At 34.5% G+C, this 63624-nt stretch overlaps 4 protein-coding genes and 1 long non-coding RNA gene across 6 annotated transcripts; 4 read left to right on the top strand and 1 right to left on the bottom strand.

Annotated features, from left to right (window-relative positions):
- Positions 1-4142: 4142 nt before the first annotated feature.
- LOC111419034 (uncharacterized) lies at positions 4143-4784 on the bottom strand. Its single transcript, XM_023051774.1, has one exon. The coding sequence runs from the start codon at positions 4782-4784 to the stop codon at positions 4143-4145; it is 642 nt and encodes a 213-aa protein (XP_022907542.1).
- A 14876-nt stretch (positions 4785-19660) lies between these two features.
- LOC139432300 (uncharacterized) lies at positions 19661-24939 on the top strand. Its single transcript, XM_071200793.1, has 2 exons — positions 19661-23519; positions 24125-24939. The coding sequence occupies exons 1-2, from the start codon at positions 19661-19663 to the stop codon at positions 24937-24939; spliced, it is 4674 nt and encodes a 1557-aa protein (XP_071056894.1).
- Positions 24940-27144: 2205 nt separating this feature from the next.
- LOC111416038 (uncharacterized) lies at positions 27145-29148 on the top strand. Its single transcript, XM_023047980.2, has 4 exons — positions 27145-27391; positions 27441-28607; positions 28667-28847; positions 28900-29148. The coding sequence occupies exons 1-4, from the start codon at positions 27341-27343 to the stop codon at positions 29052-29054; spliced, it is 1554 nt and encodes a 517-aa protein (XP_022903748.2). The 5' UTR covers positions 27145-27340; the 3' UTR covers positions 29055-29148.
- Positions 29149-36818: 7670 nt separating this feature from the next.
- LOC111416031 (luciferin 4-monooxygenase-like) lies at positions 36819-38742 on the top strand. The gene is made up of 4 exons (XM_023047973.2): positions 36819-37001; positions 37059-37266; positions 37319-38479; positions 38531-38742. The coding sequence occupies exons 1-4, from the start codon at positions 36894-36896 to the stop codon at positions 38647-38649; spliced, it is 1596 nt and encodes a 531-aa protein (XP_022903741.1). The 5' UTR covers positions 36819-36893; the 3' UTR covers positions 38650-38742.
- Positions 38743-52473: 13731 nt separating this feature from the next.
- On the top strand, positions 52474-53507 carry LOC139432323 (uncharacterized). Of its 2 annotated transcripts, XR_011642162.1 has the most exons (4): positions 52474-52591; positions 52798-53052; positions 53113-53235; positions 53421-53507. It is a non-coding gene; the product is annotated as an uncharacterized lncRNA (long non-coding RNA). The 2 variants fall into 2 exon arrangements; XR_011642161.1 differs by lacking the exon at positions 52474-52591 and having other exon boundaries at positions 52740-53052.
- The last annotated feature ends 10117 nt before the right edge of the window (positions 53508-63624 follow it).

Here is a 63624-nt window from a genome sequence, read left to right as displayed (position 1 = left end):
AGTCGATATAAGTCCTTGCTGATTTATTTATTTTCTTTTCTTTCAATACACCATAACGAACAATTTTAATCAAATAATTTGTTTACAGAAACTTATAAATTAAAGCAAAATATCATCATCAACACAAAATGTGTTTCTGATATAATCATTAAAACCACCAAGCGCAATTAATTTAATCGGAATATTTATCGAAACGTAAATGAAATTTTAGTTATACCAAAATAGTTATTTTTGATACAAGATAGCGAAATGACACGCTATCTTCGTCTATTACAATACTATCGCCTATCGTTTATCATCTAGCATCTATTGCGCTCGAACGATTATTCTACACGAAACTTTTATTCTACAACATTTTTTGTAAACTGCGTATTCTAAAGTTTATAAATTAATAAAACGACCAAATTCAGTATAATGACATTTAGAATTCATTTAACACGTTGACTGCCGCAATAGTCACTAAAAGTCTATCCATTCTGGCAGGAACAATTTTAAAGATAAATAGGCATCAGAATCAACTAGTGCTTCTCGTGGCTGTTGTGGAAATTTTGCCGTGCATCAAGTTACGCTTCTTATGGCAGTCAACGTGTTAATGTTATGTCAATCAACTAAACGTCACATCGACTTCACCTCATATATTGAACAAATATACGATTATAAATTTATTTTTAAACATGAAATAAAATGGTAAAACAATTAAATGTTGATTATTTTATGTTTGTAATTTGTTTATAATAATAAATTAACAATTTCTTTGATTGTCGTAGCTGGACGTAAAAGTCTTTTGCGTCCTGGACGTAATAGTATATTAAAAAACAAGTTTCGCAAGACACGCTTGAAATGCACGAATTCAAGTTGAAAAACGAGTGGGGAAACCATCAGTTTTTTAATGAATGAGTGCTTTAAGTCTTATGAAACGTGTTTTTTATGCTGGAAATAGGTATATAGCAGTTGGTAACACTTGAGAATAGAAATTTGAATTAACAATTAGAAATTGTCAAAACACAAAATGTCATTAATTCACCTGAAAAAATGTTTCATGTACACCTCCCAAAATAAGAGAAATTGCTAAGAGTTCAAGCCCTCGTCATTGTGGACCTTGTATTCGATGCTAAGACCGTATTTAAACATCCACAGACAAAAATTGTCTAATTTACAACTAGAAAAATTAATGACCCAATGTCACCAACTTGAACTGGTTCCATGAAATGTTACTAAAATCTTTTCACAGCAACGGATGCTGTAAGGAATCTCATTACAGCATCCGTTTCAAAAAAGACTTTTCTTCAAACGTAATTAAATGACAACTTTGTTGGCGTGTTTACACACGGTAGAAGTAAGTCATTTTTGCATAACGACGGTTGCTAAAATCAACATAGCAAAAAAGTACTTCAGCGTTATGGCGCTAAAGTAAAATTTATAACGCTGAAGAACATTTCACTTTAGCGCCGTATTATTTGAAACGTTTGAAGAAAAAATACTATGTTTTATTCGGAAGAGAAGCAGTTTCGTTTGTGGCTGATCCGTCTGACTGTCGGACACGCCACAATTTTAACAGCTCATCTGTCATTAGCAGCGAACGCAGTGAGAAGAAAAGACGAAGCGCTTTGAGGTTTTTGGCATTAGCAGTTTGTCGAAAAACGAGATCATGACATGTAAGCTACTTTTTTTCTAACTCTTATAGTTTTCGAACTAGCCTATTCGTACATCGAATTTAAGCCACTTAATTGAATTAGAATTTTTTGTACACAATATTTGTTTAAAATTAAATTATAAATAACTTTTCTTAATTGTGTTTTTAAAGTATCGAAATTTAAAAAAAAAATAGAAAATAAAATTTCAACTTCTTGAAAAATATACATAACTCAAGAATAAGCTGATGGTTCTTGAGCGTCCGGTAGGATACATAACTTAACAATGGGACGGGTTAGTATTGAATACGCTGTTTTAATAGTGGCTACTCTTGCTAAACCGTCAGGTCCTGTGTGTAGTTTTTCTACACGAGCAAGAGGCCATTTTGCTGGTGGATACCTCTCGTCGCGAACAAGCACTAATTGACCTATCCGAGGTAGATTTTTGGCTTCATACCACTTAGTTGGATTTTGAATTGCCTTTAAATAATATTGACTCCAACTCTTCCAAAATTGTTCGGTCATTTTTCTGAGGTGCTGCCAACATGACAAGCGAGACGTCGTAAGCTCTAATAGTGATGGTTCAGGGATGACTGATAAAGCACCTCCAACGAGAAAATGAGCGGGAGTTAGCACGTCGAAATTGTTTGGATCATCAGAGAGTGAATACAGCGGTCGTGAATTGAGCACAGCTTCGATTTGTACTAACAATGTCATAAATTCCTCGCAAGTAAGGGTTGTACTACCAACTATTTTCTTCAAATGATTCTTCCTCTAAAATGGGGTGCTGACGGAGGATTGAATTTCCATTCTGTCCCATCGCCAGCAAGAAGTTGAGCGAGTGCCCTCCATTCCTTGTTTGCAGCAGAAAATAAATTACGAAGCTCCCGATCTGCTCCCACCAGGTTAGTACCACAGTCACTGTAAATACATTTGCATAATCCTCTTCTACCAGTGAACCGTTTATAGGCTGCGATAAAACCACTGGTAGAGTAATCGGTAGCAACTTCCAAATGAATGGCAGATGTGCTTAAACAAACAAAAAGAATTAAGTACCCCTTGTAGAATCTCCCCCCTCTTCCGCGGATCGTACGAAGTTGAAAAGGACCAGCATAATCCACTCCAGAATGAAGAAATGGTCGTGAAGGTGTAACTCGGGGTGGTGGAAGCTGACCCATTAATTGTTGACTTGTAATAACTCGTTGTTTTTCGCACTGCATGCATCGATGTATGAATGATCGTATCGAAACTCTACCTCCAATAATCCAGAATCTCAACTGCAATCTCACTGCGTGCCCCCATGCAATGTAATTTGATGATAACGTTCAATAATTAAAGATGCTAATCTGGTATTCTTTGGAATGAGAAGCACCCTCTAGCTTCTCATCCCAATCAAGATTGGAAAAGCGTAGACGTCCAGTCAAACGTAGTAACCCATCACCATCCAAAAATGGGATCAGATTTCTTCTCAAAAGTGAAGTAGCTGAGAATCACGTACCCAAAACAACAGAGCTTCATTTAATTCAACAGGTGACAAAACATCTGGAACACACAAACTTTTATGAAATTGAAAGATTCGTCTACACCAAGCCAAGATACGGATCAATTTAGTTAAGAATGAATATTTGTATTTTAAATCCCAACCATCCTCTTCCTTGGAAACGATGTTGGAATTGAGAGATCTCATCTCCCGATTGACTCCTTCTTCCAGAAGTGGATCAACAGAAGGCCACATGGATGATAGAGAACTAAGCCAAACCGGTCCTGACCATCATAACGAATCGCTTTGCATCCTGGACAAAGATGCACCTCGAGAAACCAAATCAGCAGGATTTTCAGCACTTGGTACATAATGCCAGTGAGCACCAGAAAGTTCTTGTATTTCAATCACGCGGTTTTGAACGAATTCTTTCCACTTTGAAGGTTGATTTCGAATCCAAGCTAAGACCACAGTGGAATCGGTCCATAAATGAACAGTATGTTTTGAAAAGTCTAAGACACTCCGAATCCGATTTATTAACCGAGTAAGTAACACTGCGGCGCTCAGCTCGAGTCGCGGTATTGTCATACGCTTGAGTGGTGACAATAGTGGTGACTTTTGATTTAGATATTAACAAAGATACACGGATCTTTTTACTAGTTAACACCCGCACATACACTACCGCACCGTACGCACTTGATGAAACGTCCGCGAACCCGTGCAATTCAATGAGGTTAGTTGCACGTGAAAGTCCGAGCCACCGAGGTATTTTTATAGTATTGACTTGATCAAAATTCGCGACGAATAAAGTCCACCGATTTTCGAGATCGCTGGGTAAAGCATCATCCCAGTCGATTTGACGTGTCCAAAGGTCCTGCATTATGATTTTCTTGAATTTCGTCAAGATTGTCTGCGCCAGACAAAATGTCAACAACATATGTATTTTTACGAATAACAGTAGAACCTAATGGCTGCGTTTCACTGTGTTCTTCAGTTAGCTTGTTTAGACACCGTATTGCCAAGTAAGGACCTCATGCTAAACCGTACGTTACCGTTGATAATTGGTATATTTGAATTGGATTTGATGGATCTTCTCTCCAAAGTATTCTTTGACAACTACAATCATCAGGATGTACCCTTATCTGGCGGTACATCTTCTCTAGATCGCAAGAAAATACCATTGCATAACATCTCCAACGAAGAATAATATCCAACAGTTCTGTTTGAAGCTTTGGACCAGTGTAAAGGCAATCATTCAATGAGATGTTATTGGAAGTTTTTTGTGATCCATTAAAAACAACTCTTAATTTAGTCGTTGTACTGCTTTCACGAATCACTCCATGATGGGGAAGATAATAAGTAGAGTAAATGGACGGTAATGGAATGAGAATCATGTGATCGAGTTTGAGATATTCAGACATGAATTTTATATATTCGGTTTTGAAATTGAGATTTTTTGCGAAGCGCATTTCTAAGTGATTAAACATATTTAGAGCTGGTTGATATGAGCTTCCTAATTCTTTAGGAGATTTCTTAAAAGGAAGACGAACCATGAATTGACCATTTAACAGACGGATATGAGATTCATTGAAATGATCTTCACATGCTCGATCTTCAGCAGAAATACATGGAGAATTAATTGTATCGGTTTCTTGTTTCCAAAAACTTTTCATCAATTCGAGAAATTCATGATCAATAGAATACTGGAAACCATACGGAAAATTACTGACATTGGGTTGATTTGAAAGTGTTCCTGATATAATCCAACCAAAGGTTGTTTGCTGAGCTACTAATGAACCATCGTCGTTTTTCAAAATACCGCTTTCAAGGAATTTTGAATAAATACTGACTCCCAATATAATTTCAATTCAAGTTGGTGAATTGAATTCAGGATCGGCCAAAGTGATTGAGTTGAAGTTAAATCCGAGATTGACAAAACTTTTTTGAGGTACATATGAAGTAAGTTTAGGCAAGATCAATGCTTCTTCTTCGAACTTAATTTGATCATTCATTCTAGAGACTAAATTCATTATAACTGACCCGTGAGATATGCTCGTACGTTGTGATCCGACTCCAGAAATAGGTACTGTTACAGATTTTCGAGGTAAATTTAATCTTTGAACTAACTTTTCTGATATAAATAAAACTTCGGATCCTTGATCTATCAATGCTTTGACAATTATAATTTCGCCTCGACTGGAAATAATCCCGACTAAAGCAGTGGCCAACAATACCGGAGTGTTGATATGATGTGTGTTTATGAGATGACTGGATGTTGAAGGTGACTTTTGAATGATTTCATTGGAATTTTGTATGAGTTATGTGCTTGAGTTAGAATGTTGAGATTGAGCGATATTTGAATTTAATGGCTTAGCATCGTGCAAGGTAGTGTGATGATTTTTGTGACATAATTTACATCTCTTAGTAATACGACAATTTTTTCGTAAATGAGGGCCGAGACAATTAAAACAAAGATGTTTTGATATTACTAGTTCGGATCTTTGATTAGGAGTTTTAGAAAGATATTGTGGGCACATGGCAAGATAGTGATTTAATTAACAAAGATTGCATATTAAATTAGATGGTGAGGTGTTATGTGATTTAATAATCATCGCCTTTTGTGTTGAATATGTTTGAGATGGTTTCCGGTTGTATGATAATTTTTCAATAGCTTCCAAAGATCTTAAGCGACTATGCAGATAATCTTCAAATTTTTTGTACGTAGGGGGATCAGTAAGACTTCCAATCGTCTTTTCCCACTCTTTAATAGTCTCTGGATCTAATTTTCTAACAAGAAGGTAGACTAAGATAAGATCCCAATGTTGGATAGGACATTTTAAAGATTCGAGAGCTCCCAGAGCCTCCTTCACTTCTCCCAAAAGGCGTTTCAGCTCGTAAGAAGATTCATTTTTTATGTCTTTCGCTGAAAATATAACTGACAACTGCGAGTCGACAAGCAATCGTCGATTCTCGTATCGCTCGACCAACATTTTCCATGCGCGATCTCGGTTATCACTCTTAATTAATAGATTTTTTAAAAGTTGAGCTGGCTCACCAATCAAACACATTTTTAAGTACTGGAGTTTTTCAACATCCGAATGATCGTTATTATCATTAACCATCGAAGAGAAAAGGTCGCGAAATTGCGTCCAATTTGTATAATTGCCATCAAATGTAGGAAGATTAATCTGCGGAAGATGGCGTATTCGTGATGGCGTTACTTCCTGAATTACGTCTTTCGCGGATGAGGTCGGTGCATCGCTAGATTCCAATAAATCAATCATAAAAGTTTTAGTGTCAAGATATGTATCTTCGCATAAAGAAAATGTATCTTCCTTAAAGTAAATTGTTTCAGCAAAATCTATTTTATACGGTGACAATTGACGATGATTGTCATTGAACTCGTTCCAATTAACTTCGAGTCTTTCTAAACGTGTCTTAATCGCTCCGCGCGTTCGTTTCGTAATAGCAAGTTTTTTGAAATTGTCAATTGTTCACGAAATTAACCCTTGCAAATCATTTTATCTTTCGAAAACAGTATTAAAATCCGGTTTACCTGATTTCGACATCTTGAAACGTTACAAAATCCCGTCAAAATGCAATAAGAAAATAGACTCAACGTGTCCGTCGAATACGAAAATCACAGAAATGTTCACTTTTATTGTCAAATTCTCGATTAAAACTATTAAACAACGCGGAAAATCCGGCTCGAAGGACCAAAAATAGTGTTTTGTACCGAAATAAACTTACTTGAGAATGAAGAACTTTTCGAACTGAATGATAAACACTTACTTGAATTAAACTGAACTTTATTTTACTATTTGGAGTTAATTAATAACACTTAAGAAATAATGCTACAGAAGAAGATTACGAATGAACTTTTAACACGACTTGGTTTTACAATACAAAATGTTCATCTTTTTCTTTTTTAACAAACCCGAAAATTCTTGACCTTGTACACAAAAAGGAAACTCGTCTAGAGAAGGAACACAATACAAAAAAAACTGAATATGAATTACAAAATATAAAGACAGAATAAACAAATCGGTTCTTTTAATAAAGATAGACTTAAAATAAGTGTTCAATTAACACAATTAATAAGTGTTCACAAAATAGGTTTATTATTGTAAAAACTGAACAATCGAATAAATAATTGCATTTATGCTATCTTAAGATGTACTAAGTCGTTATATTTAAGTAGGCATACTGAAATTATAAAACAAAATCATATGCAGGTGTCATTTTTAATGCAAAACACTTAAACTACTAACACGAAAACATAAACTAAAAAATAAATCCATATTTTAATACCAAAGAAAAATCAGCCTCTAATTGCGTTTGTGCTAAATTGAACGGCTCCTTACACATCAGAAGATTTAAATCTATAATATTAGATAAAATTATTAATCCAAACCATCATTTGTTGATATTTAAAACGATTACTACAGTCCTATTGATTGTACCGCACATGGATAGAGTGACTTATATTTTATGTTGACATAACCAAAAAGGACGAAGTAAGTTAGACACATGTTTTATAATAATATTTAAGTTTGTTACACTTTGTTTCATTTAATTTATATTCAGTTTATTAATCTTAATGTTAATTTCAAAAATTCTACTCACATTAGTAATATTTACAATTGTAACAGCACAAAATGATTTCTGTACCTTTATGTTTTAATTTTGTAGAGCCTCCGAAGATGGCGTAGATCGCCGAAACGCGTCAGGCAGTTTCAAATTATTTATCAATAAAAGCATAAAAACATACATGACTTTTTCATATTTATACATATTGATAACAAGAATCCACAAAATGAATATAATATTTAAGTCTTGTTTAATAGGAAATTACAGTTTGAATGCATTTAGTTGAGAACAAACTGAACAACACGCCTTGTTTTCACATCAACACGTGTTCAAGGAAGAAAGGCTGTGAACTTGTTAGGGCTTTTCTGGATTTAGAGTAACTTTCAACACTGTTAAGAGTTAAATTTTAACTCTAGCATGTTTAACGTAAATCTACAACAGGAAACTTTAATCATAATAATTATTTAATTATAATAATAACTTAAACTTTAACTTATTAAATTAGTTAATAATTCAATAAGTCCGCCGTATATATTTCAAGTAGTGTAAGACTAAGCGGGCACCCCTGTCTCAACGCCTTTGTCGTCCAGAATACCTCACTTAACTCTTCCTCCACTTTAACCTTGGCCATCGTCTCCCTGTATATCTCCTTCACCCTTCCTATCAGTTGTTCTGTGATACCTCTTCTCCTCGTTTTCTCCCACAACTTCTCTCTATCCATGTTATCGAAAGCAGCCTTGAAGTCAATAAATAGTCCCAACAGCTTTCCTCCCTTCTTGTTCAACTCCCTATCTACTAGGTGTTTCAGAATGTATACAGGGTGTATCTGAATGACTGCAACAAACTTCAAGGGGTGAATCTTTAGTGAATTTTAAGGGTACGTTGATATGTGAACCATGTGCGATTTCGGCTCCCCTAAGGAGCTACAGCCCGCCAAAAATGGCGGAAAATTTTGGTTTAATTTGTTTTTCTCAAAAACCATAAACGCTAGGAAAATGAAATTTGGGGAATATGTTTAACTCATGATACCCTTCTACCCTTCTAAACTACTAAACGTAACCACCGCCGTTCAATTTATGCCTAGATTTTTTTTATGGAGTTGATAATACATCATGAAGATCTAATACATTGGAAAAATTTCAGTTAGATAGATAAAACTCTTCTAAAACTTTTTTGTCTCTCTGATGTTCTTCTAAAATTTAATAATTTCTGACAAAAAAAATTAAGCAAACACTAACTGTTAAGCTGTAGGGTTGCTAATCGAAAGTTGGAATGATATTTATTGAAAAAATCTTAGTAGGCTTTGCAATCTCATAAATATGAAGGTTGTTGCAGTCATTCAGTTACACCCTGTATATTATCAATTGCCCCTCTTCCCTTCCTGAATCCCGCCTGCCCATCCGGCAACAATTCCCCCTTTCCATTTCCTCTTCCAACCTCCCCGGCAGTATCTTTGCATAAAGTTTGAAAGTTGTGTCCAACAGGGTGATCGCTCTATAATTGCTCACCACCCTTTTACTCCTTTTTTATACAGTGGGCATATTATCCTCATCCTCTACCTGTCTGGAAACCTCTCCCCCATCTATACGTCATTTATTACCTTCCATAGCTTTTTCTTCACTGTCTCCGTCGCCTCCAACCATGTCTTTTTCTAGATCTCATCCACTTTTAATTAAACTTTTTTTTGGTTGGTAGATATCACATAGATTTAAAAATTCATAATTATTATGTTTAATAAAAGTAAGTTTGATTAATAAATCCAGAAATCATTCCACGAAATAACCCTGCAACTACAGGAACGTAATAAAAAATACTATTTTCCCCCGATATAGCAAAAATGTCGTTTTGTTTAAAACCACAACATCGAAGACTTTCAGCTAATTTGGAAGCAATTTTTCTTACCTGCAAGTTTCGTATACAAATAAAACATTGTCTTCTTTTTCTTTGAGCTTATCAAATAATCTGGTTCCAAGAGAAACCAATGGAATAGGTGTTAATAGTTTCGGTCCATGTAAAATACGATCCGTGTTTTAACAACAATCCAAAAATTAGAGGGATTGTAACCACCTTTAGGGAACTGGAAACTTTTTTATTGAAGTACTTGTTTTATTCTCGTACAACTAGTGCATAATGAGGAGGCGCGCCATCATCCTGTAGTCAAATTCTGGGATGTAGTGACTTTGGAAAAAAATGCAACTAAACTTGGAATTAATTCTAATTGAAGGAAATTCAAATACTGTTCACCGTCTATTGTTCCAATAAAGAAATATGGTCCAATAATTCTGTTCTCCACTATTCCAGCTCACACATTGACCTTTTGAGGATACTGTGTATTTGCCTTGGCTTTCCAATGGGGATTTTCAACTGCCCAATAACGGCAGTTTTGCTTATGGACGGTGCCATTTAAACAAAATGTTACTTCATCAGAGTCGATCAAAATCGTCATCGGAAAGCTCATGCACCAAGTGTACTTTGTAGGGATGATATTTTTTCTAGTAAGAAATCTTGATATTGTGCTTCTAGATGTATTTAAATTTGCAGCAATATTGGAGATGTTGGAATGCGGATTTTCCTCTACACTTAACACGACATCCAATTGACGGTGTTCATTTAAGGCCAATGGACGTCCGGTCTTAGGTTTATCTTGTACTTACATGACCAAGTTCGCGAAAATTACTCTCAATTCGACTTATTGTCGATAGTGATATAGGAGTACGGTTTGGATGATTTTCGTTAAACAACGCATGGACTTCGTTGTAGTTTCGGACTCTATTTCAGAAACCAATCATCATAAGAATCTCGATTTATTCAGTTTCAGTAAGCGTCATTATTACATTCTTACTTATCGAACAGTCAATAATTAAAAAATAATCAATAATAGATAAACAATAACATCAAATAACAACAAAAAATAACAACGAATAGCGATGAATAGCAACAAATAACAATGAATAACAACAATTAACACAAGAAACTCCACAATACTACTCAAAATAATCTCATTAACGCACAATAAACTAAATCGAATTTTGACACTTGGAAAATTTAAATCAAAATAATTGGTTGCCATGGTTATGCACGGCTACTACTATTTTTTATATCAATTGAATGGGAAATAATGAAACTTTAAATTAATTTTTCTCGAAAATTTTCTTATGTAACCGACATTAATATTTATTGTACATAATTCAGAAAAAAATTCTCTTTCATATTCCGATATAAAAAATGGGGTGTTCCATTTAAAAAAACTTCGATGACGTCATAACTCGTTTAAAAATGGCGGAAAAAATTTAATATATACACCAAAAAATTTAAATCTTTAGACCCTTTAGCGATTTTTTCATAAATTGTTTATAATAATTTTATCGAATTTATCCGTTACTTTTGAAACACACTGTATATTATGTTAAAAAGTTAAGTGTAGTTGAAACCTCGAATTAACTTTTTATTTTAAATAAATTAACAACAAAAAAGTGTTGAGTAATTAATCGTGTTAAATTCAAATAAATTTGAATTAAAATAAAATTTGCATGGATAATTTATTAAAACATGGAGATTTTCCAACGAAAATGGAATACAATGAAATTCATTTAAAAAACATGTAACAGCATCAGGAATATTAAATTTATTCCAAAAATTATCACCGAGTGCATTGTCTTCCTGATTCGTAGATTAATTTAAATGGCTAAATGTCTCTTACAGTGCTTTGTATTCACTTCGAAATGAAGATGCTAAATACGGCTTGGCAAATCGCGACTGGAATGTGACGCTGAAGTCGTAATTGTTTTCATGTATTATTTCCGATTAAGTTGATTGAGTTGGTGGTTTTAGTGATTACATCAGTAACGTTTAATTATACACGTTTTATATAATTAATAATAAGCGTTTTATTGTCTATAATCTATAATATTCTACAATAACATCCAAGCCCTCTATCCTCCTGCTCCATGCCCTCGGGTCCTCGCCCCAATCACCTCCCTCATCCATCTTTTGTTCTCACCTCCCTATCCCAAAATCTGTCTTCAGTCCATCGCCGCCTTCCTCAGCTCACCACACCCTCTCAGCATGTGTTTCAGCGTCTCCCAATCTTCCTCACACAGCCTACACCACCTATCCACATCATCCGCCCAGTACCTGTTCCCTCTCTCCTCATTGCCACAGCGGAATCTGGCCACCAATCTGTTCCCTTCATCATCCCTCTCCATCACAGATACTTTGGCAGTTCCTCTGTCGCTATCTCCCTTTCCGGATCTGTGACATTCTTTCCTGCCTATGTATGTCCCTGTCCCTATCCGTCAGTTCCCTACACATTTCACCTTTCCCCACTCTTCTATTGTCGATCCCAGTTAGTGAATATCCCGTTTTGTGTAAATAATGACGATATTTGCTTTTATTCGTAAGTTCCTGTAAACAAAACAGCTATGGTGTATTGAAAGGAAATAAATAAATTAGCAAGGACTTTATATTTATTTCTACACCGTTATAAATTAGCAACAGCTTTCATCTCAAAGGGTTTAACCGTAATCAATACAAGTATATAGCGGTACCATTTCTACAGTTCGCAAAAAAATCTATATCAGGAATTAATAATAGATTTTATCAATTTATAATATCTCAGTTACCGCTAATTCTGCTGAACGATATCAAGAACGAAGAAGTGGACAGGTTCGAACTCACCGAGATTTGCTGCCTACAAGCATCCACGATTTAAATGTCCGAAGATGAGATTCCCTTTAAATTTAATTTGCCTGATTAAAGTTAAGCAGATAATATACTTAATATTATATCACCCTACCGTAAACTGGAAAGATTTTGTCCGGTTCGAAAAAGGAAAAACGAATTTAGAAACGGTCACCAATATATTTTTATACAGGGTGTATCTGAATGACGTGCCCAAACTTCAGGGGGTGATTCTTTAGGCAATTTTAAGGGTACTTTCTCATATAAACTATCAGCGATTTCGCCCCTTCAAAAATGGCGAAAAATTTTGGCTTATTTTATTTTTCCCGAAAACCATTAACACCAAGAAAATGAAATTTGGGAAATATGTTTAGCTTATAATAGGGCATGTTTCGAGCCTATTTGTACTTTCAATCTTCCCTTCTAAGTTACTAAACATAACCACCCCCGTTCACTTTTTGTCTAGATCTTTTTTATGACGATGATAAATACATTGTAAATACATTGAAATCTCTCCGATTTCAATAAATATCCTCAAGAAGACTAGCTCAATCTTTGTCAAAAACTTGAAACAACATTAAGTGACAAAAGTAAGAGCGACATAAATGGAATTGATCTTATGCATGAACTGCAGTTTTTGCACAGCTTTGGGAACAGTTTTACATCGCCCGTCAAAGCTCTAAATTATAATGTTGATAATTATATCTAACCTATTCATTTCCTAATATCTACATTTCATAAAAAAATTTCTCAATTCCAACAGGATTGAAAACAACAATAATCTTCCCATAAACATTACTAATAATGATATAAATAATTTGATCAACATACTTCAAAAAATTTTTTCATTTTTATGACCATTCTTACAAAATGGCTTATGGATTACCCATGGGTTCCCCCTATATGGCCTTCTTGCAGATTTTTACGTTTCCAACCTAGAATCTCAAATATTTTCTTTAAATAATCATTTTGCCACTAAATATATTAAATTCTACTGTAGATAGAATTTGATGATATCCTCATTCTCTATGATGGTTCTGATTGCTATTTAATTTAATAAACAATCTCAGCAACCTTGAATTCACAATTGAGAAAGAAGTTAATAATAGTATTAATTTTCTTGATTTAACAATATCCAAAAACATATGTAATTCTTCCCTCAAGTTCAACATTTTCCAATCTGACATGAAACAGCAGACATTAAACAATTGCAAAATATTAATTTAAAAATATTAGAAATGAAATACTTATTTTCATTAAATAAAGGCGCTCATTAGATATGTGCACGACGCACAGTGGAGCGAAACACTGTTATCAAAAACTTTTGGCTGTTAGCCAAAACCTTTTTTATCAAACATTTTCAAATCAAGGGGGAAATGATACTTATAGGTACTAAAAAGAATGACAATTTTAGTACATAGGTAAAACTAAACAGTAAAAAATTATAAATATGCAAAAAACGCTGTTAAAATCGAGAGAGTTACGCGCTGTCGGACTATCCGAAAATTTAGCAAAACTTCAAAACATTTTATTTTAGAAACCATTTCCGAAATACTTCTGATTTTTTGTATACAGGGTGTATCTGAATGACTGCAACAAACTTTAAGGGGTGATTCTTTAGTACATTTTATGGGTACTTTGATATATGAACCATGGGCGACTTTGGCTCCCCTAAGGAGCTACGCCCATCTAAAAATAGCGATAAATTTTGGTTTAATTTTTTTTCTCGAAAACCACAGGGTGATTTATTAGCTCACCATCAAACTTTAACATATGTTAGCTAATCCAATTACCAAGAAAAAATGCAGCGAATTTATTAATAGTCAACAAACAACATTCAACAAAAGCAAAGTTGTCATTGTAATATGTCAGTTTGCTGTAAGGTTTAATTATTACATACAAGAAGTAACTGAAAATGTACGCTTATAGCACTGAAAAGTATGCTGATATAATTTTCGTGTATGGTTTTTGCAATGGAAATGCTCGACAATTAGTACGAGAATATCAAGAAAGATTTCCACAGCATCATTTGTCATGTTATTCAGTTTTTAGCGATTCTTTCAGAAGACTTTAAGAAACAGGTAATCCTGCTCCAGAAAAAGTTATTCGACCGCATGTAGTTAATGTGGAGGAGGAAGAAGCTGTAATTAATGCTGTCATTGATAATCCTTCCATCAGTACTCGAAGAATAGCACACAACATACATGTAAGTCAAAATTTTGCATGGCGCGTATTGAACCGCGAAGTCCTTCATCCGTATCGTAAACAGAATGTTCAAACTCTGCAGCCAGGAGATAATCAGCAGCGGTTAGCATTTTGTGAATGATTATTGCAGAAACATGCCCAAAATAATGACTTCATTTCAAATGTTCTCTGGACAGATGAATCATGTTTTACACGAGATGGTATAAATAATTACTATAATGAACATATCTGGGCATTACAAAATCCGCATGCGATTAGACCAAGAAAATTTCAACAACGTTTCAGCATCAACGTTTGGGGTGGAATATTTAACAACAATTTACTAGTTGTTACGTTTGAACAGTGTAAATTACAGATTATTTTGAACAATACACTTTTTGGTTTACTTGAAGATATACCTCTTAATATAATTCAAAATATGCGGTATCAGCACGATGGTTCCAGCAGGAAGAGTAGTTGTCGAGTGATTAAACCAATATTTTCCAAACAAGTGGATTGGTAATAATGGTCGATTTGCTTCGCCACCTAAATCCCCCGACCTTAATCCATTGGATTTCTACTTATGGGGTCGTATGAAGCAAATTGTGTATCAAGTGGAAATTAACATACGAGAACAGAATACAATAATAGAATATTAAACAGAATACAAATGGCTGCTACTGAAATAAGAAATCAACCAGACATTTTAATTCGGCTGAAGAACTCTTTCATTCCTCATTGTGAGGCATGTATTCTAGCAGAAGGAGGCTATTTTGAACAATATTTGTAATATTTATGTGTTTAAAAAAATGTTACAGTTTATTATGATATAAAAATTAAAACTTTAAAGTGTTATAATTTCGTAAATAATTGAAATAGGACATATGTTCATTAACATTTTTTTTGGTGATTGGATTAGCTATCATATGTCAAAGTTTGATGGTGAACTAATAAATCATCCTGTATAAACACCAGGAAAACGAAATATTGGGAATAAGTTTAACTCATAATAGGGCACGTTTCTAGCTTATTTGTACGTTCAATATTCCCTTCTAAGTTACTAAACCTAACCACCCCAGTTCAATTTATGCCTAGATTTTTTTTAAGAAGATGATAAATATTGGAAAATTTTAGTTAAATAGGTAAAACTGTTCTAAAACTTTTTTGTCTCTCTGATGTTCTTTGAATTTTTAAGGTTTTTGTACTATTAACATAAAATTTGGTAGTTTTATGTTTTCGAGCATGAGAAATACGAATTTGAAACTTGTTTTGTTATTGCTCGTAGAGGGCGATAGATACATGCTGCTCGTTTGATAAATCAAATCATAAGTTTTTTGGCCCGACAGCTACGACCAATAAGAGCTGCAGTTTTCGAATTATTTACTTTTAAATGTTTAAATGTATTTTTTCTTCTAAAATATTTATTTTTTAACATAAGCAAAGTTGGGTTATTTTTCCGCTTATGTTTCGACAATTGCCTGTTCATTGTCAACATTGATCTAATTTCCGTGTGCAATAATCATTTTTACCAACAATAATGTTATTACCAATTTGAAAGTGCCACGACATAATAAGTTTTTTAATAGTGCGAAATCCAGATTTAAGTCCACTGGATTTTTGAAAATGGTCACAATATTCTGTTGTTATTAATTAATTGTTATTGTTATCGATTATTATCGTTACTAATTGCTATAGTTACTGTGTGTTATTGATTTTAAATCTTAACCTTAAAATTACTTTGAAACAATTAGTAGATAACTTGGAAACCAGTAGACTTAGACAATGTACGCAAGAGTACCTTTTTTGTGCAGAATTGAAAACTCCTTCAGATTTCTGGTTCTAATTCACCATACCTCAACTGACAAAATAGTCATGACATGATATCTCAAACGTACAGGGTGGGCAAATTTGGGTGTTATTATAGGCTATCTCAGAAGCTATAAGAGATACGAAAAAAGTAGGTGCCATGTCCCGGTCTCTTTTTTCGAGACTAACCCAATCCCGCAAACATCAAACCTCTATCCTCTTTTGTTTTTAAGTTATAGCCACAAAGTCAAATTTTCGTGATTTCAAAAAATGCTCATATTTCGTTTACTTTTGAAATTAGAGAAATGGGGTTGATACGTTCTTAAGACACTTTTTTAAGTAGAATATACTGCCGTTGAAAAATTTTAAAAATATTTGATGATTTTTGAGATACAATACAAAGTCGTATTTTTTTAAATACAAACTATAGTAGATTATGGTGTTACTGAAAAGAGCATATTTTTAGCTTTCCAATGATGTATTGCACGCATGGTGTATTTGGGTAAAATAAGCGTTATTTTTTAATTCTAATAAAATTTAATTCTAAAATATTAAAGATTAAAATTCAAAATTTTAATTATAGTAGGCGACGAAAACGTTAAATGCCACTTAGTTACTATAGTAACGTGAGTTTACTGATCATTTCATTCATGAATTTTTCGAAACGAGTTTCCCGCTTAAAAATTCCTCATTATCTTTAAATACATGAAGCGAAAAATTAAAAAATGATTCTTTGAAAATGATAGATAAGGCTCCATATCCCATCTAAACATCGTTTCAATGGAAAGTCCACTGCCCAGTTTATGATTAGGGATCATCTTCCTCTATCTCACCTAATTTCAAAAGAAAATGTTGCTAATATGAAAAAACTTCTAAATCTCATGGTTGGGGCAAACTGGGAAGATACTACCGAAGATTTCATTCATTGATACCCAACTGTTCTAACCTTACAACTAGTAAGTTTAGTAGAAGAAGATGACATAGTCTGTGACTGTTTAGTTCCAGAAGTTGTTATTCATATTTAATTATTCATTAATTAATACGTTTCTTGTATTTTTAATAAGCAAACTTTATCGACAAATCATTTTTTATTAGTGAACAAAGTCAGGGATAAGACACTAAGAAATTTAAATCTACTATTCAAAGTTTTTATTCGTTGGTACAAAACCAACTTTATCCTGCATAATGCTCTTTTCATTAACATCATAATCAAGTATAGTTTGTATTTAAAAAAATATAACTTTGTGTTGTATCTCAAAAATCGTGAAATATTTTTAAAATTTTTCAACGGCAGTATATTCTACGTAGAAAAGTGTCTTAAGAACGTATCAACCCCATTTCTCTAATTTCAAAAATAAACGAATTATGAACATTTTTTGAAATCATGAGAATTTTACTTTTTGGCTATAACTTAAAAACATAAGAAGATAGAGGTTTGGTATTTGCGGAATTGGATTAGTCTTGAAAAAAGCGACTGGGACATGGCACCCACTTTTTTCCTATCTCTTATAGTTTCTGTGATAGCCTATAATAACACCCAAATTTGCCGACCCTGTACAATGTGTATCTAGCGCCCTCTACGAGTGATCACAAAACAACTATCAAATTCGTATTTCTCGTGCTCGAAAACATCTAACTACCAAATTTTATGTTAATAGTACAAAAACCTTCAAAATTATCAAGAAATTTCAAAATAAAAAAGTAACTTTCAAAACCCTGTGTATTAAAAACCACCGACATTTGTATAAAACATGTTAGGTTAAATCATCATGTTTTGGTGTCTATAGTCGAGCCGTCGAATTTGTGCAGTGATAAATCACCGTGACAGGTACTTACAAAAAAAGGGGTAGTCGGTTCCTTCGTTATGTAACCGCCTACTCCCGCCAGGGTCTATAAGGCGCAGCTACACTATACGAGAATAAACCTTCCTTTATAGTCTCCGATTTTTCTGGTGGTTTTTATGACTTAATTACAGTCATATAACGAACAAAGACGGGGTTGTAAACAGGTAGTTGACGAACCCCAAACTTCGGCGTGAGTTGTTCAGGTCCGCATTAACGGAAATTACAAAAGCATAATATTTAAAAACATAAATACCATTCCTTTGTGTGAAAATACAACAATTTATTTAAAATTTGTATTTTTCGAATGTAAACAATAATTAGTACTCTAAATTCTATTTAAGTGTTATTTCTTTTTTAAGGCTTACATAATTCTTTTCAATGTATTTCAAATTTATATTTTTAAAAGTGCGTCCCTGTACCTAGTTCGCTAGGAGGGCCTATCATAAATCACGATCAGGTACTTTTTCGGGGTGATAATTACTGCCGCTACTGTTTCTGAGAAAAAAAAAAATAAAAACATAAAAACCACCAGAAAAATCGGAGACTATACAGTCAGATAAGATGTTATGAATACCGTTCACAGTGCGTCGGCGGCTTTTATTATTTTTTTGTTCCCAGTAACGCTCTCAGTGCGCTACCCCCTGGAGGGGCGTGGTCACCTACTTTGACGAATCCGGACAGGGCGACCGTCGATGTGAGAAATTTACCTGAACGGTGAACGGTGAACTTGACGGGCCTCTTGAGGTTCCCGGAATCTTCCTTAACCCTCTTCATCGGATCTAAAACAAACGGAAAATATATTAGTTAATATTCGCTAAATTAGCGATATCGGAAGTGGATTTGGAAAGGACAGTCGGGTTCCCGGATCGTCAGACGAGAAGCAGCCTTGGCCGTTTATGACGAAGGTGTTCAACGTCGTAATCCGTTAATCCCGCTAGGAGGGGATTTGGGTGGTCTTCGAGCCGCGTAAACTCGGTACTGGCTTTGTTCCGAATGAATTCCTCGATGGTCACTATCTGGGAATCATTGTGTGTTCAGAATTGTACTAATTACAATCATTCATTTCAATTTTAGTTTATTTACCGTCCGCTTAGCATCAATATGTTTATATTCAAATTTGGAATTTTCTTAGAGCAAGCCCGTGACGTTCGGAAACGGGTTTTCATGTTAAAAACCTTCTTTTCGTAAAACTTCATGTCGACCGAGATTAAGAGTGTATTTCGTATTGTTCATGTGATATTCGATATTATTAAATAGTTAAAAGTGACAGTTTTCTTTGTTTTTCTACACCGGACATTCAAGTAAGCTTTTAATTTCGATCTGTACAAAACATTTAATGGTCCTTCGAGCCGGATGGCTTCATTATTGATCAGAGTTTTTCTTTTACGCATTCATTTCGTGTTTCTTTAACTGTATCGTTGTGCGGAACATTTTTTCGATTAAATATGACTGCCACTGGTGAAACTAGCGATTTTAATCCAATTTTTGAGCGACAGACGGACCTTTTAACGGTAATTTCGCGGATCGTTGAGAATTTAAAGAGATTAGGGAAAGCAAAATGGACGCGGGGCGTAATTCAAAGTCGTATCGAACGTCTCGAAAATTGTTGGCACGAGTTCGATGAAAACCATCGGACAATTAATACTCATAAAAGTGATTATACTCAAACTGTTTATTTCACCGAAGATTTATACTCTCAATGCGAAGATTCGTATTTAAATGCAAAATCTTATCTTATAGACTGTTTGGCTCCGTTTTTGAGTTCAGCTTCCAGTGCCGGTTCCGAAAGAAGCGCTCGTCGATCCAATCTTAACGCGGAACCTGTTATAGAACGAGTCGCTTCCCCAATTCCGGAAATGCGCGCTTATAATACACGTTCTCGCTTACCTCAAATACAATTACCAACGTTCGATGGAAAATATTCCAACTGGTCTCAATTCCGCGATCTTTTCGTCTCATTAATTAATAACAATTCGGATTTGTCCAACGTGGAGAAATTTCATTACTTAAAATTAAGTTTAATTAATGAGCCCGCTCAATTAGTAAAAAACATTATTGTCAACAATGATAATTATGCAAGGGCATGGAACCTATTAATAGAACAATACGAGAATCGTCGTGAGTTAGTGGATTCTCAGGTTACAAACTTTCTTTCAATTCGACCGGTCAAGAACGAGTCCGCCGCTGAACTTAAACGTCTTGTCGCGGAAATTAAAGAGTCTCTTGGAGCTTTGGACGCCTTGGGTTGCCCCGTCGGTTATTGGGACAATTTAACTACACATTTAATTACGCGGAAATTAGATGTAGAAACGGTTAAAATATGGGAACAATCCATTAGCCATTATCGCGATCCTTGTACGTATGACGAACTGGTCGATTTTTTAACAAATCGTGTTCATACACTCGAGGCTATCGAGAAACATCCTGGAAGTAAGAAAGTGGTTGCAAATGCTAATCCATTCAAAAATCTTAATGTGAAAGCCCATAACATTTCTTCAGCATCAAAGGGTTGCAGCTTGTGTGGTGCAGCACATTACATTGCTGCTTGCAGTGCCTTTCTATCAAAAACACCAGTTCAAAGGGCAGAATATGTTACGTCGCATCGTCTTTGCTTTAATTGTTTAGGAAACCATTATCTTAATAAATGTCGCGTTTCTAAACGGTGTCATTATTGCCAAAATTTACATCATACCAGTCTTCATGATTCACCACCGGTAGCCAGATCTAGTAGTTCGAAATCACGAACAAACGATTCATCGACTAAGTCAAGTAACCCTAATCAACCCGCAATTCCGAGCACTTCACAAACCCAAAATTCTCCGTCAAGTCACCTCTTAAATTTATTTCACATTAACACCCCAGTTCTACTCGCCACAGCAATCGTTCGAATTGTATCGCCTCAGGGAGATTATGTCATGGCTCGAGCACTTATTGACCAGGGATCAGAAGTTTCCCTTATTGCAGAATCTCTAGTGCAACAATTACGGCTATCACGCCGTCCGGCTAACATACCAATTGCTGGTATCGGCTCACAGCGATTTAGTGTATCCAATGGTATTGTGTCGATCAAATTATTTTCACGTGTTAATCCATTTCTTTCATTTTCGGAGGAAGCTTTGATACTACCTAAGCTAACCTCATACTTGCCTCAAAAACAATTGCCACAGCTCCCGAACGATTTTATCGGCCTTCCATTTGCTGATCCTGACTTATCTTCTCCCAAGAAGATTGAATTAATTCTTGGTATCAAGCTATACACGAAAATAATGCAAAGCGAGCTTCGTTTGAGCGATGATGGTAATTTACTTGCTCAGAAAACTGCTCTTGGGTGGATTCTATCAGGTGTTGTCGATAACTCTTCACCTACCATCAATTCGAATCCTTACGGATTTCAACTGTCAATTGACCGTGAATTTGTGGACTTGATTCAAAAGTTTTGGAAAATAGAAGAAGAAACAATAACTACACTTTATCTCAGTCCTGAAGATCATAAATGCGAAAAGCATTTTGACCAAACTTATACACGCACCAATTCTGGTCACTTCGTGGTACGGTTACCTTTCCGGCGAGATCACAAAGACTTGGGAACTTCGTATTCAATAGCTGTTAAAACTTTTCTTCGATCAGAACTGCGTTTTGCTCGCGATGAAACTTTCAAACGACGATATAGTGATTTCATGCAAGAGTACTTAAGTCTTAATCATATGCGTCCTATTACCGAAAATTTAAAACTGCCACATTATTACTTGCCTCATCACGGTATTGTTCGCGAGTCGAGTGAAACGACTAAACTTCGCGTAGTTTTCAATGGCTCACAGCAGACTTCAACCGGCATTTCTTTAAATGACTGTTTATATACGGGACCCAAATTGCAGAATGAATTGATTGATGTTTTATTGCGATGGAGGCGTCATTGTGTGGTATTCGTTTGTGATTTAGAAAAAATGTATCGGCAGATTTTGGTCCACGAACATGATCAACGTTTCCAACAAATAATTTGGCGGGAAAATCCAGATAATGGATTACAAAGTTACGCGCTTACAACAGTAACATATGGATTATCCTGTGCACCCTATCTCGCCATTCGGTGTTTACACGTTCTTGCCGAAGAGCATCGTAAAACTCTACCCGTGGGGTGTTCTGTTCTTCTCAAAGACACTTACGTTGATGACATTATCTCTGGTTCAGATACTATTGATGAAGTGCAAGAGCTTATCTTTCAGCTTAATCGCGTTTTGATGGCGGGCGGTTTTACCGCAAGAAAATGGGTCTCAAACAACCCTGACGCACTGTTCCATCTATCGCCTGATTTACTTTCAAAATCCGGGATTTTTAATGTTGAGAATAACGATTCTCCCCGTGCGCTAGGTTTATCGTGGAATAACAAGACCGACGAGTTTATCTTTCATTTCGAACATTTGGAAAGCGATGTTCCAATTACTACCAAACGCGGTGTTCTATCTTTTATTGCAAGGATGTTCGATCCTCTCGGTTGGCTTTCGCCAGTTATCGTAATTGCAAAAATCATTATGCAAGAAATTTGGACGCGAAATATCGGTTGGGACGATTCTTTACCTCTTGATCTACAACATCAATGGAATGCGTTTCTTAATGATTTTAATAGCCTTCTAACAATACGTGTACCAAGGTGGATCGGTATATCTGGTTCGTGTGTATCGGTCGAGTTGCACGGTTTCGCGGATGCATCATTTAGTGCGTTTGGTGCCGTCGTATACGTTCGCGTGCTACGAGGTGATGAAGTGCGCGTTTCTGTGCTCATTTCGAAATCTAAAGTTGCGCCACTAAAAAGGGTCACAATACCGCGACTCGAATTGTGCGCCGCGCTGTTGCTCGCGAGGTTGGTAAAACGTGTGCGGTCTACTTTGGAGTGCGTCGATGTCCCGATCCACCTCTGGAGCGATTCCACCGTGGCCTTGTCCTGGATATGCAGTCATCCGTCACGATGGAAGGACTTCGTAAGGAATCGAGTTGTTGAGATTCAGGAGTTGAACCCGGTTCAATGGCGGTACGTACCAACCAAGGACAACCCGGCGGATTTGGTGTCTCGCGGCGTTCCGGCTGGAAGACTCCAGGGTGCAACTTTGTGGTGGTCTGGTCCGGAATGGTTGCAGCTACCTTCTTTCCGGTGGCTATCGCTTCGCCCAGTTCCTGATGATGACGCTAATGTGGAAGGACGACCTCTGCCTACTTCAAATAACATTATTTCTTCCGCAACTGGATGGGATTTAAAAGAAAGATTTTCCTCTCTCAACAAATTGCTCCGTGTTACCGCATGGTGCATGCGTATTTTCAAAAAAAAAAATTATCTTTGGTTTCAGATATTCTATTGCCGGATGAAATCAATAACGCGTTGATGTTCTGGGTGCGTGAGTGCCAGCAGCTTTCTTTCGCGGACGAGTTGCGGATTCTGAGTTCCGGGGGTGCTGTGGCGCGTTCAAGCCCTTTATACCGTCTCTTACCGTTCATTGACGGAAGTGGACTGCTTCGACTAACTGGACGTCTCCGTTTTTCTAATCTCGACTGGGATGAGAAACATCCCATTCTTCTTCCAAAGATCTCAACAGTCATTACGCTATTAATTGCAAGCCATCATCGAGCTACTCTTCATGGTGGGACTCAACTTACTCTTTCATCCTTGCGACGCCGTTTTTGGATCGTCGGAGGTCGAGTTCCCATCAGGGCATTCATTCAGCGATGTATGGTTTGTGCCAAGCAACGAGCTCTCACTACACAGCAGCTTATGGGACAACTGCCTCCCGCTCGAGTTACTCGTTCAAGACCATTCCTTCACACAGGGGTGGACTACGCCGGCCCCTTCCAACTTTGTCATCTTCGTGGTCGCGGAAGTAAGATCTATAAGGCTTATTTAGTACTTTTTGTATGTTTAGCTACTTCGGCCATGCACTTGGAGCTTGCCACGGACTACACGACCGCTGGTTTTCTGGCCGCCTACAAACGCTTCTCTGGCAGAAGAGGAATTGCCGAATGTATATACAGCGACTGCGGAACTAATTTGATCGGCGCGGACCGGGAGCTCCGACGTATGTTCTCCGCCGCATCCCGGGAGTGGAGAGAAATAGCACATCTTCTTAGCGGCGATGGCACCAGGTGGAAATTTAACCCACCTGGAGCTCCTCATTTTGGCGGGAAGTGGGAAGCCGGTGTAAAATCCGTAAAGGGGCATCTTCGTAAGGTTGTTGGGTCCTCAATACTAACCTTCGAAGAATTTAACACCGTATTAATTCAAATTGAGGCAGTACTCAATTCACGACCTCTATGCCCCATATCAGACGACCCAAATAACTTTGATGTTCTTACACCGGCCCATTTTCTAATTGGTTCATCGCTTACCGTTGTTGCTGAGCCTTCTGTCTTCAACGAGAAGATATCTCGACTGTCAAGATGGCAACTTTTACGACATATGATCGAAGACTTCTGGAGTAAATGGGGGAAGATTTATTTGCAATCCATACATAATGGCACAAAGTGGTTCGAACAGAAAAATTTACCTCAGGTGGGACGGTTGGTGCTCATCCGGGACGAACGTCTTCCACCTGCCAAATGGTCTTTGGGTCGAATAACTGAGATTCACACCGGACCTGACAGTCACGCACGCGTAGCTACGTTGAAGACAGCAACAACAATACTTACACGCCCGTTCGCTAAATTAAGTGTTCTTCCGAATTGCGAAACATTGCAGTAATTCAACTTATTTTTCAAATTTAATATTTGTTGATAAATTTTCTTTAAATTTTCGATTATTATATTATTTTCATTTTAAATATTATTATTCTAGCCTTTTTTGATGTGGTTGTATGTAAAGTTAATTTTTTTTTGCTCTCTATGATAGTTTATTTTCAGTAGGTGCCGGTCGTTAGTTATATTTTGCTTTCATTCTTTCGATTGCCGATGTTTTCGGCAAGGCGGGCGGTAATGTTCAGAATTGTACTAATTACAATTATTCATTTCAATTTTAGTTTATTTACCGTCCGCTTAGCATCAATATGTTTATATTCAAATTTGGAATTTTCTTAGAGCAAGCCCGTGACGTTCGGAAACGGGTTTTCATGTTAAAAACCTTCTTTTCGTAAAACTTCATGTCGACCGAGATTCAGAGTGTATTTCGTATTGTTCATGTGATATTCGATATTATTAAATAGTTAAAAGTGACAGTTTTCTTTGTTTTTCTACACCGGACATTCAAGTAAGCTTTTAATTTCGATCTGTACAAAACATTGTGCAGTGTCGCATTACTGACAAACCAAGGAGCATCGAATGCCACCCTTAGGACCTTGTTCTGAACCACTTGGAGTTTTTGCACGTGCGAGTGCGCGGCGTAACCCCAGACTGAAGAAGCGTATGTCATCGCAGGTCTGATAACCGCTTTGTAGAGTCGAATCTTCCGGAGAGGATCCAACTTACTTCGGCGATTTATCAGAGCGTACAGATTGACCAGAGCTACCTTCGCCCGGTTCGCCATGACATCGATGTGAATTTTTCAAGTTAGTTTAGAGTCCAGAATGACACCCAAATACCTGGTTTCGGAATGCCAGGGAAGCTCGTTCCCTCGCAGTACCAACGCATCGGGGGGTCTCTGTCTACGCCGAGTAAAGAGTACTGCGGTACTTTTATCAGCGTTGATTTTGACCCGCCACTTTGCGAAGTAGTCTTGCAGCTGATCCGATGCTGTCTGCAGTCTACGAGCGGCGATCTCGGGAGACCAAGATCTGCTGTAGATGCACACATCGTCGGCGTACATCGCTAACTGAGTGCCCTCGCACAAAATTTGTGATTAAATTAACAATTTTTATGAGAAAATGTTAAGAGATAAAAAAGTTGCGTATTGAATCCCACTATTTAAATCAATTTTTAAATAGAAAAATGTAGACGCATTAAAAAATTCTGATGTGAAATATTATAGGGGTTGATTTTTTCACCCCCTTGTAATAACATTTTAGGGTTACAAAAATCGTCAAGAGGTGTCATTTTATTAGTAATAGTTATCTACCAAATTTCATTCTTCTAAACTCCTCCGTAGTGGATATATTAAATGAAAATTTTTTTCCCTAACTTTAGAGTGCTGTAACTTGGAGGAGAAGGGTTTTGAACAAAAACCTATATGAAAGACAACCCTTAATTTTAGCTGAAAAATCACCCCTTGAAATTGTAAAGGAAGCACATTCCTATTTTATAAAACAATTAAAGTAATAAATATGGTAATGTGATGCCTTGTGCTTATTGGACAATTATTATTACAAATTGTGAAACTAGATATTAAGTAGTCATTTAATTATTGTTAAGTCAACATGTAAACGTCGTACCAATTAATAAAATATAATAAATGTAGGATTAGATTGTCAAATTAAAAAACACCTGTTTTAACAGTAACAAACTAAACTATTTATTAATGTAAAATGACAAACTATTAAACATTTAGTCGTTAAACATATTTAACACTCTTTTATTTACAAATGTATTAATCATTTATTTTATAAGAAAATAGTTCAATTACTCTTTACGTCTTTACTCGTACCCGCTCTTCTTCATACTGCCCCAGTCTCTCTCTACTGTTCTCCCTCTGAATTGTGCTCTCTCTCAATCCCACATAAATATTATTCTTTGAGTTTCATATAAAACACTAAATAGTTCATAAATAAAGATGGTTTATTACAAAATCTTTCGCATCAATTTAGAAATGTGAATGTTTCATTAAATGATCTAAAACGCGGTTATTGCAGTACCCCCTCATCTTCGATCATTTCAATTTCGAGAAAATAAGATTAGATACAGACGTAGACGAAGATATTTTATTTAAGAAAACGAGTCTAACAAGTTTTTTTCTGTATTAATTGGCTCTATTTATTTTTTTAACTATACCTAATTTTTTTTTTTTCGAAAAGTGATTTGTGTGCAGCATTTGAAATGTTTTCAATCTAACATAAATTGATACGAGAAATTGATAACTACATGATAATTACACCAATTTTCTACACATGCCCATTAATAAGTTGAAATTGGTTCAATCGATTATTAATTATTAAACATTCTCCTTACGCCATTATATAGCCCTGTACGATTTAATTTAATTCAGAAAAGACGTACAGATGATGAAGGTGATATTTTATAAATTTATATCGATATATTGTCTGATTAAGGTGAGAATTAATTAATTAACCCTTTTAAATCTTTAAAGTAATATTTTAGGATCTGTTGGGAATACCGCCAGGTTTTGCCAATAAAACTTCATTTCCGATTGGTGTGCTAGTACACATATGTCTTCTCACGTTATCATTTATAATTATATTATGTTTGATCGTTTCATGTATTATAATACAAATCTTTTTGTGGGGAATGGATTTGTGGTTAATGTACAAATTGGGCCGGAATTACGGTGGTAGATTAATAGGACAAGACGCAGCTATGGAATCGACCGACGAGAAAATTCCGATTTCGATCATAATAATTTTGAATCATGACGAAGATCGGGCAGCCCTTAATAAACGGTTAGAAGAAACATGTAAAAGAGTACATAACAGTCTTAGTAAACTATCGTGTACAATAGAAAGGTGTTTGGGTTTTCCTTATTACGTAAAGAATCAAGTAACTGACGAAGATACCTGTGATTACACTAAAGTTAACGATAAAGAATATTTAACCAGAGATGAATTATTGGAACATATTCGCAAGAACTGCATGGTTAACGTTATTAATCAAAAAAGGTTATGGTATGGACGAATATTTACGCAGAACGTTATATGGAATAAACAAAGCGAAACGAAGAAACAAGCAGCGGTAATGTTAGTCTTCAGACATTCTTTGGCCGATGGTGTTGCTCTAATAGGATTCTTAAAAAATTTTATGATCCGTGAAAAAAATCCTCAACTTATGCAACTCGACCCAAAATATACAGCAAAACCAAAATTTTCCCTCGATAACGCTTACATTTATCGCAATCTACTCACTTCTAATCGAGATGAACCCAAATTTAATGTGATAAATAACGAACGTCATGTAGTCTTTTATATAGAAGACGAAATTAAATATGTTCCGTTAATAAAAAAAATCAAAAATAAGTTAGGGATAGGATTTACTGAGATATTAATTGCTGGATTAACCGCTAGTTTAGCGGAAATACTAGCGAGAAGAGGTGAAAAAATGGATAAGTGCTCCACAGTAGTTATATTTAGGCCCATAGACGAAGATTTAGTGAGTATTGTTAATGGAACGTACAATTACAATAAACTTACGAATAACTCAATACCAATTGTACTTAACACTCAAGTTACAATGAAGAAAGAATCTACGATGTTGGATCGGCTTAAATCCATTGGAAATGAACTTAATAAAGGAAAATTTTCAATTGATGGTTTGGTAACAATAACCACTACAAATAATAATTAAAATTAAACGAATATATTTAAAATGTTTAGGCGTATTATGAACTTTCAAACCTTGGACATTTGATACCTTCTCCCATTGTAAAACAAATCGTTTCCCACACTAGTAACTTAACAGCAGTTGCAACTAATGTTGGTGGATTGAAAGTGGGAACAATAGCTGGATGTGAAGTTGAAGCAGCTATGTCATTTATTACGTACTTCTGCAATACATGTATTAATTAACTAATTACGGAAACATCAATTTTTATAATCTTATTTTTTAGGTTTTGTTTTATCGATAATTTCGAAAGACGATCGTTTTCAATTAGCTCTTACTATGAAGGAGAATGTTGTGAAAAGTAGAAAAGAAGCTCAAGATGTTATTGATAACGTATTTATGTTTGTTGATAATTTAAGTGAAGAATTACAAATCCAATAATCTAAATCATTTCTTACGATTACTATTGCATAAGATATAAAAGCACAATTATTGTAACTGAAGAATAAATAAATATAAAATTTCATTCAACTAACACTGCTCTTTGATGCGGCGCGATGTTACTTTCAGTTTGTAATACTTTCAACAACTGCATGGTAGCCCCGAAGGTGGTGGTATACAATGTGGATAATAGTTTGAGTAACGAGGCGATGATGAAAGAACTGTTTAAAAACAATATAGAGGGTGATATGGGAAAAGTTCAAGAAGGGAGCAAAAATGGTGTTTAACTCTGGAAAAAAGGATATCTACTAAAGTAATAGAAGTGAGTGGAAAAGTGTATAATAATAATAATAAAGGCCTTTATTTTGCATATAACAATAATACAATTCAACTGACATGATTTGCTATATAGGCGAGGTTCAGTTCGGAGACTGCTCTACCACCTAACCTATAATCAAGGGTGAGCACTACCCGGGTAATTTTATACCGGGGTAAATACCCGGGTAAATACCTGGGTATAGAAAGTACTCGGGTATTTTCGAGGTACCCGGGTATTTTGAATGTAATTTAATAGTATCCAATAAATTTAAATATAGTGGGGATATCATTATAAATATGTGCATTGAGAAATTGCAGAGTAGGTTTTCAACCATTTTTGTTCTAAAGAGCTACGATTCCATAGGTGCGTGTGTATTGTTACCAAATTTTAAATAGAGATGGTTGTCAGGTATGAAGGACCCACATTTAAGCATTGGACTTAAAAGAGGACGACGTTGAAAGTTCGCGTGGGGAGGAAAATAACCTAGAACCTAGATGACTACTTTGATTTTAATGAAAGTGAAGTACAAAAAAACGTTAAGCAAACTAAACATTATGGACCAAAAGTTTAGTTAGAACTACTACGATGTTTAGATGATAAACGTACAAATTTAAACATTATTCATGAGTACCCAACATTAAAAAAACTGTTTCTAAAACACAATACCGCATTACCATCATCGGCACCTGTCGAAAGGTTATTCTCATTGGCCAACATGGTCCTAACTCCAAGACGCCAAGCGCTATCAGACGACAACTTTGACATGTTGACATTATTGAATGCTAACAAACATTTATTAGACTTTAATTTATTATAATATAATATATCACGTAAATAGTAAAATATACAATGTAAGAAAATATTTTTTGAAGTATGTAGTACAACCCAATTATCACTTTTATTTACAAGTTGTTGTTCATTTTTAACACAATCGTAACTTTTTTTTAAATACCCGTACCCGAGCACCCGCTAATAGTACCCGGGTACTGTACTCGGGTACTTTAAATTGTGAAAAGTACTCGTAAAAAGTATCCGATACCCGAATAGTATTAAAGTACCCGTACCCGTTACCCTGGTATTTTCATTCAGTACCCGTGCCGATCTTTGCCTATAATACAGTTCAAAAACCTGACAAAATTAATAATAATATTACTAACACGCGGCGAAAACATTACAAAATAAAGTGAACTAGCATTTATATACACGAAAAATGAAATTTGGGGAATATGTTTAACTCATAATAGGGCACGTTTTGACCCTACTTGTACTTTCAACCTACGCTTCTAAACTACTAAACGTAACCACCCCCATTCAATTTATGCCTAGATTTTTTTTATGAATATGATAAATACATTGGAAAAATATCAGTTAGATAGATAAAACTATTCTAAAACTTTTTGTCTCTCTGATGTTCTTCGAAAATTTAATAATTTCTGAGAAAAAAAATAATTAAGCAAACACTAACTGTTAAGCTGTAGGGTTGTTAATCGAAAGTTGGAATGAATTTTTAATGAAAAAATCTTAGTAGGCTTTGCAATCTTTGTCAGAAATATTTTTAACGTTTAAATGTCAGTGGTTTTCGTACGATTATTATTGTTTTATTTAAAATTTTGAACGTCGAGTGAACGAGCGTAATGCGATAGAACTTTATTTAAAAATTAATTTGAAAAACAATAATAATAATAAGGAAAACACTGACATTTAAACATCAAAAATATTTCTGACAAAGATTGCAAAGCCTACTAAGATTTTTTCATTAAAAATTCATTCCAACTTTTGATCGACAACCCCGTTGTTTAACGTGCAGTGTTTGCTTTATTATTTTTTTTAACATTTTTTTTGACAAGAAAGTTTTAGGATACTTCCATCTACCTAGATAAAATTTTTTTAATGTATTTATCATCTGCATAAAAAAAATATTAGCAAAAATGTAAAGGGGGTGGTTACGTTTAGTAGTTTAGAGGGGTAGGTTGAAAGTACAAATAGGGTTAAAACATGCGCCCTATTATGAGTTAAACATATTCCCCAAATTTCATTTTCCTAGCGTTTATGGTTTTTGAGAAAAGAAAATTAAACCAAAATTTTCCGCCATTTTTGGAGGGGTGTAGCTCCTTAGGGGAGCCGAAGTCGCCCATGGTTCATATATCAAAGTACCCTTAAAATTCACTAAAGAATCACCCCTTGAAGTTTGTTGCAGTCATTCAGATACACCCTGAATAAGTATATATGATAATTAATGAATCCAATGAGGATTTTTCGCCAAGCAATTCATATTAAACAAATGCATGGAGCACCACATGGCCATGAGGTTGCGTGCGCAATCCGTGATAGCTTACGTCACGAAAACCCCCCTGCTCTTGCTCCTCGCCCACAAACTAAAATCAAAGTATTGCAGCATAGGAACTTAGACAACCTTGCATGCGCAAATGCCAATTCTCCCACATTTAGGTTTGACAACGCCGCAATTTTCAAGTATCATACGTTTTCCCGCCGTTTACCTGCAATTTACTCCCACTTCTACATGGTCTGTCCCAAACGCGCCACACGTGACACCCGTGACCAAAGAAATTGTATTACTATAGTCGAGCCGTCGAATTTGTGCAGTGGTAAATCACCGTGACAGGTACTTACAAAAAAGGGGGTAGTCGGTTCCTTCGTTATGTAACCGCCTACTCCCATCAGGGTCTATAAGGCGCAGCTACACTATACGAGAATAAACCTTCCTTTACAGTCAGATAAGAAGTTATGAATACCGTTCACAGTGCGTCAGCGGCTTTTATTATTTTTTTGTCTCCAGTAACGCGCTAAGTGCGCTACCCCCAGAAGGGGTGTGGTCACTTAATTTGACGAATCCGGACAGGGCGACCGACGATGTGAGAAATTTACCTACCTGTCACGGTGATTTATCACTGCACAAATTCGATGGCTCGACTATAGTTCCCTAGGAGGACCTATCATAAATCATGTCCAGATACTTTTTCCGGGTGATAATTACTGCCACTACTGTTTCTGAGGGTCATAAAAACCACCAGAAATATCGGACTATACCGGTATTCAGCATTTTCAGGAAACTAACACAAACGGATTGTATTATACCGCACAGTTCATTCCATTATCAACCACATAAAAACGCAGCAATTCATGCTTACATACAAAGAACATTTAACACACCTACGAGTTATGAAAATTTAAATAAAGAACAAGAAACAATTCAGACAATAGCATTGAATAACAAATTTCGGGAAACCTATGTAGATAATTTACTTGAAAGATATCATTTTAAACAATCAATAACAAATTCAACAACTCTAACAGTAAATGAAACACCCAAGATTGCGAGATACAGATTCATTCCATTTGTTAATAAACTTATCTATAAAATTAATTCAATTTTCCGAAAGAATGGTATGAGAGACTATCCATTTGAATCAACTATCCCTTCATCACACATAAATCTCATAAGTACGAAGGCTTTCACGGCCGATGTGAATTAAACTAAAATTAGAACTAAAACTAGAACTAACACTAGAAACTTTCGGGTTTTGCCGTACGTCTTTTAATAAAAGGTTTGACGTTTCGGATGCCATTTGCAACCTTCTTCAGAAACTGGTTCGAAGTGACGAGATCAAAAATCGTTCCCGATTTTTAATCTCGTCACTTTCACTTTCAAGCTTTGCATAGAGAGGACCCACAGTTTACATAACCCTGAACAGTTTTTTAAAAAATTATACAGGCTGGTCACAAATGTGCGCCGAATTTCCTTATCTCGAAAAGTCGAAAACTTCATTTTTTTAAATGGCAACCCCAATTTTTTCCTTCACCAGCGTATTGTACGCTAAAAAATAAGGGAACTTTGCCGTTACATCCCTATATCTAAAATGTATGGTTTCCCTAGAAAGTTAAAAAAAAATAAAATTTTCTTGATTTTTAGTAAATTTAAATTTATTAGTTGACTTTCGTTTGATGGAAGTGATATGAAACAAAAACTATTGTACGCTAGAATGTAAAGAGGCTTTGTGATTAACATCAAAACGAAGCTGCTTTTGAAGATACAGCCCATAGTGAGGCTGCAATCAAAAATTCTCCTCAAAGCCCGATCTCCACACATTTTGTAACTTTCGTAATAGAATAAAACTTATAAAAGCACAAGACAAAATGAAGGTACTATATTTAACAATATAAATGAAAAAATAAAAAACAAGAACGAAAAATTAATATAACTATAGTAAATGTTCGAACTGGTTGCCCTCAACTTCCAAACATTTATGAATTCTTTTAAAAACCCGGCATGAGCGGCACTCCGAATTTCTTCGGAAGAGAGAGATCAAAATGCATCGCGGAGTCTTTCTTTGCATTCTTCCTTTGTTGTCATCGGTGTAGCATACATGATACCTTTTATACGGAAAAATTTGTCATAACAGAAAAATTTAATGAAGTGATATCGGGTGAACGGGGAGGCCATTTATGGGGTTAATTGTTAGCTATCCAACGATCGTCAAAACGATTTTGTAAAAGGTTATACAGATACATTTCCGGACAAAGATGTCCGGAAATGACGTGTAAAACGCAAGACCACATGTACCTCGACCAAAAATATGATGATTTAACTCAACTTATCTATATACAAAATTGCTTAGTTTAGCCGCTAGAGGGCTTTAAAAATAATGCGTTTTTTAAATTTTTTTTTAAATAAGTCGAAAAATCCTCATTGGATTCATTAATTATCATATATACTTATTCAGGGTGTATCTGAATGACTGCAACAAACTTCAAGGGGTGATTCTTTAGTGCATTTTAAGGGTACTTTGATATATGAACCATGGGCGATTTCGGCTCCCCTAAGGAGCTACACCCCTCCAAAAATGGCGGAAAATTTTGGTTTAATTTCTTTTTCTCAAAAACCATAAACGCTAGGAAAATGAAATTTGGGGAATATGTTTAACTCATAATAGGGCACGTTTTGATCCTATTTGTACTTTCAACCTACCCTTCTAAATTACTAAACGTAACCACCCCCTTTACATTTTTGCTAATATTTTTTTTATGCAGATAATAAATACATTAAAAAATGTTTACCTATAGTCGAGCCGTCGAATTTGTGCAGTGGTAAATCACCGTGACAAGTACTTACAAAAAAAGGGGTAGTCGGTTCCTTCGTTATGTAACCGCCTACTCTTGCCAGGGCGTATAAGGAGCAGCTAAACTATACGAGAATAAACCTTCCTTTACAGTCAGATAAGAAGTTATGAATACCGTTCACAGTGCGTCGGCGGCTTTTATTTTTTTTTGTCCCCAGGAACGCGCTCAGTGCGCTACCCCAGGAGGGGTATGGTCACTTACTTTGACGAATCCGGACAGTGCGACCTTCGAGGTGAGAAATTTACCTACCTGTCACGGTGATTTATCACTGCACAAATTCGACGGCTCGACTATAGGTCCAGGGACGCACTCCTTTTTTATTTTATTTTAAATTCCACAAAATAAAACAGAAATGTAGTAAAGAATATAAATTTACTTATACTTAAATGATTTTACAAAAAAAGGAAGTATTAATTTATAATATAAAAATTAAAACATATTTGTTATAATTATCTTAGAATTAGTTTTTCACACTAAATAATAAATTTTATAATAATAATCATAAATTATTTAAGCAAATGTACTTTTTAGATAGATTTAAATAAATTGTTGTATTTTCACACAAAGTAATGATATTTAAGTTTTTAAATATTATGTTATTGAAATTTTCGTTAATGTGGACCTGAACAACTCACGCCAGAGTTTGGGGTTCGTAAACTACCTGTATACAACCCCATCTTTGGTCGTTATATGACTGCAATGAAGTCATAAAAACCACCAGAAATATCGGAAACTATACCGTCGCTCTCTGTTTCTAATATACAATTTATGTTGTTGTAAATTTCGTTTATAAGATTATAATATACCCCAAAATCTTGAACGTCTTCGCCATGCCAAGTTATAAATATGTCGTTCACATACCTCTTCCTAAATATTATATTTTTGCTCATTTCTGCTTTTAGTAGTTTAGATTCAAAGTTATTCATAAATATGTCTGAGAAGGGAAGTAACACAACTATGGCACACCTATTTCGATGAAATTTGGTACAGTCATAGAATGGGCTAAAATAAGGCCCTGAGTCGAGTTTTAGAGGTTGAAAGTTTTGGGGAAAAAGTACATTTTTGCCTATATTTCGAAAGTGAAAAGTGCTATCTAAATTTGGTGAATTGAAACTGGTTATTCATTTCTAATAAGCTATTATTTGATGTATTATACATATACTACAGAGTGATCGATTTTGATGGCGTTTAATATACTATATAATATTTTTTTGTTCTCATTCGTCGTAGATCAAACGCAGCGAAGTTACGGGTTTACATATAACCACTGCAGTGCACTGCTCGAAAGAATGATGTGATAAAGCTGTCAGGAATTTTGAACATATTTTAAACAAAATCGTAAATTAGTCGCTTAATAAAATTTGTAGTTTAAAGTAAGGCATATACGACATTTGGGGGTAGTGGGGGTTAACTACCCCCTTAAAAATTAATTCTATTCTAGGCATTACTTGTCGAGTTTGGCGAAATATGTCACGGTATTTGTTTTATATGTGAAGTAAAAAATGTTTGAAAATGGTTATAAGGGTTGGGAGTTAGGGGAAGAGGTAAATATAAAACTGTTGAAAATTTATGGGTTAGAAGTAACGAAGAAAAAATAAATACCTTTGCGGAACACCTGCGTAACATCTTTCAACCTCACCCAGATTTATCCCAGCATAGAGAACTAAATTCCGCCTCTTATGTAACCGGTCCACCGATAAAAAAAAATAAATCTGAGCTTAAAACACTTATAGACTCCCTAAAATAAATCGCTCGGTAACAATCTTATAACCGAACTGGTTCTTAAACATATGCCTGAGCATGTGCTACGAATGGTACTGCTTATCTTCAACGCAATCTCAAGACTAGTATCATTCCCGATACAATGGAAGGTGCCGCAGATAACTATGGTACTGAAACCAAATAAAATCACGAGCGACGAGACTTCCTACCGCAATATAAGTTTACTTCCATTGCTTTCAAAAGTGTTCGAAAAGCTCTTATTGAAGAGACTTCAGAGCATCGTAGTAAATAAAAAGTTAATTCCTAACTATCCATTTGGATTTAGAAAACTGCTTGGTACTATAGAACAAGTACACAGAGTAATGAGATCAACTAGATCGAATTTGGAGTTTCTATCTTTAAATTTAATCCAATACCACAACAATTGTAATTATTCATGCAAGTTTTGTTTTGATTCAAATTTAGTTTAATTTAACACGATTATTTACTCAAAACTTTTTTGTTGTTAATTTGTTTGGAACAAAAATTTAATACAAGGTTTCAACTACACTTAACTTTTTAACGTATATAAAACAAGTACTTCAATAAATAAGTTTGTAGTTCTGTAAATGTGGTTTACAATCCTTCTAGGTTTTAGACTTTCAAATTGTTATTAAAACATGGATCGTATTTTACATGGACCGAAACTATTAACACCTATTCCATTGGTTTCTCTTGGAATCAGATTATTTGATAAACTCAAAGAAAAAGATGACAAAGTTTTATTTGTATACGAAACTTGCACGTAAGAAAAAATTATAAATATTAATTACGATCAATTTTAGATTGACGTGTCAAATGATCAAAAGATTACAAACAAAGAATTTTTAATTTTATCTTGTAAATTAGCTGAAAGTCTTCGATGTTGTGGTTTTAAACAAAACGACGTTTTAGCTATATCGGGGGAAAATAGTATTTTTTATTACGTTCCTGTAGTTGCTGGGTTATTTCTTGGAATGATTTCTGGATTTATTAATCAAACTTATACGAAAAGTATTTTGTTATAAACTTTTTTTTATTAAACATAATAAATTAATTATTTCAGATGAATTTTTAAATCTATATGATATCTACCAACCAAAAATTGTTTTTATATCTTCGAAAGTATTAAATATTTTTATTGAGGAAAAAAATAAATTTCAAGATTTAAAAATAATAATCTTAGACGACGAAGACGTTTCAGGCTATGATACTTTAAGTACCTTTATAGAAAAGAATTGTAACAAAAATATTTGCATCGATAACTTTAAACCTAACAACGTCAATCCAATTGATCAAACTGCTTTTATTACCTCTTCTTCTGGTACAACAGGATTACCTAAAGCTGTTATGATAACTCACGATAACATAGCAATGAGAGTAAATCAATTATACGACCCAAGAGTTTCCTTGGCAAAAGAAGAAATCATATTCTCAATACTCCCATTTTTCCACGTTTCCGGTTTAGTAGTAAACATATCCCACGTAATGAGAGGGAGCCAAATTATTACGATGAAACGATTCAACGAAAAATTATACTTAGAATCAATCGAAAAACACCACATAACACATTTAGCGATTGTTCCGACAATGGCTTACAGTTTTGTTAAAAGTCTCATTTTTAAAAATTACGGCGTTTCAACAATCGAAGAACTTTTCTGTGGAGGCAATTCGTTAAACGAGAAAATCGAAGAAGAACTCGTCGCGTTATTTCCAAATTTAAAATGTTTTCGTCAAGGGTATGGATTAACGGAAGCTACATTAGGGGTAACAATGATGCGAACTGGTGAAAAAAAAGTTGGATCTGCAGGAAAAATCGTTCCTGGAATGTCGCTTTGTATTTGCGATGAATTTGGAAAACGGTTAGGATCTCATGAAGCTGGCGAAATTCTTGTAAAAGGAAGACTGGTTACAAAAGGATATTATCGTAACCCGGAAGCCACTAAGAATACTTTTGTTAATGAGTGGTTGCACACGGGTGATTATGGTTATTACGACGAGGAAGGATTCGTTTTTATAGTCGATAGACTTAAAGATGTAATTAAATATAAAGGGTTTCAAGTAGCACCGGTTGAAATCGAGGGGATTTTATTATCACATCCAAAGGTGAAAGCGGCTTGCGTTGTTGGTAAACCAGATAAACTTGCTGGGGAATTACCCACTGGGTTTGTAGTTAAACAACCAAATGTGGACATAACTGAAGAAGAATTGATTCAATTTGTGGCAGGTAATACCATTTTTTTTAAATTGAAATATATTTGAAGTTTTATTCTTTAAGAACGAATTTCGAAAACGAAACACTTACGAGGAGGGATTTATTTCGTGGAAGATTTACCAAAAACAGCGATTGGAAAAATAAAAAGAAAAGTTTTAAGAGATTCGCTTAAATGTGTTTAATAATAATAACACGTTTACTTCGTTTTTAATATGTATTGCAGGTGGTAGAAAATTTCTTGTATTCAGGTGATAATAATAAAATCTGAAAAAATACCTTTGAACAATGTTGATCAATTTTAAATTCGTAGTTTTAGATTAATTGATTGAATTGTGCATTGAATAATGTTCAAGTGATATTGATGGCATTGATGAATGTTATGTTAAAAAGCAATTAAAAACTCAAAATGATTCAAAAACAAAAAGAACGCACGAGATCTTTGTCTATGTAATATTTTATAGAAATAGTATTTTATTTTCGGGGTATGTCAAACCCCACCTAGTATTTGAGATTAATTCACCTAGTATACGGACGGTTAATTAATGAAATTAACAAATTTCATTTAACAGAAAGAAATATATTCTTGAAGGAAGATTATTACTCTTGGCTCAACCTTATCATATTCTTGTATATCCACACGATCATTTTGTTGAGTGAAGAAAAACCACATATTCTCTAAGCAAGTATACAAATATTATTGATTCTCAAGAAAGCGAATTCTTAGTGAAAGTAAATCAATAATCTTGAAAAAGAATATCTTAGTGTTGAGTCAACAATCACATTTTCGTATCGAGAATTGATTTCGTAAGTCAAAAATAACGTATCTTTCTTTTTAAAAAAACTTATTCATGTAACAACAATCTTCAACAAGTTTCTTCGTTGTAACAATGAAAATAACGATAAAATCAGTCCGATGAAAAAGTACGTTGACACATTGAACATTTTGCACAAAAGGATGAACTCGTTCATTGATTAATGTAAATTTATTGCATGAATGAATAGCGTACATTGGTTTTTTTAAATCACATTTTATTGAGCTAACAAAGTCGAACATTATAATTATGTGCAGGATTATCCTGCCAATGATACTACTTTATAGTATCAATTAAAGCTGTTCATTGAGCCAATAACATCATACGTTCTTATAATGTACATATTAATCCTGCTAAAGAAGCTACTTCATAAAATATTCCTTTATCCAATAAATATTGTTCATCAAGTACATGAACATTATACGTTGGGACAATGAAATTATTTGTTGCTTTAATGCTAACTATTAATTAACACTACGTACCTTGACTTAGCTAATCACGGCATTTAATATAACTGCATGACGGTAAAGAAATTTGTTGATCACAGGTTATCTTTTATCCTTTCACATTGAATAATTTTCTAACATAAATAAGGTAATACTAATCAGACAATTAAACACCAAATTCATTTTTTAGGCTTTATTGTACTGCAACACATATCTAAATAGGTGTTTTATAGCAACTTCAAAACTTTAAACTTTAATTTAAAAATATTCTCGCCAATTGCCATCACAAAAGGTTGTATTAGTGCCGCCACACTCAAACCCTGTCGTAACGTTCATGTTAATCTGTAAAATAACATATTGTAAGCTTTTCTGGTATAATTACGAGAAAGATATTGTTTATACCAAACAAAACCCATATGGCCTTTTATAAAATGACCAGTTTTCAAGTAATTCTGATGTTGAGGTTACCGTTTTAAGGTCTGTAAACCTTAACTGTCTGCATGCTTTCCAAGCATGGTCAAAATCTTCGGAAGATAGATAATCAAATGGTTAATGATCAAATCATTTTATCAACAACTTAAAATACCTAACAAAAGTTATTATCATCAATGCACCTCAATTTAAGTATCATACTAAAATATTAATAGACATGTTAAAAAAAAACAAGCGAAGTTGAGCACTTTGAAGAACAAAGTCTCTAATCTGTAAAAATTATTCATTGGGGAGTGTGGATTGTTGTGTTTTATATTACATACGTGATTATGTTGAAGGATGACTAAGCAGTTTTTAAGGATGCGAAAAATTGCCTAATTGTTGAATATTACATTCGTTTGAGTTGAAAGAATGGTTGTTGTTGAATAACATTGCTAATGTTAGTTCAAGTGTATACTATGAACAAACTCGGTTTGGCGAAAACCCGAGTTAACCGTAAAGACGAATACATTAAAAAAAACAATGGTGAATAAAGAATATTTTCCAATTTTTATAAAATTCACTTCGATTCATTTAATAAGTATACTCCATTTTCATAAATGTGATGAATATCACAAAATAATAAGTTGAAACGAAAGTTATTCCTTTTAAAGGTATAAACCATATATTATAAGAAATCGATGATGTTTTAAACTTTTCGTTTTATCTATGTAATAAGGTGTTATACCAAACAATCTTGAAACATAGTAAATCGATGATAATGCGGTAAATGTAGCATTTTTAAATATTTTTTCTATCGTTGCCGGGTAAATCGATAGTGTTTTATATATTTATGGATTTCAATAATATGAAAAGAAAATGAAATCATTAAATTAATTATAATAATTAAACTATCTCTAATTACACTATGCAACCTTTTTCTCAAAGATGAGCGTTACGTTTATAACCACGAGTAGTATAAGAGTTTTGTAAATTATTAACCATTCCCACTCATGTTACGACTGCAGAGTTGTTTGCACAGCGTATTATAGAACTTCTGACTTCTGCGCCACAGTTACTCTTTGAGTCCACACTAGAACCAAGAAAAATAATCTCCTACCCCACTTCGAAAAATTCGCTAAGGATTTGGAACACGACCTGTACGAGGGACAGAAGAAAATTTGGAACATGCTCAGAAATAGAAAGAAACCGCTAAATGAACATAACCAATCAACATAATCTTTAAAGAAGACTGAGCAGACAATTTTCAAAAACTTTAACAGCCAGTTGCAAATAACACGGACGAAGGCAATCAGGAAATAACGGAAATTATGAAGTATTAACCGGTATTAGACAGGGTGATACAGAATATCTCTGCACGCTGAGCCTCTGAGCCCTGCGCTTTTTAATATGATTATGGACCAAATTATAAGTTGCGTCATGAACTGGTAGTGAAGTTGATTAAGAAATAATACCTTTGCTACTTTGAACTGCCTTACTAGGTGTTACCGGCCATATGGAAAACTTTCTTGCAGAAGCAAAAATGGAGGGTGAAAGAGCAATAAGTATAGGAGAATATAGTGTTGTATATAAGGTGATTTAAATAAAACCCTTTAATACTAACAATGCCTTTTATTGTTATATATGTATATAATACATTTATTTAATACAACTCATAATATGTAATCTTGTAATTTTAATCATTGGTTCCTTGCATTGTAGCATAAGCATACGCACCCTGCATTATCTTAAAACAGATTCGAAATTAAATTTGAAATAAAAATTATTTATATTTACATTTTTGAATGTGACCATTGACAATTCTCCGAAATTTCCGCATTTCACTGTGATGGGATGTTGCGCCCTCAAAATCGATTAATTCGTGTTTACGACTAGCTTTTTCAAGATGCCCAAATTCATTCAATGATTTTATTTTGTTGAAAACGTTTTCGACATTGTTTTTGATGTAATAAAGTGATAAGTAACCATAATAAAGAGTTACTAAAATAAATAGCATCAAGCTCGTTTCTATCTTTGTTAGTAGTTGAATTTTCGACTCCGCAATGGTTTGAATTGTGTACGTTATACCACCAAGTATGAAATAAATTAACATAACTTGCTGAACTTTGTGACTTAGAGAATAACTTGTAACAGCACGATTGGGTGGCACAAAATCCATAAATTTTAAATGTTTTCTTGTTCGTGGCATGTAATCCGTTTTATACACGAAATATTATTACAGATGTAATTAGAATTGTAGTGAGCGTACAAATAGTAGCAATAAAACTAACGTTATGCGCATTGAGATGTATTATACAGGGTGCCCATTATGTATGGAATATAGTATACAGCGTGTCCCGTATCTTCCGCATCAGAGCATTATACGGTTGTAGGATACATTATTCTGAAGCGATCTTTCTAATAAAATTTTTTCGAAATGTTTATAATAACCGCACGGGAACTGTTTAAAGGAACTGTTTTTCGTCCAATCAGCAGATCGCAAATCAGACTCAGGTAATCGGTGCCACCCTCGGCCGGTTCGCTACGCCGATGATAACTCGTTTCCCACGTGTACTCACCAATAGATTCGTCATGGAAAGAGAAATAAACTTTTTCGATGAATCAAAGTCGTCCGTTATTGGTCGTCGTTAAACAGTTCCCGTGCGGTTATTATAAACATTTCGAAAAAATTTTATTAGAAAGATCGCTTCAGAATAATGTATTCTACAACCGTATAATGCTCTGATGCGGAAGATACGGGACACGCTGTATATCTTGGTAAATATCTACTTCATAAAAAAACATTTTATACAAAAGTTGTTTAATATTTTATTTGCCATAATAAGAAAGCATTCAATTGTTTTTATTTCAGAAAACAAACGAGCAACGAATAACACTTTCGTTAGGCTCATTTGACAGAGCTTTTTTTTCTCTTTACGATGACGTAACATTTTACAACCCTTATATCAGAAAATTTTTGAAAAAAATGTAAAAATTGGTTATTATGAAAATTTAACTAATAACATTAATCTAGATAGGCTGGGCGGTGGCTCAGCGGTTAAACTCTCGGGTTGACACGCAGACGTTCCGGGTTCGAGCCCCGGTTTAAACATATTCACCAAGCCGCCCACCCGTCCTTCGGAGGGGACGTTAAGCCGTCGGTCCCGGCAACCAGTCGTACACCTCTGGTTGTCGTTATCACCCATGTGTGTAATGGGTTTGAACACATGGCTGAATGCGCGTTAGCGTTCTTGAAGCCACACCTCGTGAGAGCGTACCCGGGCCAAGGGTTGATGAGCAGCTTTGCTCCACCTTGGTACGGAGGGGCCAGCGAGTGAGTGGCATCATTGAGCGGCACCTGACAGGGGCGAACCCGCACTGGGCCTGTGCCGTAGCACGCCCGGTGAGGGGGGTCGGTCAGGAAGCGGAATCAGCCAGAAATCAAGTTAAGCTCGCGTTTATCATCTCAGACCTCTTAGAGGAGGATGTACAAGGGGCCCGTTGGGGCCTAGGTGCCGCGTATAGTATACGCACTCCCCGTAACATACATACATACATAATCTAGATCAAATCAGGGAATGTTTTTTTACTTACATCAAAAATTTTTTGAAAAAAATGTAAAAATTGTTTATTAATAAAAATTATTCAACAACATTAATCTAGATATCCGAGATCATCAAGTACCTCGAATGAGAGACAATTAGGGTACATTAGGGAGATGTACCCTAATTTTTCGTTTATTTGTTTTATTTTGTATGTAAATTTAATTTACGGCAATAATTCGAGGTACTTGCCGATCTCGGATATCTAGATTAATGTTGTTGAATAATTTTTATTAATAAACAATTTTTACATTTTTTTCAAAAAATTTCTGATGTAAGTAAAAAAACATTCCCTGATTTGATCTTAAATGATATCACTGATTTCAATAATCACAGATTTTATTTGAAATTTATTTGATTTTTTGAATCTCCATACAAGGTGTTTGGCCTGTCACACAGTAAATTTTATTTTGTCAAGTTCGCATTTATAGTGAATTTTTATTTCTAAATGTTTTATTTAACCTGTTACTTCCTCTTTATCTTTCTCTCTACAACATGTCACGCTGAAGAATACACGTTTTAGGTAATCGCTCTTAAATTTTATTTTTACGCCTTTAATCTTTGTTTTTTCTTTTTAGTTTTCAGAATTTTTCTTTTATTTTGTAACTTCATGTTGTGGAAAGAAACTTAAGCATTTATATTTTATTTTTAATTCTCAAAATCCTTTAATTTTTAATTTAATTTTTATTTAACATGCGCATGTTACACTTTTGAATAGATTTTTAGTTCAGTTGTTTTGTTATTTTTCATTTAAAGTTAAAAAATTTTTCTTGTTAATTATCATTCTGATTTAAATTTTAATTTTTTTGTAAATTTTTCAATTTGCTACGTTTTGTTTTTATATCTTTTTCGAAAACTTCTCAAATTTTATATCGTTTAAATTTTCAATACCATTTCATTCTAATTCATTTTAATCTTTAACCCTTTAATATTCAACTTGTAAAAAATTTTATTTTTTGAAACTTTCCCTTCTTTTTCTCTCTACAACATTTTGTTTTTTCAATGAAGTTTTTTGTTAACATTCCAATGTATGTAAGTACATCTTACGCAAATTTTTGCCACTAAATTTACGACGGTAAATATTTTTATTATAATTTTTCTTTAATTAAGATTTTTTATTTTATAATTTTAATTTACAGTCGTGCCTGAAGACGACTCATTCGTTCGAGTCGAAACAATATTGTAGCACTGAAATCTAATAAATATTTTTCATCATAACAATTTAACATTTTTCAATTTTTTAATATAATGATGAACCTGGAGAAATCATTGGCTATTCTGATGTAAGGGTAAGTACATAATATATTGTGTCTCAAGGGCAGAAAATAAGCATTAGCAGCCCGAGGCCATTAGCTATAGATAAGGGCTGCTAATGCATTTCTGCACGTGTGACACACAACTGTTTTTCGCCTCCCATTAAACCAAACAAAATTGCAAAAATATAATGTCAATGAAGACTAACTACATTGTGATGAGAAACTATAAAGTAGGGACGTTCAGAGTTTAGAATCCCAACGGCCGAAAATCTAGCTTTCAGTTATTTTTTTAGGGCTGATATGATTTACTTTCAGGTATGGGAGGCGAAAAAAAATTTTACGTCATCAAATCAGCCTAACGAAAGGATACATTGCCATTTAAAAAACTTTAAGTATTGTTTGTTGCTCGTTTGTTTTCTGAAATAAAAATAATTAAATGCTTTCTTATTATGGCAAATAAAATATTAAACAACTTTTGTATAAAATGTTTTATGAAGTTGATATTTACCAAGATATATACTATATTCCATACATATCTAATGGGCACCTGTATACCAGTTATAATATAGATTTTTTTTGCAAATTACAGGATTAAGGTTGGTTAAATAATAAGGTGGAAATGCGATATGCATAAACATCGAGTACTGTTTAACCTTTAATAACATAACTACAATGAGAAAGGTCCACAATTCATCAATTATTATTACTTATAAATATTTCCACAACACATCGACTATCTTTTTTTATTAAGCGAGCTGAATTACAGTACAAAACCATTTCCCGCACCCTAGCGCGCGGGCCTTCCTCGTTTCGCTTAATTTATTTCCTGATAGCTTTATCTATCTTTGTCTTTCTCGAGCACCTTCGCCAATACTCCTTTTCCGTTGCATTTATCATCGACTTACTTTTCCTTCGACTTTTTATAAGACTACTTCGTAGGTTGCAACACGTTTGACAACAGTTGTTTACATTAGTATATTACTTCTTTTGTATATTTTCTTACTCCAGAGAACGTTATTCGGTCTCTTTATTACTATCTTAGCTTGAACCATTTCACTAACTAATTCATCATTGCTATACTCGTTCTCTGTAATTTGCAGTCCCAGGTATCTATAGGATGTGACGTTTTTAATAGTATTGCCCTCCAGCGGCCAATCTTCTCTCCGTCCATTACCAGGTATTTAGTTTTACGGATTAGTGGAAATCCCATAATCCTCATTTACGGCCGTTATCTCGGTCCTTAGGTCGTTGGTCCTAAAACTCCCCTAAAATATATTTTAAAAAGTGTTGGGACGAAACAGCACCGGACAAATTATTTCCGATCATTACTCATGGTCATTTATCTGTCATATTTTTATAGATGACAGTCATCTGTCATATCTTTATAGAGATTTTATAAAGCATTCAGCACCGCACAGCTTTCCAAGGGACACACTGTCATATACTTTCGCTTCCATTTTCGTGGTTAAAGTGATCTGTTTTGCTGGATATCTGGAACGCACGTAGACCTTCCTTTATGTCATAGCGTTTTTCCTTCATGTATCCTTCCATTTGACACCATTTATATGCACTGGAATATGTGAAATTTGCATTGGAAGCTTTAATGTTTTATAATTAAAATTACCTACTTATTGATTTTGATTTTGTAACCCAAAATTGGGAAAACAATTAAATTTACATGTTCAACTAAAACTGTTAAATAGAGTTTTCTAAAATTTTGATGAACTATTTCCGATTAAATTAATTGAGTATGGTGGTTTAGTTAGATGATTACGCCGGAGACGTTTCAACGATACCCTTTTTGTGTAATTAATGACGGTATATTTGCTTTCATTCGTAAGTTCCTGTAAATAAATTATTTGATTAAAACAGTTATGGTGTATTGTAACAAATGGAAATAAATAAATTAGCACGGACTTTACATTTATTTCAACACCACTATAAATTAGCAAAAGCTTTCATTTTGAAGGATATAACCATAATCAATAATTGATTAAACCGTTTCTACAGTTCGTAAAAAAATCTATATCCGGAAATTAATAATTGATTTTATAAATTTGTAATATCTCGGTGACCTGCTAGTTCTGCTGAGTGCTACCAAGAACGAAGATAGGAAGAAGTTCGAACTCCGAGAAGTTTGCCAATTAAAGTTGAAGACGGATTCCAAGGCATCATTTGAATGTACGAAGATGAGATCCCCTTTAAATTTAAATTGCCTGATCAAACTTAAGCAGAGAACGAGTTATATAGTTCCTGACCAAACCGACCTTTTTTAGTTCTTTAAATTATTCCTTTGTGAAGGAGCAACAAGGACAAATTCTAACAGATTTAACACTTAGTGACGCTTTGAAATAAGCTGAATTATTTTCAGCAGTAGCCAAGGCAATTGTTGAGGGGTTGAACAATGAGATTCACGAATCCCCCATAATTTCTTACGTTGGGATTTTTAATAAGTACTTTTTGTTACTCTCAATAAAACACGTGTCGTTTCTAATGGAATGCCTTTAGCTATTTAAATCGACCATCCAAACAGGGTAAGGTATAACGGTTTCCGAGAAAAAAAATGTGTTATTAGACACTATAGGTATACAGCGCGGCGCGGACTTTAGGGGTGAATTTGACCCCGTTGGGCACCTTCAAAATTGATGAAATTTTAGGATGATTTAGAGGATGCCTTTAGCGATTTAAATCGACCATCCAAACACCGTAAGGTATAACGGTTTCCGAGAAAAAAAAATTGTTGTCAGACACTATAGGAATACTGCGCGGCGCGGACTTTGGGGGTGAATTTGACCCCGTTGGACACCTCCAAAATTGATGAAATTTTAGGATGATTTAGAGGATGCCTTTAGCGATTTAAATCGACCATCCAAACAGCGTAAGGTATAACGGTTTCCGAGAAAAAAAAATTGTTATCAGACACTATAGGAATACTGCGCGGCGCGGACTTTGGGGGTGAATTTGACCCTGTTGGGCACCTCCAAAATTGATGAAATTTTAGGATGATTTAGAGGATGCCTTTAGCGGTTTAAAATGAAAATAGTTGCCGACTTATTCGGTGTTGTTTTAGAGCTCATACACATTTTTTAGATTTTGCCAGAAGGGTGAGGAGTAAACTTATAAATGTGCTTAAACTATTCTATTGGTGACGGAGATCACTAGTTGATATATTTTGCTGTAGTTCGCGCTTTATGGATATTTTATCGGTCCTTTTTAGAATCAATCTGCTTCGATATTTTCGTTAATATTTTTGTGTATATAATATATTGTGTATAAGTGTTCGTATTAAATATATAATATATATATTAATATTTTGCCGAAGCAACGACGTCATCATTTAGGAGCGCGGTCGAAGTTAATAAAGAAATAGTGATATTCAGAAACTTATTTTTGATGTTAATAAATGTACAGGGAATTCCTTTTTAACTTCTTTTCGGTAAAAAGGTCACTTAAGCAGGTACGTAGCTTACGAGTTAGTGCATTGTAAGTACTCTTACACCGGCTTTGACCAATCATAACCATGGATATTACTGTAACACAGGTAAGAACTTAATAATATATAAAGGTTCCTCAGCTATTGCAGAGATCAGTTGTTCTAGTTATATCTTGTTAAAACCAGTGACCAGTAATTTTTGCCGAATGCTACGTACTATACAAAGTAAGTATTTGTTCTAACAGATGTGAAATTAATTCCTACTAATGGTATATATTTTAGGACGACAATGAAAACGGACAAGCAAGGGAAAATATTTCCTCGACTTAGCAGTAGGCGGTCAAACAATACTGAATGTATTCCAAAAACATGTTCCCCTTGGTTTTGTGGAGATATTGTTGAACGACATATGGTTATAATGATAGGAACTAACGATATACTCCACAAAACATCACCATCCCAACTGAAGTACCTATATTCTCACCTCTTTCGCTTCCTTTTTTCCGTAAATCCTAAAGGAATACAAATTTGCACAATTCCTCCCTGCAAAAACTTCGAGTCTGTGAACATAAGATATTATAATTTCTATGTCATGCTATGAATAAATACTCTCCATGCCTTTATAGGAAATCGTTACACACATTCTCACATCTCACATTACATTCGATGGTTTTGTGCTGAAAAGCAAATCAATTGTACCGATATTGAAGCAATTGTTAAGAGAAACATGATGGAAGGGTAATAAAACGTAAAAATGTTTCTTTTCTTATGTATTTAATACAAATTTCTACACAGGGATGGAACGCGGTAGCAAGTAATTATAATCATATTCTCAATCCATTACACAATTTAATTATAAGTAAAACAGACCATTAATATAATAAATTTCTTTCTCTATCAAAAGTTTTTTTTCCTCTCAAAAATCCACCCTCCAAATGATCCTAAAATTTCATCAATTTCAAAAGTACCCATCGGGGTCAAATTCACCCCCCAAGTCTGCGCCGCGCTGTATACCTATAGTGTCTAATAACAAATTTGTTTTCTCGGAAACCGTTATACCTTACGGTGCACAGTGGGGTATTTCACATAGAAACATGATTAAAAATCGGAAATACAGATTCACAGAAATCAAGGCGGCTGCTGTGACTTAACGTGACCAAGTGTTTAGGAAACAATTTTCCGCATTCTTTATTGGTGTCCGATTCCTCTAGACAGCGTAGTCAGTTGTCATTTGCACTCTTTGGTGTATGCACGTATTTCGCCAAATTATCATATTAAATCAACGACATACATTTATAGGTGTTTCTGTGTATTTTACAGTGAGCAGTGAAAATTTTTGTAATGGATGTTACAAACCCAGGTATGTATAAATAGAATCAAGTACTTTTTTCAAGTTTAATTCTATAGTCTTAGTTATTTTTTATTTGTTCTATTTGCACATGTTTAGTATTTATTTTTGTTTTTCTTCTATATTACGAAGAGTTTTTGTTTTTTTTCCGGGCTCTTCCCGATTTTATTTTTTTTTACATCTTTTTGTTTGAAGAATTTACTCTACTATACTATAAAAAACTACTGCCAGAAAGTGCCTAAAACATTAAAAAAATAAATTAAACTAGTAGTATGTAGGCAAGACAAACTTATTTTTGCTACGCCCTGTACTATTCCAAGCTCTTCCTCGTTGTAGGTTATTTTGACTTCAATGTCATGACCCGAGAAGGCATATATAATCTTACAAAACAAGTGATAAAAGAGATTTTGCGAAGAAATTGGATATAGTGGAAAGAAACATCATAAAACGGCGAACGTTCGCAGATAAGCAAAAGCAATAATTTTTGCGAACACTTTCGCGAGTTAAATCTGAGATGAAAACTAAATAGCAAGCTGCTAACCGTACAGAAAAAGCGTTCTTAGAAAAAAGTCGTAATTGGTTGCAAGGAACTGTTAAAATAATGCAGAAATGTATGTCGAATATAGGTGGTCGTCCGAAAAGCGCCTTTGAAGATTTAAGCGATTGCAGTAAACGCCGCAAAACAACACTTTTCAGGAAGGAGAATGAAGCTGAAGCTCTCTTGTTTGCTGGTCAAATGGCTCTTCGAAAATTTTTAAATTTGAGTTTAGCACAAGTGCTAAAGGACATCATGTTATCGCCGTCACGTGGTAATAAATATAAGAAAGCTTTTAGAACGAGTGAGACGTCTGAGCCCGAAAAGTTAACACCAACACAAGTGTTATCTATGGTTGTAGAAGCTTCATTGACACGAAAACAATATGAAATTATTAGAGAAAGCTCAAGAAAACTATATCCCTCTTATTCCCTTCTACAGAGAGCAAAACAAGATTGTTATCCAGACTCGAATGCTTATCGTGTTACTGAAACGTGTGCGGAAATTAAATTACAAGCATTAGCAGATCATACTGCAAAGCGATTTATTATTTACCTAGAAGAAGTTTTGATATCTCTCACACAAAAAGAATTGGCATCCCTGGAACTGACGTATAAATGGGGTTGTGATGGCTCTCAACAAGCACAATTCAAACAAACATTTTCAAATAGCAGCGATTCCGATTCCAATATTTTCCAGTCGTCACTAGTACCTCTTCAGCTTATTTGTAGGACAAATAAGAAACCTAACGCCCTCCTCACCACGTTTTTGCCGACCAATGAGAATCAGATTTATCAGGAAATCGAAAGATGTGACAAATGAGGAAGTTAATCATCACAAAGAGCAGATAAAACATTTAACTACAAGCAAAAATAATATCGGAGACGAAGAAGTGACGGTCAACCATAAAATGTTATTTACCATGGTAGATGATAAAGTACTGTCGATATACGGCTAAGCTCTACATCCAGTTGTATTAGTGGTACCCCATGTCACCAACCCTCCATAAAATTTTGATACATGGCCCAACAGTAATACAACAAGCACTGTTGCCTATAGGAGCTCTATCAGAAGAGGCGGCAGAGAGCAGAAACAAACATTTCCGTCAGTACAGGGAAAAATATTCACGTAAATTTTGCCGGGTCCAGTGCAACCTTGATAACATCCATCGCCTTTTGTCAACATCAGATCCACTTTTAAGCTGCAGTACACCTAAATCCATTAAAAAGTCAAAACCGTTCAGGCCGGAGGCAATTAAAATGTGACTTCCATGGGAGGCATCCTCTAAATCATCATAAAATTTCATAAATTTTGGGGGTGCCCAACGGGGTCAAATTTACCCCCAAAGTCCGCGCCGCGCTGTATACCCATAGTGTCTAATAACAAATTTTTTTTCTCGGAAACCGTTATACCTTACGGTGTTTGGATGGTTGATTTAAATTACTAAAGGCATCCTCTAAATCATCCTAAAATTTCATCAATTTCAGAAGTACCCATCGAGGTTAAATTCACCCCTAAAGTCACATCCGCGGTTTATAATACTGACTTTTTTTCTCGAAAACCGTTAGGGCTTACGGTGTTTTGAAAATTGATAAAAATACTTAGAAGTGTGTTCTATTATGTGGTTGAATTTCGTTTAATTCGAAGGTGCCCATCAGGGCGAAAACATCCCTTTTTCGGGGGTGAGGGTTGAAAATTTTTTTTTACAAAATGGGGTGGTAAGCTGTTCTTGAGGGTAAGAGTGACTTGTGTGTGAAATTTGGTTACCCAAATCGTATTGGTTACGGAATTATTAATGTTTTAAGTTTATGGCTGGGATTGGCGAAATTAATATCGTATAGCAGCCAAAACGCTGGATTAAAAGAAAACTATCCTTTTATAACGTTTAGCTTTCGGTCTTTATTTAGGCCTTCATCAGAACATTAGATCTACAAAAAGTACAATAAATCAAAAACTGAACAATGATAACAATAAAATCAAACGAAATTAACTTACGGACAGAGCGCCATACCCCTGGCACTTATTAACGTCGTGTTCGTACAAAGTGACGTCATTTTTAGTATCGGGCCGACGGGATAGATGGCGTTATATTGCGTTATTTTATGTAGATATCTACTTTGTCTTGGCAGTTTAAATTAATAATTATTTTAGGATTGAAGTAGTCGTTTCGTCAATTTGTTTTTCTACTGTTTTCTAAGTTGTTTGTCAAGTTGGTTAGTGTTTTGATGCGGCTTTGTGTTTGATAGTAAATTTTAAAGAAATTTACGAAATTTTATTCGTGGTAAGTACATTTGATATACTTTTTTTTATTTATTTCATATTATTATATTATGATCTCCAGTTTCACAATAAATTTTTAAATATAAGTTGCCCTTAAAATAATATGGAAACTAATGCTCATAAAAAACCTCTGAAATTTAAATATTGATTATGGAACTGGATTAGGTATTTGTAAAATAAATATATATGCATCTTATTTTCTTGTAGCAGAAAATGTCAAAAAGTTGCGCCATTAGTGGATGCGTACAAAGGTATGGAAGTTTCTACCTATTTCCAAACCCACAAATGTATCCAGAAATATATCAAAGATGGGTTTTATGTTGTGTGCGAGAAAACCTGCTTCAGTGTGAACACTTGAGGGTTTATAATAATTTTCGAGTTTGTGATAAGCCTTTTCGACGAGAGGATGTTGGACGTAACAACAAATTGTTGAAAGGAGTAGTACCATCATCAAATTTGCCAGTATGTGTATAAAATTATCAAAATGTTGTTAGGACTGAGGCATTTTTTTTGCACATGTAGGATATCAGTACTTAGAAGTCAGTACTTCAAGTGCTTCGAATAACACGCCCACTACTCCACATGCAGATATGGGACTTTAGGTTGCTTCAACATCCACCAGTGCAATCTCATTGGAGACTTCAGGTAAGAAATTATGTGTTTTATAAATCGTTTATTTTGAAAAGCTCTGGTTAAATTATTTATAATGGCATATAACTCTTAATAAGAGTTATTTATTAATAAACGAAACTTCATTCAAAAAACGTTTAATTTCCCTTTTATTACAAAAGAATGTAGTAATTTTTTTAAAGTTTGATTTCATATTACAGGGTAACCCCGCTTAATGGGGAAACAGCGTTAATCGGGATCATTATTGGATATTTTTTGACAGCTAAACAAAGGGAGAGTTTATTGGAGGAAGTTGGTGTCCACAAACAAGACGACTTATCACCAAAAGCTCAACATTTATACAGGAAAGCAGTGATGTATAAGAGGAAATTCCAGCGCCAGAGTATAACATCCTAAAGAAATAAAAGAAAATTATTACCAAAGAGACAACTTTTTAAGCAGTCAATTTCAAGTTTAGACACAATATTGGCATTACATTTAATGCTACAAAATGGAAAGGGGTATAAGGTATTGTAAAGTGTAAAGTTACACTGTGAGGAATAAACAGATTAACACCGTATTTTTAACATCTTTTAACAAAGTTATTTTGAACGATTTTGAACACTCTCAAACGTGTTGCAACCTATTAGAATTTAGGTAAATTTATCACTTTTTCGCGGTAATATTTCACCTTATACCGAAGAGTTAAATTACTTCGTAAAATTTTTAACAGTATCATTAATTATTACACATTGTTTATAGTTATTGTTCTTTTATATTAAAATAAGACTTTATGTTTATGATAATAATTTTAATAAAAAGATTATTAAAATCCACAAATGATTTTATTTTTTTATTTAATTCCACACAAAAAAATTAGAAAATATTAAATTTTAGATTTATCACGTTAGCCGCTATTTAATATTAGTACTGGGCCGAGCCGTTCGGAGCGCTGGTGGCGTGTACAAAAATTTTACGTAAATGTCACATCTATATAAGTTATCTATGCAGAGCGCCAAAAAAAGTGAGGTTAAGAGCATGTCAACGGTTGAAGACCGCTGAACAACCAGCAAAAGAATTGGAAAACCAGGCGACGGGGGCGTCAAAACACCAATGAACATCACAAGGCAGGTGAAAACCAAAACACAAGAGAGGAGAAAACCAAAAACTCTAAGAGCTTCAGAAACGTACACCCACGTTAAAAAGACGTACGCCATATTGCCGAAGGACGCGCAAGCGCATAACTACATACTTTTTGTAGATTAAATCTGGTATACCCGATATTAATTTCGTTGCAATTAGCTAACAAGTACAGCCGGTACTTCTACTCTACCATATACTCTACCTTGTTTCTTAAGGTAGCTACAGACGTCGTTCTTTTTTGGCAGTTTTAACCGCACGGGTAAAACTGTCGGTGTGTGGCCAAAAACCGTCCTTCTTGCCGGCGTTCAAAAATATCTGCTGCAGCTTGATTTTAACCGTCCGTTTTCAAACGTGTTCGTTCAAGTCGGTTCGTGTGTGTGACTACGCAGTTAAGAAGGACCGGTTTTGTCAGTGTCGACTCTGTCCTCGATTAACCGCAAGTTATTTTGTTGTTGTTTTCACAATGACAGACCTAAGGAGTTACAACAAACAATTTATAATTGAGTTCATAGAATTGTATAGAAGCCATCCGTGCTTTTGGAAAATTAAATCTACTGAATATTCTGATAGGGATAAAAAAAATAAAGCTTACGAAGACATGATAATAAAATTACAAGAAGTAGATAATTCCGCAACGAAAGAATCTGTTAAAAAGAAAATCGACTCTCTACGTGGTTGCTTCCGAAAGGAGTTAAAAAAAGTAATACAATCTAAGAAATCTGGTTCGGGGACTGATGAGGTGTACAAGCCCCATTTGTGGTACTACTTATTATTCCTTCCAGACCAGGAAACACCGAGAGAAACAGTATCTAATATTGATGAAGAGACAAATAGCAATCAAGTAAGTAAAATAGTATATTAAGTATCCAGAACGGTAAGTACAATTTACCGGTCGACGACAATGTTTGGAGACTGAGCGACGCGTTACGTAGCGGAGCGAAGGTACAATATTGTCGGAAACCAGTTAATTGCTCACCGTTCGTGATGATGGCAACATTTTTTGCACGACCGAAATGAATATAAATAAAAAAATAATTTACTAAAATATATTGACATTTATAATTATTTTGTCAAAATTTGAATTAATTACGTTGCCCTGGTTTTATTTACAAATTATTAGTTATTTATTTATTTTAATATTTTAGGTTTCTGACAATGAATTAACTCCTGAGGTACTAGAATCTCCCGGTATCTGTTCACCGCCCACACCTGTTCATCTACATCACAAACATCTGTACGGCTACCTAAAGCATCGAAAAGATACAACAATAAATGCGACGAAGTGTTAGACGTGATTGGGAAACGTTTCTCAGAACCTTCGACCATTATTGCAGATAAATTTACTGATATTGGAAAAGCATGGGCATCGAAATTAAGAGACCTCGATCCCCAACAAGCTATACACGCAGAAAAATTAATAAACGATATATTCTACGAGGCACAGTTGGGAAATTTAAATCGCAATTGTTTTGTACATACGCAACATGAACTTTATACATACAACGTTCAGCCTCCATTCAACACTCGGCAATCACAAACCCATCCTTCATTCAACAATCAAACCTCATTAAACACTCAACTCCCATTTAACACTCAGCAATCATAACACACTCAACCCTCATTTAACAATCAGCCTCTATTCAACACTCAGCAATCATTGCACACTCAACCCTCATTTAACACTCAATCCTCATTAAACAGTCAGCCTCTATTCAACACTCAGCAATCATTGCCCACTCAAACCTCAAGCACACCTCTCAATAATACGCAACCAAATGAAAAATCGCGAACACCCAATAATCAAACGGCTGCTCTGTTGTTTCAAAACTTCAGTGGTTTTGTGGATGGAGAAACATAATTTATATTAAATACATAATATTTCATTTTAATACTTTGATGTGTACATTGTTTGGAAAATATCTTTGTTTTATAACTCTTCTTTTATTATTGACTTTGCATTAATATTCAATAAACTTACCTTTAGATATGTGCAAATGGCGTGAGCGTGTAAACCAGCCTTTAGAAACACTATTCGTAAATAAATAAAATAGACCGATCGTGCAAAAAATATATTTTATTTATATGTACATTATATTTATTAATAAAAAAATCTTAAGAGATCTAGAACTACAAAGTATTAAACAAAGTTTTGTTGCCAGGGTAGTGATCCCTCATTATGAAAGTAAGTCATAAATAAATTACGGACCCTTTTTGCTTCTTCAGATAAATGTCTGTTGTGTCCACGCTGTAAATTAAGAGTTGCTTGTTCTGCATTTAAACCATTTTCTATGTGACCTGTGCAGTAATCTTCTGAATAAAAACAAGTTGAAGGTGTATAATTTTCCTGACGCTTCTTAATCAAAAAGTTATGAAGAATGCAACATGTCATAACGATTTTATCAATATTTTCTAATTTTAAATTAATTGCAGAATGAAAGATCCTGAATCTTGCAACCATTCCAAATGTATTTTCTATTATCCGGCGTGCTCTGGATAATCTGTAGTTAAATATTCTTCTTTCTCTGTTCAATTCTTTTTGGCTGAATGGTTTTAAAAAATTGTCTCTCAACGCGAAAGCTTCATCTCCAATGAAGACATAGGGCAGTGATTCATTACTGTTATCTGTTTTACAACTGGATGGTAACTTAAGAGTGCCATTTATAAGTTTATCATAAAATAAAGTGTTTTCTATTACACCACCATCAGATACTCTACCATTTGTGCCACAATCGGACATGATAAATTCATAATTCGCATTTGCGATCGCCATTAATACGATACTATGTCTGCCTTTGTAATTCCAATAAAAAGAACCGCTATTTGGAGGTGGCACTATATTTATGTGTTTCCCATCTACAGCTCCTAAATAATGAGGAAAATTCCATTCTTCTTCGGTCCTGGGAAACTAAAATAAAAAATCATTATAAATATAAATTATTTTTAACAATCATAGTTAATTATTGTATAATTTATTTGAATATAATTAATTGTTTTCTTTCCGGATGAATCTAACTATACTCCCGTACTATCCCCGGTATCTCCTTTTGAAAAGAACGTATGCACAGATCGGGCGCTGTCTGCATGTTCCAATACTCCTTCAGTACGTTCTTCCGTTAGTAGCACAAGAAAGCGTAACATAACGGACAGAGCCGACGAAATTTTGGAGAAAGTGCGTGCAAAGCTGGATATGAATATTAAAGAAGACAACTTTGATAACGGAAGAGACTACGGAAATACATATAATCAAATACTTGTTTCTCAACAAAGACATGGAAATGCGAGATATTTTTTGGAAACTTTTTCATCCGATGTTACTGATTCGTAAATAAATATTCTATTATTCATTATATTTCTTTTAGTAATGTATTTTTTGTTTTGTCGGCCGTTAAAAAAAATAAATAATTTCTTCTTACCTTTAAGTAATTATGTTTTAAAACAGAGTATATGGCACTGCACGTTTCTGGTATTATCTGCCCAAGAGCTTGAGGTGATATAACAGTTGAAAATTTTAGGTCTTCGTAACTCCTTCCGGTGGCAAGAAATCTGAGTGTAGCGGTAAGACGCCCATGTGATGAAATACTTTGTCTCATAAACGTATCTTGCTTTTGTATTAATGGTGTTACCAAAGTGAGCAGCTCTAAATACGTTTCTTCGTCCATTCGCAGATAATTAAACCAATCTCCTGGTTCTAGTCGTAATTCATTTAAAAGATTTACGTGTGAAAATTGTCTTCGTTTAAGTAACCATTCTTTAGTCCATTTTGAAAATTATAATTTTATAGCCACTGCGGCCGCAACTGCTAACATTGTCGTAGGATCCATCACAGCAGATTAGATGATAACGCTACGATTTCAGAAAAACTGAACGAAACAACGCCTGGTGTGTGGATATGGTCGTTGTTCGTGTTTACCAGTACAGTTTTACCCGTGCGGTTAAAACTGTCAAAAAAAACGACGTCTGTGGCTACCTTTAGGCTATCGATGCATAACGACAATTAAATGTTGTTAGATAGAATTGTTTCTACCAAATGTGTATTAAAAGACTTTGTGTTAATAGATTGTGTATTAATTGATCTGTCAAAAGACTAAAAGCTGAAATATCTTTATGTTGTAAATATAAATGATAAATAAGTATAGTAGCTTATTTAATAGTAGTTTAGTTAAATTAAAATAGTTATTAAAAAGATATGTGGGTTACAAAATAAAAATAAATAAATAATCCGTGTAACGTTGGCAACAAACTGTGTATTTAACCAAATGACAATTACAATTGACAACACAAGCAATGTTAACCATGTATTTTTTCGTATTAAATCCTAACCTCAAATTGTTTAATTTATACCCACGCACAAAATAAAAAGTTATTTTCACTAAACTTGTTGAGATTACAACATAATTATTCATAATGACACCTATGTGAAGTTAACCCCCAATTAAATAGAATTTTACATGTATAGTATTTTAATTATAACATGAGAACCAGCGAACCGATTTCGATAAACAATGTCTCATTCGAAAGCTTAATCCGTGGCCAATACGAAAGTGGAAATGCCCGATTGACGATGTGACGATAGCAACGATAGCAACAAACCTTCCAACAACCGATATGTTAATATTAAGATGAATAAAAGATGAAGAACACCGCTCTGTACGTAAAATAGCTTAATATTACAAAACTTCAAGCCCTTGTGCAATTGTTATCAAACCGACTTTTAAAAAACTGTGTTCACAATCAGAAAGAACGCTCCTTCATATATCTTATTCCGGATTTTTGTTGGCCAATATCTATTAGCATCATGGTTAAATCACCTTTAATATACATCTCTATATACAGAAACGTTTAATTGCTCTATCTCTAATCAACTTTCTTATTTGATATGAGGAAAACTATAGAAGTATATCTATTTTATCAAAAAGTAACTGCTCTTTTTAATGGTGTATAATACGCAGCTATCGCTCACTTGCACAAAGACGTCTTTGCTAAAAAAATTACAAAATTCACACGTTTTAGCCACTTTTTAACATTGTTGGAATCAATAACTTCCTTATATAACCAGGATCGCTGCGTGTTATACACAATTAGAAAGAGCAGAAAATTATAGATAAGATAAATATACTTCTATAGTTTTCTCCTTATCAAATAAGAAATAAGAAAGATATTAGCTAAGAAAGTAGATGGGAAATTACGGATACAAGTTTGTTGCTATTGGACAAACGGGGAAGAGGCTGGAAACTAGAATTCGTAAACATAAAACTAAAGAAAATTCCAATGTTTGTAAGCACCACATAGAGACTGAACATAATATAAATTATGGAGGAGTTGAGCTTTTACATTTGTGTAACAAAGGTATAAAATTGTATTTTTTCAAAATTTTAAAAATTACTAAATATAAAAATAATAACTATCCATAAACAATGAACAAGTTCAACTTTTCCATAAACCTATCTTTTCATACTTAAATAATTACAATTTAAAAATTTAAATTTTTTGTCTTGTTTTCCTGTTTTAATACGTCTTGTTCTCTGTTACCAGTCCTACCCAGTCCTACCAGTTTCTTCTTCTCGCTTCGCTGAGATGGTCATGTTTAACAACTAAGGTTTCATATTTTATTATTTTTGCAATTTTTAATTTCGACCATCATTTTTAAATTGTAAGTTTTTGTATATTTGTTAGATTTTTTTTTTATTTTAATGCTTTGATTACATTTTAGATCATACTACGCATCACGCTATAACGTCTACGCCATTTTGAATTTTTATAAATAAATAAATAAAATAAAAAATAACGAAAATAAATTAACGTCACATTTTCATTTTTTGGCTGTTTATCATAATTTATCAGATGTGTAATATTTCAAATATTCTTTCCGTTATCTTCGCCTTTTGACAGTATTTTATTATTTAATATTCATAGTAATTTTGTAATATGTAGTTGTCGATTATCTGTTTAGCTTTCGGCTGATAATGAAGTTTTTACTTTGAAGCCGGTACCGATTGATATTAAAATTATTTGCAAGTTAAATAAATATTAAAATTATATTATGAGATTTTGTACTATTTTAAGTATTCATTAATGTAACTAAAAATCTTATTTCGATACAAAATTCTTAACCCTTCAGTAGTCTCGTAAAAATAGTAATTTCATAGATCCCATGGATAATAATAGTCATCCATTTGCCTCTCTCTACAAACATACATTGAATTTGCATCCTTTTAACATAATATAGAGATTTAATCTATTTTAATTAATAAATTACAAATACATTTAGTTAATACGTTTATTTAATACAAATATAAGGCAACTATAATAAAATACCAGCTGTAAAAATAAGAATTATTATTTATAGGCACTCAATCTGTTTTTACAATTGATGACTATTGTTTCTTCTGTTCTTAGAGTTACCCAGGTTGCACTACGAGGAAGTGAACAGAGACGCAACCCAAAAATAAAGTATAACTAGATATACTTTATAATTTTTAATTGAAAATTTTAAGGTTCGTTATCTGATACTCATGATATCGGATACTCATCTGCAATTTCCTCCAGGTCCCGTTGCGCAGCTTTCTTCATAGGGTCGTACATCATCGTAGCTAATCGATAAAATTCCTCCGCCTTATCAAGATTCTTCGCTGTGCATGATTTGTAGAAAATATATTTGGCAAGATTAACTGGGGGATGACTTTTAGTACGGCCAGATGTTGAGATACTACTCTTCGCGTGACGCCAGGTGGATTGGATGGCATTGGTGTGCGCGCCAGTTTCCAGATCCTTAAAATGAATTGAGTGATTAACTGTAAGGTGTACATACCCGTGTCTTTCCACGCAATCGTATGCTTTCCAAAAATCCGAAATAATGGTGGTACCGGGAAGTATCCACTTTTCAATCAATGGAATCAGGGTATCTGCCTTTCTATCTTCCACAGCCTCCCTGAAGACGCGACCCGTTCCGCGTTCATATCCGCCAAACACACTGGCCTTCAACACGGTGTCCTCGATGGTATTTTCTTCTACCAAACTTGCTCTCGTCTATCTCGAATAGAGCCAGGACCACCTAACCTTTCTGGGTGCAATAGATATTTATCCAGAACTACCTCTCGACAGAACGACGCCCAATCAACAGCTGTTGGCAAGGACATCTCGGTAAGCTTCGCAATGAGGTTCAGATTTGCCTTTTCCATCCAAAGAAACGCGAACCCTAAAATTTGCCATATTTGTAATTTTGAATGTGCAAAAAAGATGCCTTCTCGAAACGATACAACCTTACGGCACCTCTTTCTTTTTTGTTTCCGAATGGAAACGTGCCCATTGCACTTCCACAAGTATCCATCAATTGCATCACTGCAATGTTGTAAAGCTAGGGAGGTCTCACATTCAGGACACTTATACTTACCCTCCTTGGGGATGATCCCCATTCCCTCAGGCGATTAACCAACTCATTTCCTTTCAAAGATCGAAGATTATGCAAATTAATCTTATCAATCAAAAAAAATAAAAATTAATATCTAAAATTATGGAAAACAAATCCAACTTACCGCAGTCATGTTCAGTGCGTGTACAGTTGAACAGGTTGAATTTTCAGTTCACCACAAAAACAATCACAGGAAATAGGTTAGTCAAAAGTAAAGCAAAATGTCAATCAAATACACAGCTTTCAATAAAACGACGTATACGTAAAAACGCTGCTAAATCGACTGTTCCTAGTTTTAAGAATCGTTCGATTGCCATCTGAAGTGACTCACCCAATTTTGTGCTTTTCATACGCATTGGAAGCTGTACCACAAAATGTCCCGTGTTGTTTTTCACTGTTGTCTTTGCAAATAGTTCCTCGCATCTGGCCTCTGCTTTGGGATTGAAAAGTCTTCTATTCTCCAAAAGTTCTCCAATTGTTTTCCGATTTTGTCAATAGTAAGACTGCAATGGATTTTTGGGTTGTGTACGTTTAAATTGCATATCGCTACTACTCCTGATACAATCCATCCCAACACGCTCTTCTGTAATATAGGTAATCCACTGCCAAGTTTGATCTGTCCAATGGAAATTAACTGTGCGAAAATTCTTGCTCCCAAAAGAAGATCGATCTGACTCGGCTCGCACAAATTAGGATCAGCCAGTTTTAAATGTACTGGTATTCGCATCTAATTCTGTTTTACTCTAAAATTTGGAAATTCGTCAGAAATCTGCTCAATAGTCTAAAATGATAAGTTTGAGTGAAAATTGTTATAAATCGATTTAATCTGTGTACTCACGCCTTCGGTAATACGTGTAGCTGTTTGCTTAATTCCTGTTACTGGCAAATCTACCTTGTATGTGTGCAGTTTCAACCTTTGGGTTATATCATTTGTAATACGGTTGGATTGAGAACCAGAATCCAATAAAGCTCGTGCTCTTTGCCATTTACCTTCTCCATTCTTTACTTCAACTATCGCTGTTGACAAAAAAACCTTCTGCTCGTTGGTGGCTTTCAAAGCTTGTACCGTTGGTTGTTCATCGTTTTCTTTGGTGTTCTCTGGTGTTGTATTTGTCGCTGTTGGAATTGGTTTTGCTACATGCAACAAGGTATTATGCCTTTCCGCACATTTTTTGCATGTGGACAGCGACTTACATTTACTCGCAAAATGGCCACCTTTCAAACAATTGATACAAAGTTTCAATCGTTTTGCCTCGTTATACTTTGTTTTTACATCTAAATCTTTAAATTTATCGCAATTATAGATCATGTGATTTCCCTTGCATAGGTAGCATTCCGCTTTGTCGACGGTCAAATGACCTTTCCAATTTTTGGTTTGCCTCTTTCGATCGTTTCGAAAACATTGCATCGGTTTGTTAAAAAATCAATCACTTTGTGCATCTGGTATTTGTTTTCTTTTGTACGTTTCAACAACGTGTTCTTCTCATTTAAATCGCGTTGTTTCGTCTAATTTTCTGGCTAAGATATGAATTAAAAGCGTACCCCATTGCTTGACGGGTTCACCTAATGCCTTTAATGCGCGCGTGTGCCTGTTGTAATCGTCAAGTAAACGACGTAAATGCATATGAGATTCCTTTGTAATCGCTGGTAATTCGAACAACGCCGATACGTGAGTTTTTATTACTTTTTCTTTGTTCTCGAATCTTTCTTTTAACAAATCACGTGCAATCTTGTAATTATCTCGCGTTATCTCTAATGAAGCGATTGTTTTCGCCGCATCACCCTTTAAACAGCTGATCAAATAATAAAATTTGTTTATATCATCCATATACGAATCATTATGTACCAAAGCACAAAAAGTTTCATCGAAATGT

The sequence above is a fragment of the Onthophagus taurus genome, unplaced genomic scaffold (assembly GCF_036711975.1).
Source record: "Onthophagus taurus isolate NC unplaced genomic scaffold, IU_Otau_3.0 ScKx7SY_14, whole genome shotgun sequence".
NCBI classification, from domain to species: domain Eukaryota; kingdom Metazoa; phylum Arthropoda; class Insecta; order Coleoptera; family Scarabaeidae; genus Onthophagus; species Onthophagus taurus.
Note: the sequence above shows the minus strand (reverse complement) of the source record. Positions and strands in the feature narration are given on the sequence as shown.

What these genes read in the sequence shown, in the direction of transcription:
- LOC111419034 (XM_023051774.1), bottom strand. Translation starts at nt 4,784, where the DNA reads ATGAAAAGTTTTTGGAAACAAGAAACCGATACAATTAATTCTCCATGT.
- LOC139432300 (XM_071200793.1), top strand. Translation starts at nt 19,661, where the DNA reads ATGACTGCCACTGGTGAAACTAGCGATTTTAATCCAATTTTTGAGCGA. An exon ending in TGTTACCGCATGGTGCATGC is followed by an intron (nt 23,520 to 24,124) that starts GTATTTTCAAAA and finishes TTGTATGTTTAG; the next exon opens with CTACTTCGGCCATGCACTTG.
- LOC111416038 (XM_023047980.2), top strand. Translation starts at nt 27,341, where the DNA reads ATGATGAAGGTGATATTTTATAAATTTATATCGATATATTGTCTGATT. An exon ending in AATTTTCAATTGATGGTTTG is followed by an intron (nt 28,608 to 28,666) that starts GTAACAATAACC and finishes TAAAATGTTTAG; the next exon opens with GCGTATTATGAACTTTCAAA. An exon ending in TACGTACTTCTGCAATACAT is followed by an intron (nt 28,848 to 28,899) that starts GTATTAATTAAC and finishes CTTATTTTTTAG; the next exon opens with GTTTTGTTTTATCGATAATT.
- LOC111416031 (XM_023047973.2), top strand. Translation starts at nt 36,894, where the DNA reads ATGGATCGTATTTTACATGGACCGAAACTATTAACACCTATTCCATTG. An exon ending in AAGATGACAAAGTTTTATTT is followed by an intron (nt 37,002 to 37,058) that starts GTATACGAAACT and finishes GATCAATTTTAG; the next exon opens with ATTGACGTGTCAAATGATCA. An exon ending in TAATCAAACTTATACGAAAA is followed by an intron (nt 37,267 to 37,318) that starts GTATTTTGTTAT and finishes TAATTATTTCAG; the next exon opens with ATGAATTTTTAAATCTATAT.